Below are 72,089 nucleotides of genomic sequence, written 5' to 3'. Positions count from 1 at the left end.
CCGTAGAATTAGATTCAATGTGTGATGGCAGCTCTGTTAGAGGTTAGGGGTGGGGGGGGGGTCAGCATGCTAAGTTCCATCTCCTTGTTGAGAACCCCTGACCGCCATGGGAACACACACAGCTAAAGTGCAATCTACGGATGTTAGGCCGAGTTCTGCCTGCTGGCCAACGCTGTATGTTCCTGTTCTGGTTCATTATGAAAAACTGAGGGTTTCACATTCATTGGGTTTGTCACTCAGAGACAAAAATACTCCTCAAACTTCAGCGTGACTTAGCTTGTCACAGGAGGGGGGAGCTCCCCTGAACTTTAATAATGGCACTGACAAGTAGAAGAAGAAGAATGGATGTCCATTTGTCTTCCAACAGTTTGCCCTCTCGCTGGTGCGGGGACACAGCAGGGTATGTAATGAAGATGTGTGTGAGACTGGACGTCCTGTTTCACTCTCTGATACAGTATGTGACTTGGTGATAATGAGATTCTTTTTTAGGGGGCCCACTGTCATTGCTGGTCCCCAGCATGTGTCTGTTACTGGCTCACAGGAGCCGTTAATGACATTCTGCAGCCCCGCTACGGACCAGTTATTAATGGATTGAAGAAGCGCTGGCGTATGGACGTAAACACTCTGTGCATGGAGCTGTGTCAAGACTACACAATGTCCGGGGAGAACGTATAGTCAGTGGCGCCTCTGCCTGTATTATGATGTCTTCATAGTGTATTTACTAGAGGTCAGACTCCAGGAATCATCTGATGAGGCTGAAATATGGACAGAAATTGAAGCAGAGCAGTGAGAAGGAATGAGTGATGGAGTGGTAAGAGTTTAAAGATGCCATTTGGGGACTGCAGGGCATTGGAATGAGAACAGAAAATGACTTTGTCTACCCAAGGTGGAGCAGAAAAGTCTTTTGCTCACCAACACGTAAAATCAAAACAAAACAAAAACATATAAAAGACTAAATGAGTTCTGTATTTGCAATATTGCTTCTGACAAAATGAGTGTATCTAAATCATCAAGACATTGTGCAGCACATTAACCACATGGACCATGTGCGTCACTTAAATCGAATAATGGTGATTTTTACACAACATGTAGATGAATAAGTTGATGATGATATTCAATTTTTTTTTTATTGTCAATAAATCCAATAAGAAAGGCAATTTAAGCAGCAATGAATTGGTCTCAATAAACATTATCATAGAGCACAAGTTGTTCAAAAAATATTAAAAACAAACCAGTCAGCCACTTTGTCGCGCTGGATTTTTTTCATTACTGTGAACATGGACATTGTGGGTTTATTTGATTGGATTCCACATGCACAGTCCTGGGGCTGGGAAAACTCAATAGAGCACAAATTAACTACCTTGAAAAGTAGTTCCCAATAAGTGGATTATTTACTCCTGTTTGAGCACTGATTGCTGAGTACGTCAGCACTCAGATGTTTTCAGAAATTGTTTGCTCTTATTATTATTTTTTTTTTATGTAAGTGTATATTGACCTGAAGATCTACATCTTCACTTGGAAGGAAAAGCTCGAGGCTGCGAACAACAGATGGAGAAGAGCAGAAAAAAACTGAATGAATGGCAAAAAATACTGTAAAATACTTTGAGTGGTCATCAAGAATAGAAAAGCGCTTTATAAGTACAGACCATTTACCATATGTCACCATTTGCCCAATGTGTAATGGTGAAATCACAGCCTATTTTGGGATAGTGCCGATATCTTGTCCTTTAAAAACCAAGATGGAGATTAATTAAATTGAAAACACTCCATTCTTTGGCTTGAAGTTATAAATTTTGTGGAATTTCAATACATCTTCAGCCCCTTCAGTGGAAATAAAAAATTCAATTGATGTTCTAGCCACAGCGAAAAAGGTTGTTGGACAAAGTTGTGCACCATTTATTTTAATCGGCCTTTCTGAAAGTTACAAGGAGTGTGACACGACTGAGCTTTATTGAGCGGCTGATTTAAATTAGTTAAAATACAAACGTGCTGAGAATCATGTCACTTCCAGTGTCCTCGCTTTGTTCCTAACAAGCTAAATTAGAATAGACAACTAGGACATTGCGACCCAATGAGACAATCAACTCCTTTGTTTGCTTTCGTAAAAAACCCTAAGACATATCGAGTTTAAAAGACCAGGCGCTTTTCAATGTCAAATATGGTCTGTTTGTTTTCAATCAGAGGAAAAAAGTTGTCTCATATTCCATTTTTTATCAGTATGCAACTTTTTTGCATGTTCCGGTTCGTTTTTTCGGACAGACGGAATTTCGCAGCAATGAGCGCCCATCACATTTTTCTAAATATCCCATAAATCCTCTAGACAAGCAGTAATGGCTCCCTTTGCCCTTGCTGTCAGATCTACTTTGAGTTGGTGCAACACCGATGCGTTATTACCCACCATGTCCCGTGGCAGGTAGTCTCCCTTGTCTAAACAGCACTGCCCAACAAGGTAGAAAACCAACACCGTCATCCAGGGAAATTAGGGCTACTCAGAAACGTTCTAATTTTGACGTACATTTTATCCCCCCCTGCCAGATTCAATATCCAACAAGTGACAGAGCTAGCTGGAGCCAACTGGGTCCACCCACTTAACATGTTGGAGCGTAATGAACCGCAGATTTGATTTGGATGAAGCCCACATGGTGCTCATTGATTTTGATGTTATAAACTTAGCATGGGAAGCAATGGTCTAAGTACTGAACTCCTCTCAGCCATTCAAGCCAGTGTCAAGGTTTATTAGTATTATCAGACCTCCCTTTACTGTATGTTGTATGCATTAGCATAAACATCTGTGGCTACTTCCTTTGACATGCAGGTGGGGGATTTAATTAACCAAGGAGCCTCAGGGCTGCTAGCACTATGATATCGTGGTGTCAGGCAGGCTCGATCCTCCTTCGCACTATAACGCAGAGCCCCGTTTCCAATTGCTACAACACATTTGAGTTAATAGCAATATCCCCTTACAGTGACTAATGTCATATGAAGCAGTGATTTCACTCTCTCTCTGTGTTCACGAGCACAGATTGTGACTGTGGACCGGGCCATTAGCGCAAATGAATGACAGATCCCCACAATGTCAAAGGGCAGCCATCCCATTATATGTGAATAATTTCTGCAAAGGAGAAAAAAAAGCAATGCCACAAGCCGCCAGTTAGGACTCTATTCATTTCTGTCTGGGCATTTTGACTAGAGGCAAAACTTGAAATCTATTCAGCCAAGTCAATTTTCCTCCCCCAGCTCTGATTATGAGCACTGCGGCAGCAGCGAGGTCTGATAGCTGCTATAATGCTGCCAGACAGTCCAATTTCTCTCTTCACTTCTTCTTGATGCCATTCACACTCACACATAGAGGGTGTCCAGCTCTGTGTACATAAGCTGAACTATCTGCAATGATAAACCATTGAGTCAATATCAGAGTGAGGAGGGGAAAAAAAGCAAATCACTTTCTCATATCTATGTATTGGGTATCACAAGAAATCCAAATGCATTTTCTGATGACAAACAATGGTTTCAAAATGTAGTCAGCCATGACAGTTTGAACAAATTAAAAGTTCTCAATGCTCGTAGCAGGATTTGTGATAGGCTTTGATAGCATCTCTTTGGGTGTCTTTCCTTTGGCTCTCTCTCCTTCTCTTTGAGACGCCGTACCAGTAATTTGTCTGCATTGCCAGCCATGAGCTGATTATAATAACGCTTCTGCTGAATAGCACAATCAGCCCTCCGGTTTCGTATGATTTTCCTTAGGGATTGCTCGCTCTGTCTTCACAAAGTAGAAAAGAAGAGAGGAGAGAGATTTGCATCAAGTGAGCATGCGCAGAGAAAAATCCATTATCTCTCATTGAATTTGAGCTAATATGCTTCCTAAGAAACTGCTTATATATATCACCGACGGCACGGAAGAGGACACAGTTAAGAGAGGTGACGGTCACTGAAAGGTTACATTTTTTGTTTTATGTATATCACTTTGTATGGCATGTTTGTTTCATGTTGGTGAGTTACTGCTGTGGCGCAAAAGGAGAAAACAGTTTCCTCGAGCGGACTGCTGATTCTTTTATGTTTGCTTTATAGTCGAGTCATTAAAATGTCTGCAAATTATCGGCCGGTGCCCTCTCTGGGTGAATTGTGGACGTGGACAATAATCAAACCTGCCATTGACTGTGACGATGACTAACAGTCAAACGACTCCTGTTTGCATGAGAATTGGTCGCAGGCCATCAAAACAGCAAGGCTTGAAATTGAAAAATGGACTCCGTCATCTAATGGCATCGACAGAGTAAGTCTTAAGTGATGATTGAAAGCTTTGGCACAATGCCCAATGGGGTTTAACATGAACCCTTTTAAAGGTTTTAGGGTCTGGAGTGTTCAACGCTGCGCCTGGGGAGACGGTGATTTGCAGAGTCTGAAAGCTTTTCTTGTTTCTGGTGTTAACTGCACCTATGGTGTTATGACTGTAGTTAGTGAAGTGGTGAACTAGCAGATGGAAAAACGGTGTATCTTTATTTCTTTATTCTCTTGAGAAGAAAAGCAGAAATAGTTTTTTTTTTAATCACTCAATCTTCAGTTGTTGTTCATAGATGTTTGCTTCTATACACAGTGTAGCCTTGATTTCTCTTTTAAAAGGTGAAGCCAAACTACATCTGAAACAGCTGAGGCACTATACTCTCCATGGGTTCAAACTTTAAAGCAGGTGCACTTCTAAACAAGCCCCAATGTTTTTTGCCTGAAGACAGTTGATGTGTATTGACCTGCTTGACAGTTTCAGCCCTTAGTGAATGCAGCAGCAGGATTCTGCCGTATGATTGAGTGCTAAATTCAAATTTTCCTCTAAGCTATCAAAAACAATTTCAGCAATCAACATCAAACTAAAGGGACTGGGTAGAAAGAAATCCATGGCAAACCTAGATATTTTAAAGTTTGTACATTGTGAGCCAAGAGTTGTTGCCAAAGTTGTGTGTACTTTTAATGTTTCAACTAAAATTAAATTCTGATTTGGTTTCCGGTTTTAAGATTTGGTTTTAAAAATGTTGATTTTGAAGATTAGCAGTTAAACATGCTTCAGCTGCTAGGAGTCTGTCAATCTAAATAATAAAAAAAGACCTAGTTTGGTGACATTGTGAAGCAGCTTGGGATCATGGGAGTTGTTGTCTTCGCCAGCACTGCTGACACAGCTCAGGCAAAAAATTGATGAGGTAATAGGTTTAAGTTTTATTTATTAATCATGCAGAAAACGAGCAATCGGGATCCGTTCTGAGTTACCAATACAAAATTGTAGAAGGGGAAAACAGCCAACTGCCAAGTGGCTAACTGGCTGACAGTGTGATTTCCCCATATCATATGTCATTTGCCTCAGAGGTGATAGTAGAGACAAGAAAAGTAACAGGTAAAGCAGGTATAACACAATTAAAATGCGAACAAAATGAAACATCCTGCTACCTCGAGTAAAATTGGGGATTTCTCTGGATTGTAATTTTGTTTGAAACATTTTGGATAATAGGTCTCGTCATTTTTGGACATTTTAATGAAGAATTGTTACATATTATATATTTAAGAGTAACCTCTGTATTGGGGATTAGTTTTACTTGATTAATGGGTCTTGCAGCCATGCCCATGGTGGATGACACTTGCCCTCCCTGACTCAGTTTAAAGACTGACTGCACTGCACTGAAAAGTTGCCAGAAAAGTCAAAGAAAAGTAAGAGCAAAGTTGGCAGCAACTGGTAAATCCAAACTTTAAGATATCCATTCACAGACCAGTGGGTGACATGTTAGACCCACTTATCAATCATTGTTCTCAGTGTTCTATTTCGTTAATCTGTATTTGTATTTAAAGCTAGTTTAAATCCACAGAAAGCAGCAATGATTTGGCATTTATCAATATAGCTTAATGAGGTCTTGCTACCTCCCGGGGCAAGAAATGGACAGAATCTGGGCAAGAAATTCCAAGTTCCTGGCACCTGGAATCAATCCCAATCCAATATACCCCTAAGCCTTATATACAACCCTCTCCATCTTCCATACCCTTTCATAGCACTAAAGGTAACTAAATTAAATGTTTTCTAATTTAAACACAGACTTATGGTGAGAGAATACCCATCAAATTTGTTCTCTACTTAGTGGAGCTCTTCTCAGCCACTGAGACGTCTTAAATAATGCAGTCCTTGTGAGGTGCCCCTGTGCTTCAGTATGAATTTTTAAAGTTCAATAAATGTTTCTTATCCACTGGCCATACCTAATGGCACCCATGACTATTTTATGTTGAGGTATTTTGTACAGAGTTAAAGTCTGTTGCATTGTACAGCAGCCTCTCTTGTATTAACTGTCCAATCCGACTGTAACGACTCTCCTAATTCACAACTCGGTTCAGACCTCGATTTTTGAGCCACGGTTCAGTTCAGTGGCTTTTTTAGGATAGGTGGAGGAGGAGAATAATCACAATGTTCCCACACTGCTCAGGGGGTCTGCAGTGTGGTTATCATCCATCTTCAGCTAATTAAACTTGCAAAATTTGAAGACATTCCCTCAGGATAATCTTGAGATATCACATTCAAGAGGCTAAAAACTGCTTTGTGTGGTCACACTGGCTTCGACCTTTTGACCACCAGAATCTCCCCGAGTCCAAATTAACATTTGTGCCAAATTTTTAAGGGGGCTCCCCTGGAGGTATTCCTGAGATATTGGATTCGCAAGGCCAACAACTTGTTTTGTATGGTAAGAGTGACCTTGACCTTTGGCCAACAAAATGTCCTCAAGTCTAAGTGAATACGTGAGCCAAATTTGAAAGGATCCCCTGAAGGCTTTACTACGAAAGAGATTCATGAGAAAAAGACGAACGAATGGACAGACAAATAGATGGATGAACGGCCAACTCAATAAAGTAGATTTTGATAAATTAAAAAAAAGAGTATTACACACACCCTCCATGAAAGCTCTGGGAAAAAAAGGACACAAAGGTCCTGGAGGAGTGTGAGGAACATTTGAGAAGCTGGCACATCAGAGAGAGTCATTTACATCACTTTGTAAGGATTATATAAAACTTAACACCCACTACCACACTATTCAACACCTTATGTAGGTCATATACAAAGGGGGATCAAACTCACTTCTGTTTGACTGGAGGATTAGTTTGACTTGACTGACGTGTTATTTTACCCCCCCGAGGATTGACCCACAAAGTTGTCACAAATCTAGAATATTGGTTGAATTACAATGTTTATGTTCACTGCAGCGTTTTATAGTTACTGTGGTTATTGCTGATTATGCATTAGGATGAATGCTCAGTTGATGAATACCCAATTCACTGGACAAGTTGCACATCACTTCATCTTTGCGTACATTATTGGAGTTTATGATTTTTCCTTGATTTCATTTTTATTCTACTGTCATGTGGTTGAGTACCAATCGAGATTGAACTTTGGTTGACCTTTGACATTTTCATTTTAATATCTATGAGTGCTTGAAGGTCAACAACCACTCAACAATGACAACTGCCTTACCAGGTCTATCGTACATGCACGTGAATACACTCATACACCCTCATGTGCATTGACAATCACCCACATATACTCTTAATGCTTTCCGTCCCTGTGGCCGGTTGGCTGACTGGTAGCAAACGTAGCCCACAGCAGCTCTGCCTGGTGACTAATGATGCCTGTACAGCACAACAGGACTGAAAAACAACAACTTTCACAATTAATAATAGACATAAGGGCAAGTATTTAATGCCAGGAGCCACACTTACCCCAGAACATGACAGCACGGCGAAACATAATTTGTTCAATTATCTAAAATATCTGAGGAGCGCAGCCGGCATATCCTAGGGCAGCAGTCGGCACACAGGACCATGATTAGGCCTGGCAGTCCGAGGGGTGTGTCCCCGTTCAGGGACACAGTGTGTGTGTGTGTGTGTGTTTGTGTTTCATAGAGAGAGGAGAATATGCTGTGTGCACTGAATGATGCTTTGATATTATGCAAGAATCTGGATTTCATACATGTCAAGTCTGGATAAAAGTTGACTTAAGTGTGTGAGGATCCAATTTAACCGGTTACTGTACTATGGTCTTCTGTCATCAGTTAATGTGGGTTGTTGGCATTTCTCATCCGACAATGTTGGAGATGAGAACTAAGCTAAAGAGCCAATCTACTACACAGCAAATGCAGGGAATCAAGAAAATAATCAGCAATTTATTTACGAGGTGTCGGATTTTAAAATACCCACAGCCCACGAAAAAAGAAAATTGTATTTATATAATTTTGAATAACTAGATAAAACAAACCTGCTCCTTGAGAAGTGAATGTGATGGACGACTGAAAAATGCGACTTTAGGGGGATGTAAAAATGACAGAATTAAACTATTAACATTGTCTGGCCTCTTCTCAAAGTCTATTACACAAGTGTAAGCACAGTCTTTGATGAACCGTATGTTTCAAGACCAGTGTTTAGGATTTGGGGGGATTTATTGAAAAAAGAAATTTGAAAATAGTCAGTGGAGTAAAACCAAGAATGGTTATGTTTTCCATAGTTTAGAATCATCATCATTCCTTTGTTGACCTGCCGTTGTCCCTTGCCATCGTACATGCTCGACAAGGGAGGGGTGATGGGTGGGGTATTCAATCTACAACCTTTCCACTATACGACATTAAATCCTCCACACTGCTCCTGTAACGCTCAAGAAATGTTGGCTTGAGAAAAAAATCTCCTCTCTAAAATAAGTCAAAAATAATAGTAAATTCCTGCAGGCACCGTGGCCCTCTGTGCCCTGAGACCTCTGAGGAATTCATCATCCAGACTGGTTCATTTGCATAAAGCTGGAAAACTGTGCATCAAACATTTGTGCGAAAAAAGTCATCCCATTAAAATTCATCCCATTTATTTTCAACATATTACTATTCAATACTTTATTCTATCTTTGTAATGGAATGCAAAACCCAAGGGACAAGGGCAAAGAATAATGTCATTAAATTGAAGGGAAGATTTCTTGGCCGTTTTTTTTCAGTTTTTTGCCCTTATCAACCGTTTAGGAGATCTAATCCCTCCCTCTTCTATTCTTACCCCTTCCCTCTCCTCCCACTCTACCATACCACCCCCCACCCCCACTGACAGAGCCTGTAGTGATATCCTTTTTTAAGCCGCCCGAGGACGAGTTCATATGCAGAGAGGTACCTGTCGTAGATAAGGTCTATGCATTACTCTGACAGTGTGCAGAAGTGCAGAGATGCTACAAGTAAAAATAATCAGGACACAACTCCTTTCTGGAGCGCTGCTGCGGGGCTACACAGGCCAACAAGAGAGATAGAACGACCTGAAGGGAACTTCAAACTTATACAGCACCCGCACACACACAAAAGGAAATACAAGATAGGAACTACAAGTGGAAAGTTCCCCTTTCTTTTCATTTTTGCTTCAGTGTTTGCAGAGGATCAGCTGCTAGATGTTTTATTCAACAGAACTTGGCTCAATCTCAGAGGCCCTTTGATAACAGGACTACACAGGCCTAAAGAGCAGAACGGCACAATAAAGAAAACACCAAGGCACACTGCAAGGACAAGGGAGTCCAAACAAAGCTGCAGCAGTCAAGAGTTAAACCCGGGACCGTCTTCCAACAGTGGAGGTGTGCAAGGATTGTGTGAAGCTCAGTAGGGCTGCACCTATCGATTGTTTTTTAATCGATTTCTCTAACGATTATTTTTTGGAATAATCTAACTATTCATTTGTATTACTCAACTAATATAATAATGAATTTATCAAAAATTTTAATTAAAAACTTGTGTCATATATATTTATACTCATGATGTGACTCAGTCGTGTGTTTGGCCGATTGGTATCCCTGAAGTTTAACTGACTTGGTTTTATGAAGTGCTACATGTACATTATACAGTATTTCAAGAGCAGTTTATGAGACTTTTACAGAGTAGTCAGGTGCGGATGATTGGGTCTTGCCAGCAGTGAGCATCTTGGCAAACCCTGCATCAACATCCAATCCAGACATAAATAAACCAACATTCCTCTATCAGCAGTAATTTTTGAAACAATGCATCCTTGATTCCAGACGTGAACAAAAGCACAATTTTAACTTCTAATCTGTTGACTTATTTAGCTATAGTGTTTATCATGTACGGCGGGTTTACAGTCAACTTTCCACAACAAGTTTCGGCCAAACAGTCAGATAGGCTCATCCTACCAGTTCTGATTACTCCCAAATGTTGTGGGAAATGGGACCTTCCCTGACCATCTTTGTCCTGTCTTATATTCTCAGAAGTTGTACGCATAGCAGATTGGACAAAACTCTCCTGACCTTGTGTATAATTTGGTAACAGTTGCAAAAAGGCCAAAATACCCACATGGGGCTTCCTTACTGTGACTCAGCAAGGAATCCTGTAAATCCATATCACTGTTGTGTGCACCTATACACACTCTCTCCGCTGTGCTGTTTGAGAGAGGGGCAGTGTTTCACAGCCAATGGCATCAACATTATCCAAGCTGACATATTCAGGGACATGGTGAGGTGTGTCTGTGTGTGTGTGTGTGTTATGTCTAGGTATTGCTAATGCTGTGGGGACCTTAATACGTTTGTTTTCACACTCAAACTATGAGAACTTGAAAAGGTCCTCATGATGTAAATAGGGTGAAGACTTGTTTTATGCTTAAGGAAATTAATGCAAGTCAATGTAATGTCTTCAGTGTATGTGTGTGTGTGTGTGTGTGTGTGTGTGAGAGAGAGAGGTGTACATGGTGAGCATGTCATTCTGCAGCGGGGCGACCTCATTCTGTCATAGTGCCAGAGTGCCTGCCTCACGAGCAACCCTGTTGCACTCATGCATAAATAAACACACAAACACACACACACTTTACACAGTTCATACAACACTGTCACTGTTGTGAGGGGTAATGCTACACTTCAAGAAGACAATAGGAGGATTAAGACACAATTTGTACATCTCCACAACAGCATACACATCTAAACTTTAGTACTCAAAATTACCTCCATCCATCCACTATCTATATCTATACCTTATACTTTAAGGGTTGCGAGGGCTGGAGCCAATCCCTGCTTACATTGGACATTGGGCGAGAGCCGGGGTACAACCTGGTGAGGTCGCCAGCTCATCACCGGGCAAACAGGGCCAAAAATACAGGAGGAAAAAAACGTGCACACTCACAATTACACGTTCGGTCCATTTAGAGTCTCCGCCGAAGCCAAATCTGCATGTATTTGGACTGAGGGAGGAAGCTGAAGTACCAAGAGAAAACCGAGGGAGAAGATGCAAACTCCACACAGAAAGACCTCGGCTGAACTGGGATTCAAACGAAGAACTTCAGTGCGACAGGGCAAACCACAGCACCACTGTGCCGCTCCAAATGACCTACAATCTGTATATCTAAGTTCACAGAAAGATCATTTCAATCCACGGACATAAAGGATCCATTTATGTAAGTATGAAATCCAAAACTCTTAAGTTTATTCTTGAGTCAAGGATGAAATCCCCTCCGGGCGTTCCTGGCATTTAGGATGTGTGTGAAGTTACGGTGAAGTTCATCTTTGACCACCAATTTCCAATCTGTTTCTTTCTTGAATCAAAATAATTATTGGTGTCAAATTTCAAGAATTTCACTTAAGGCGTTGCAGAGATGTTGTGTTCACGAGAATGGGACAGATGGACGGCCTCAGCTGTCGCCAGCATAGTGCCATAAAAGTCAGAGATGTGGACTGTGGACTCTGATTTGGTACACTCACTGTTCCACTGATCAACAGTTGGCAGCTGTTGTTGCACAAAAAAAGAGTTTATGTTGCTGTAAAAGCCATTAAGAAGATTAAATTAGCATGTTAACAGGAAACAATTTTAAATATCCATGAAATTGGCTTTGTTAAATGTTGTTTATATAGCAGGAAATTACAAAGAGCACCTTCAGTTTTTTATATATATCGAAATGTTACAAGAGTTCAGGTAGGGCAAGCTACATGCACACAGCCAGGTTTCCTGTGGAATGAAAAAGTACCAGCCAGCCTTTTGTGTACATTTTGTAAAAACCTCCACCTTGTCTGACTTTGCTCTGTGTGGTAGTGTCAACACAGATCAGATTTAAAAGCAAGAAATCCGTTATAGAATCTCCCTGTATACATTATTTCAACTGGTTAAAACATCATCTTTTCATGAGGGGTTGGTGAAGACTTGGGCCCTCGACAAACAATATCTGAACAAGAGCTCGTCCAATTGACGTGCAAAATAATACAAAAAAAATACACCAAATTTCAGAGAAGCTATTTAATTAAATTGAAATAACTTTTATTCAGAGTTTGAAAGTCCATGAATACAATTCAGGGAATCCAATGACATTGCACCAACTTCTGACTTCCTACTTGTTGAACTAACTGCTTCAGCTACATGGACCTTCAAAACTGCAATGGCAGAAGGAAGTGAAAAAGATTTGATCAACTATTAATTGAATTCAATTGTACTCTTTTTTATTTATTTATTTATTTATTTAATGAATTGTACCCTTCTATTTCATTATATTTGAGAATTCAGCTTCCTTTTAAATGAAACTTTTCTATTTATATTTCATAGATGCCCATCACTTCAAAGATTTTTACGAACGCCAACAGGAGGAGCTTATCTCGTTGGCTCTCCATTATTACAACTGTATAAAGGATGCATACTATGTCTTCATACACAGGCTTGTTCAGCCTTTTTATGCCTAACTTTTCATTTATATTAATGAATTATTCCCTTGGAAATAAAAAAAAAAACAATCTGTCTCGCAATGTTACAAAACAGTACAGTAACCTGCAGCCTAAATTAAATTGGGTTGTTTCCTAACACGTGCCATATCCTTCCGCCAGGTTTAGTGTTATTCCAATGAGTAGTTTTTGTTTAATGCTGCTAAATAAGAGACAAACGCTGATTCAATAAGGTCCTTGCCTCCATTAAGCACACACGAAGTTAATGAAATAATCAGTGAGCATGTTGTATTGAAACGTGTAGAAATGTTGTTATGGGTTCAGGTTATAACAATAGAATACTGGAAGTAAGTGAAGGTTGAATAAAATACATGGCCGTGTAATTTGTAATATGTGGAACAGCTCTTCGGTGCAGTCTAGCGCTGCTGAAAAATTCAGTGGGCTACAAGTGGGGCCACTTGAACATGAAGCATTGAGCACTGGGCACTGTGTTGGCTGTGACACGAAGAACAGCCTAAAGCCTCAGGGGTGTCTTCAGTCTCCTATATCAGTTCGGAGGTGTTGCCCAAAGTCAAGTTCACCTTCGCCCCGGTGCTTTCCATCTGCTGCTGCCTCCGGGGTGTCCAGCCTCAACAAGACAGCCACCTCCTTATTTCCCCAGGATCCTTCATCTTTCCTGCAGGATCTACCTTGATGTTCTCCCCAGCACATGGCTGAGGGGTGGAAGTGCTGGGGCTGCACGATCCACTGGTGGAACATGAGCTACAACTGCTACTGCACAGAGATCCGACACTCCTCAGTAAAGTTGACACAATCTTTGTCAAGTGCCTCAAAAGTTGTCATGTTTGCTTTCATTTGCATTTTTTGCTATAAAATCGGAAACTGACACAATAAAAAGGAGAATTTCCTCCGCGGTTATTATCTGTTTCAGCACTAAAAAGAATGATAAATGCAGCAGCTCTTTCTACTGTCTTCGTATGTGAGTGATAAATTGAGTTGCCAGCATAGAAATTGTCCATAAATGTTGCCACAAATTGTGTATGACTGAAATAAAGAGGATTTTTCTGACATTCTCTTGCTTATAGAGAGTGTTAGCAGGGACTTGAAGTGTGTGTGGTTGTGTGTGTGTGTGTGTGTTTCTAGGCATGGAAATGTTATTTCTCTTTAACAATGTGAAGTCCAACTCACAGCTTGTGAAAAAGGCTGAGATACATCAACTCACCAGAACACGTCACTGTGAGATTTCCAAGAACTGAACGACCAGGAAAGCTGCGACGAATTTGCACCTTAACTTCTCCTTCTGTCTCTATGACCCATTCAGTTTATCCTATGGGTCTCTCCTGATCAATCGGCCGGGCTCTATACTGTGAGGAGCTCATTATAAACATTTATACTGTGAGTTATGTTGAACACAAGAAAATCCAGACAGTGGTTTTGCACGTCATGATGTAACACTGTGCAAACTCCGTCTGCATGCTGTTATTTGTGAACAAAGTTAGATTGCACTTTGGATCCGTTCATGCAGGAGCAGGAGCGGCAGCCATAGTCCAGTGGTAGAACTCTGTGTGCACTAATGTTCTTCTTCCACTTCCTGTTTAAAAGTCAGCCCACTGCTTCTGTATTTCTTCATGCAGAACTCAGTGGCTACATGATTAGGTGCATCAGTGACCCTCTGTGTCCCCCCCCCCCCCCCCCCCCTTTTGTTTCAAATACCACGTCCCCGACTCGAAAAAAACATTCATATCATTCCTACACTTCATATCGTTTTCATGCTTCCCTCTACTTTCTTATTCTGCAGTTTCAATTTCACAGTCACTGAAACTCTGCTGCTTTAGGGTCTTTTCTTTCACAGGCGGTGACATTTTGCTTAAATTATAATGACGGGAAAAATTGCTACACTATTAAGAGGTTAATTATTGACATTTCTGGGTAAATATGGGGAGGGGACGCAATCATGCTCACATGCACACGACTCCACACTCGTTTCACTGCCACACGGAGGACAAGCAATTGCAGATGCTTAAAAAAGGGGATGGGGGAAATAACCATTTTGGACAGACAATAAAATAGCAGATATTTGTGTCCCTCAAGTAAATGTCTCAAATTCATTAAAACTTATCATTAGCAGTATTAATAATAGGCCTCCTTATACAGATGATATCCGATTCAAATGTGGCTTGCACAAGAGTTGGAATACAAGAACTATAGTGAGAGTGAAATCAACACTGAAGTGATGAAAAACAGGTGTCAAGTCTGCACATCAGAGTTGAAGCGTTCAGTGATTCGCATCAATTACGGCATCGAGTGCCCTCAGGACGTTTCGCTCTCTGAATATGGAATAAGGAAGCACAACAGTCCACCGCTTGTTATACTATGTTCACTGAGCTGTTTCTATATAGATGTATATGCTAATATATATTCTGATCTCATACACATTTTAAGATTTCAAGACAAAATCCCGTCGGAACGAGACAAAGAGGGAGTGGAGGCCGTGTGGTTTCTGTGGATCATATCCAGGAACCATTTGCCACAGCTCTCCTGCACACGGCGGCAGTAATGGTGCCCCCTGGCCAGGACTGTGTGCTCTGCTCAGCGCACAGTGGAAATCACCCAAGGACAGCGGGCAGAAACACATTTTAAGCCACGCTGCTGACATCCATCTAGCCCTCCGACACCGCAGGCTCAGACCTGTCCTCTCTGTTCAACAACAACATGGTGGATCGCGGCGCCCGACGTAACTCTTCAACGCTCCCCACCTCCTCTCACCACACACACACACACACACACGCACGCACACACACACACACACACACCGAGAGCCATACATGTGGTGTTAGTAATTAAAATTTGAATGGCTCAGTGATCAGATTTCTACATTTCCCTTTGTTTTAATGCCTCTGCTGTCAGGATAGGAATCAGTAGTCATATGTGACCTGCATGATTAAGGCAACAACCTTTTATGTATCATCTACATATCTTAATGAAACCAAGCAAAATATCCCACTTGAGAAAACACTTGTTTGATGAGAGGAGCCTGAGGATGATTTTAGGAACTTTTAGTTGGGTTTAGAGTGAAGACATAATGGCTTTGATCACATGCAAATCAAAGTAAACTTTGCCCCGACGGCGCGGCCACACCACTGTTGAAGTGAGGGCACATTAATCCCGACTTAGAAGCTCAACAAGAACCCCCCCCCCCCCACCCCATCTTGATTGGCTTTCTCTTTTTCTTGGCTGTTTAGAACAAATCAATTCAGAGAGTAAAGTGTTTGCACAGGCGATTAACTCCAGTTAATGATAATAAATTAGTGGTTCATTGCTCAACCTGCACAACAAATATGTGTCCCCGTATGCCTCCCCCTGGCCGTGCATTTCACTTCATCATTCTCTTTTTTCTAAAGCAAGAAATCATAACAGGGGATGAAAACTGGAGCCGGACCGATTTCGATTTTTGGGAGCATGCCGATATTAGGTAGTAAACAAATTTTGATATATCGGCCCACAAGATAGACAAAAAGAAAGAAACCTTTTCTTCGCACAATTTAAACACAAATCTTTCTGCGTTTAAATAAATAAAAGTTTTCTTTTCCGCACTTGGCATGAACATAAACACATGTGATATAGATCCCTGGCTTAGTTCTGCTTTGCAGGTAATGCCTACAACTACATCACCATGAGAGTGATTGAGAGAAGAAGTCCCATACTTTACTGCCCATTCGTGGCCGATAAACTTTGAACTGAATTGTTTGATTAAAAAAAAAAATGTCTCTGAGAAGCTATTATCGGACGATGATATCGGTAAATCAATGACTTGTTTGGACTCTAGTGGAAAATATGGATAGAGATGATTCCCCCGATTCCCCCCTTTAAATCATTTACAGTCTTTGGAACTGTTTTCATATCAGTGTCTTTGTTTTTGTCAATTTCTTTGGCAACACCATCAAAGAGGCAGTTCCTCCGCTGGAGCTACGGGTGACGAAAATGAAACAAGAGTGTGTGGGCAGATCCTATTGCACTAAACACACAAACACAAGCTCTCCCAGCATTAATCAGTAATCAAAGCCCCATGGTGTTTCAAATCAGCAATCAGCGTTTGTTCGTATTAAAGTGTAGCGGCCATCGATCGTCTGTTTTGATTAAGCCAACTTAAGGAGAGGATACGAGCTGGGAGCCGCTCTAGGGATTCTGCCCACCAATGACCATCACAGTGTGTGTGTGTGTGTGTGTGTGTGAGAGAGTGTGATGACCCAGCCTGACCTCCCACTTCCCTTATAATGAAAAGCTGTCTCTACTCAGGCAAAAACTCTGTGACCCCAATATCCTTCAAACTTAAACTACTGGAAACATCTGGCCCTCTTCACAGGGCTCTCTCTCTTCCACCTATCTCCTGTCTGTTTTTACACACACACACACAAGCAATCACAATCACAATGGATATTACACTATCCGCTTGATCAATCAACTTCCCACAGGCGCATTTACCTTTTCCATCTCAGTCATGCTGCTAATATAGTCCCTTTCTCCTTGCTCAATTTCACCGGAGTGATGATGCTGGAAGAATCCTCGCAACTTGTGGTGGAGCGCACGTGGCGTGTGTCACGTTTCATGACTAATTACTGCAAGAGAGGAGTTCTGACTGTAATTTCCGCCATGACTTTTCGGAGTGTGTTTATGAAGAGAAAGCGAGGCAGGAGAGAAAAGAGGGGGAGCAGAGGGTTAATGGCTTTTTTTTGTCACTCATCAATGCGGAGTGAAGATTCACTTGGGATTAACACAACACTAGGTGTTTTTTTACACCTTAAAATAACAGCTTATGTAACCTATAATAGGGGGGAATGGCATGTCTGTCAGTGCCACAGCGCCCCCTGGACACCTGGAACTGCACTATGAAGTTCTGGTGTACCATTACAATCTGCTTTACGTCACACACACACACCAACAACCAGAGCTGGAGCTAGCAGCTAGCAATGAGACAAAACTAGCTCGCCATTCTCAGTGTGGGAAGTGTCAATTGCAGAGCTACCGAAGAAACCGAAGAGGACACTGTCAGGGGAAACGAAGCGGAAAGGAAAAGAGAAAGTGAACGAGTAGCAAGAGTGAATATCGGAGCATATGTCAATCTTTGACCAGAGCTAAAAGAGGCCGGACAGATGTTGTCCTGTGTTGCTATTGGACGATTAAATCAGAATGTTTGCTCGTGTGCTTTGTCTTGGGCTGTTCTGCTTGCTTGACCTTGGGCTGTATAAGTGATGATGTCGACTCGTTTATCATCAGAAACCAGGTTAACCCATTTCAATTGATTCAGCACGTTGGCCAAACATTTCGATAGGATTTGAAACACATCATGCTTGATCTTAACTGTGTCGGCTACTTCCTTGCTATATTTCAGCTAATGGTCTCCAATGTCACAGAAAACAAAAAAAATTACAGGATTGTCGCTTGTTGCCAATTGATGTTTTTTCTGATAATGAACACACTGCGACGGAGCCACAACACCAGCCTGCTTGCACGACGCATTATTACTGAATCTCAAGAGACACTAGAACTTAGATGCAAACAGAAAAGAGATGGAGGCGGGGAAATGGCAGAGGAGAGTGTAACACATGGCACGGGGAGGTTATCAGGTCACACAGACAAGGACGTGAGGATGATACAACAAACTACTGAAGAACTGGGCGACGTGTTAAGAACTACGTGACCAGACCTTTTTCTTCCCCCCCTGCTGGCCGGCCTGGTTGACGGCCCCCTCCCCTCGTCATCCTCCCGGGTGAGGAGCGAAGAGAGAGGGAAAAAAAGAAGAAAAACACTTGTGAGTGAAATGGTGTGAGAAAGAAAGGCTTGGAGCAGTGGCAACATTCACAGGGGAAATGGGTTTTCTCTGGAGGAGGCGCGCTCTATCCTTTATTTGATGAGATGGAGGAGCAGAGGGCCGAGTTAAAGGAAGTGTGACGGAGGCGGCGATGGCGAGTACGGAATAGGTCAAAGGGAATATGGCGAGGGCAGAGTGGATGGGCCAAATGGCGTGGACTCATTTCAAACTCAAAATCTCTCCCGGTTTCACCCTCCCCCTGTAATTTAACTCAACTCTCGAGGCGTCCTGTAAAACAAGACTGGCAATCATTCCGCCAGGGGAGAAAAACAAAATACAGTGTTTTGGAACATGAAGTACGAATAATGAGCTACCTGAGAATGATGATAAAAAATACATATTAAAATTAATGATGGAGCCTTAAGCTCGAGCCTTGTCAACACGGTTAATTATCTACGGTGAAAAGCCGAACCAGACAAAGTCTTGTTAGCTAGTTGTTTAAAAATGGCCCTAAAGCAAAACTCAGACCAAGCTTCTAAAAATATGTGACGGAATAATTGAAAACGGTTTTTGAATAATAATGAAACAGCTTCCTATCGGAGCGGTGACAGTTGTTCATCAAGAGGCAGGCACTTGTACAGGAGGTGTTAAAAACATGTTTTTCATTCTCATACACACTTGAGCCATTCTCTCAGAATGACGCTGAAAGTGAAACTGTGCTTTCGTCGTAAAATCCACTTTGTACCAGAGTCACCCTCGTTAAATTATGATTTAACTCTTGTCTTTCACTCTTAAGATCTTTACACAACTGTGGCTGTAACAGTATTTGTACTTTAATTGTGTTGGTGAGTAGTCTGGTAATATGCAGTATGTAAACTTAGCAATGTCCCTGAAGTTACTCAGAAAAATTATACAACTTAACAGTCCAAAAATTATAGACTCAAATTACTTTGTTCATTATTTAATGAGAAAAGAAATCACAGTGGTTTGATTTATATTCCTGTCCAAAGACAGACTGTTGTTCATACTGAATTCATAATGAATTTTCGAGGCGATGAGATCGCAAAGTCAATGGATTGATGCAAGAATGGAACACTAGGGGCAAAGACACTATGTCATGTCATTATTAAGCAATATTTTTGTACTTATTTTTTATCAACAGTCTTTATTGCGGAGTGGAGTCAGGAAGAAAAAGCCGGAAAAACTGTTCTTAAGTGAGTTTTGGGATGTTCGTGGATGGGACATGACCCAAACTAAAAAGTACATGTTAAATAAAATGCACTCAAAAATGGTTTCTGTCATCTCTGGTATTTATCATCACGCTAACTTCATGATTGACAGCTGAAACTGACTCGCAATTGGTTGAGCATGTGTATCAGTGGGACCTTTATACCGCGCGTCCATCCCCTGATCACTACTGCCGTCATTGGCGCAAGATGGCGGAATTCATTGCTAGATAATGGGAGGAAGTGGAGGCCCGACGTCCATCTTTGTATGCAGTCTATGATGCAAGTATGAAGGACTTATTCAAAGCTAACAAAATTCAATTTAATTAAAAGTCACTACTCATTAAAGTCACACATTCAGAGAAGGGGGAATCATTTCTTTGACTGTTGCCCGTCTCATCATTTCTACCTTTTTTATATAAAACTGTTCGTAAATTCAACATTTGTGGAGTTTTGAAATCATCCATTGCACTGCAGCATAATACTTCAGAAATTTTTACACGTACAGAAGTTTTTGCTGAGGTTATGAGGCAGCCGTCAGATTTCGTGCCGCCTCCAGCTCTTGACAAAACTCTCACAGGTGTCTTCACGGGAAACACTATTTTCTAATAAGTGCTGCATGCAGGGGATTCCTGTCATTTGTAACTGCAGTTGATGTGTTGGAGCTGTATCGTATTCAACACAGTGACAGGTGCTACCAAAACTGCCAAAAGAGGGAAGAGATGCAATTGTCCTTAAGGTTGTTTCCTGTTTTTCCCTACAGCAGGAATGTGTCAGGCTGTCCCCAGGTATTGTGTGAGTTTGCAAACAAGTAAATATTGTTTATTTTACATTCAAGCACATGCAATTTTTGAAAAGGTTTCTTAAATGAGCAGTAGACCTAATAGGGCTGTCACTTTTTATTCAAAATTCAAACAATCACTCAAACGTGGGGGGGGGGGGGGGGGGGGGGGGTTCATGTTCCAACTGTAATGACCTGTTGGATTTCAAATATATTCAAACAAATTGCGTTTCATGTCAATTTTTTCTTAAATAGAAGTGTTTACAAATTATTATAAACAAATAGACAGCCCGAAAATCTAATCAAGTTGATCTTTTCAAGACGTATTTGTGAAAAGAATTGGGCGGACATCTACTGATGTATTACAGACAGTTAAACTATATGATTCATGTAACTGACAAGATGTGATACAAGTCCCAGCCCCGAGATTTAGAAGGGATCAGTAACGAGACCAGAGTCTGAATGTGAAAAAAGGATGAGAAGTCAAGCCGAATGTTTCCAGTTGACAAATCATTAGTCGTGTATTAACGCAAAGCCGGGATTTACGTCATTTTGACATACTTTTTTTCATCATCATGCCAGATTTTCTCAAAAACACAGCGCCAGTGGTTTTGACCCACAGTTGCTGGACACATTAATCTGTCTCTTTACCCTGCCCCCGAGCTGCAGCTTGCTGCTCGCTCTGTTAGACAGTTCCACACACTTCAGGCTGGATGAAACATCATGACATGACAGCGCACCACAAAGCAGCAGAGGAAGAACCACAATCGAGTAGATAGCACTTTTACAAAAGCGTAACTAATATAATATACTTGGGTAAAAAAATATTATCTTGTTGTTTCTTCAGGGAAAACACGGGAGTGTCCCGTTGCTGCACAAGTGCCCATGTACAGGGAGAACAGGGCTATTGAATGTGCCAATTATTTGCTTAAGGGAGCGACTGGGATGTGCTCATTTGAATGTAGGCTAAATTCTGCAGCAGTTTAATTACATAATTGTAAATTGAACATCTCCACATGATTACTGTCAAGTAGGCCAACCTAATTATGTTTCTGCCCCTAGGTCAGCGACAGCACCAAATATAAAGTATGATCAGGATACATGATCAGGAAGGCACCGCCACCCCCGCCTTACTCTGAGCTTAGAAGAAAAACCTGATCCCCATTTTCAGGACTCTAATGCTGTTTCTGAAAATCTGAAACAAATCCATTTTACTTTCAAGTAGTTTTCTTCCATCTCAAAAGTGAAAGAAATAACAGTTTGACTACACGTGGGGACACAGTGTTCACCGTATACCAGAATAGCTTCTAAAAAAGTTCTGCTTCTTTTCACAGCTTATAAAAAGGAGATTAGAATGAAGTTGTCTATGGCATTTAAAGTTTGAAATATATTAAATACAAGCTCAAACAGCTCGCTAGGGTGTTTTTCTCCCTTTGTTTCTATATTTCACAGCGTTATACGGAAAAAAATCCTTACATAACCGATCTCAAACAATCCCCATCGAAGCAAAATGAGGACAGTCTAAATAGAATTAGCGCCTCAATCAAACAGAAGATGAAGCAAGGCAGAAGAGAGGGACAGAAGATGTTGAGGGGATAAAAAGGGGTGATGAAAAAGAAGGGGCGACGAGCGGAGTCCCAGTCTCGTCTCATGATGCAACGAGACCGCGGTTTTCCTCCGTCTGCTGTCAGTCAGAGCAGAGCAGCCTGTGCGAGCGACCTCCTTTACAGTTCGCTTCTTGCCTACGGCTACTGGTGTGTACCACTCTGTGATTGGGTCTTTATATCCCCCCCCCCCCCCCCCCCCCCCCCGACACACACACAGACGCATACACCCGCCTCACTACTGTTCAGATCCCCTGATCAAAGCCCAGTGAAGCAGGGGGGCTTGGAGGACATCACTGATTACGACTGCCTGAGGCAAGCCACCTCACCCGCATCAGCCTTATCCCCACCACCATCATCATCATCATCATCAACCCCCACAATCAATATGCCATCACCAGGCCCTGCAGGAGCCGCAGCCACTGTCACATGTGTTAGACATACTGTACAATACGAAGGAAGGATTGGATCAGGAAAAAAAGGCGAATACTGCACAGTGCACCAGGCGAGTTGTTGCTCGATGCTGTTTGAGACCATGAATTACGTAACGCTGCAAAATCCCAGTGTCTTTTCACAGGGTCACTACACTTAGTGGATAACCAAGCTTTTAACTCACTGACAGGGAACAAAATGTTTAAACTCTTTCTGAAAAGTGTAGAAGTCAATACCATAAACTGCAGCCTAAATTAAAGCACTTAGTCAATTTAAAGTGGTGATGGAGGAAGAATAGGGCATGAGCAGGTGAGAGATGTAACCACAGTGCCTTTAAAAACCAATATAGTCGAATAGACTCTTTCGCTGTCCTCATTTGCATACAGTATATTTCTGTGTCAGACGCCTGAATGAGCACAAATCAGTATTTTGATTGCACCCCTTAAATGATACCTGCAAACAAGCTGAACAGTGTTTTCTGTACCGCTCCACCAACATGTTAATCAAATCACCATCTGAGTTTCTACACCCAAATCAGTCAGGCAGCTAGTTCAATCCTGACCTTTGAATCTCTTGTTTTTCTGTTTTGCCTGAATACAAATTTCCTGCTACACACACGGTTGTTTGTATCTATATGTCAGCCCTGTGATACCTGTGCACCCCACCTCTCGACCAATGTCAGCAGGGATTGGCTCCAGCCCCCTGCAACCCCTTAAAGGATAAGTGGTATAGCTAAGCAGTGAATGGATGAACATCGCTGCTCTACAGTTCCCCGGAAAAGATCATATCTCTGTGTTGTTTTAAGAAGCTACATTTATTGGAGTGTAACAGTTATAGCATAGTACAAACAGAAGTCCAAAGAAAACAAAGATGCATTTTGAGGTTTAGCAGACCTTGTGTAGACATGGTGTCAGTTAACAAAATATAAGGTCACTGTGATCTTTGACCACTGACACATAATCACTTTATCTTTGAGTACAAGTGAACTTTCAAAAGTTGAAGAAATTCCCTAAAGCAGTTTAAGAAGTTCATCTTTGAGTTTAAGTGAATGTCTGTAGCAAATCTGAAGACATTCCCTAAAGCTGATCTTAAGATATCACATATTAAAAAAACAATACATATACATAATTTCTGAGGCCAACGTGACCTTGACTGGCTACAAGAATAAAGAGATTTAATCCTTGAGTCCAATTGAATATTTGTACCAAATTTGAGGAAATTCCCGGAAGGCTTTCTTGAGATATCCTGTTCACAAGAATGGGACGGATGGACAACCCGAAAACATAATGCCTCCGGCCACTGGCTGTCGTCCGTGCAGAGACGTAAAGATGCATTAAGACCAAAGAAATACACCATTTCTTTTTAAATGAGGCAAGGATGGCAAAAAAAGTTGAGCTTGTCTGAAGAAAAGAGGAAAGGAAAAAGGGGATATTACCATGCTTTCGTACCAAACACATATCAGCCCATTGTGTAGAGTTGCATTTTTGCACCTCAGAAAACAAACTTAATCTGCACTGCTAACATTTTCATTCCACAGCCAATATTATCACATCTCTCAGCTGAAATGCCATCTCATTTCCCTCTCAAGCCATCTCCATCCCACTCCGCCTATACTCTGTCCTGACTTTAGAGCCAATACATCTGATTCAGAGGGAGAATGTAATGCCAACCAGTGCATGTGCATGCAGACACACTCACAAACACATGCCGTGTATAATCAAAAGGCTCAAAATCGGAAGTGCCCCCGCGATAAGAAGTTTCTAAAATCGTTGTTTTTGTTTCTTCGTTGAACTCTTAAAAGGGGTAGTTCACCGAAAAATGAAAATTCACTCATTATCTACTGACCACTTTGCTGATGGAGGGGTAGGTGAAGTGTTTGAATCCATAAAACCCTTGTGGTATCTCAGGGGTAAACATTGCAGCCGAATCCAATCCAATTGAAGTCAATTGTACCCGCTTCTTCAGACGTAATAAAACAAAAGAAAAACACAACATGCCTCCATACTGCTTGTGTGGTGTCATCCAAGTATCCGGAAGCCCCGACATTCAAATTAGACTCGAAACGAGGTCATTGACACCGCGTTTTTAGCTTAAATGTCCTTTGATATCTTCCTACGAGGTGCGTTCACGGACCCTCGGCCACAACATCGTTTAGCTACGTCAACTAGCTTCCCTACTTCCTGTAGCGGACATTTAGGCTTAAAACGCAGTGTAAATTACCTCATTTCGAGTCGAATAGGAATGTCGGGGCTTACAGACACTTGGATGACACCACACGAGCAGTATGGAGGCATGTTATGTTTCTCTTTTTTTCTGTTTAGACTTCTGAAGAAGAGGTTGCCCTGGCTGAACACCGTTTACCCCTGAAACTGCTATAGAAACACCCTTCCACCAGCATAGTGGTGAGTAGATTTTTTTTTTTTCATTTTTCAGTGAACTATTCCTTTAAACTTTCTGTCAGCTGTCATCACTGCAAGACGACGTATTGCACCCCACTGTAAACTATGTCAGTAGTGTCTTCTGCACCATTTAAACTACAATTCTGCGTGTGTGGGGGGAGCAAATCCAAAGGGAAATCAGTTCATTTGAATGCGCTAATATCAACATAAATCAGTCATGTCACAGATAATACTGTTCTAAAGGTGGTGATAAAAAGGAAAGGCAGCAGGATCATTGAAATCGAGAGGGTCTATAAATTCTGGAGCACAGATACACTCGGCAAACATCATACAACCGGTGACATTTCAGCTCGAGGGTGAGCATTCAGAACGTGGTGGCTTTAGGTTCTGGGTAATGTACTGTAAATGTCATTTTTATCTGCTCCTCGGATTGATTTCATTTTTTTTGCACAAGCTGAAAATGTGACCTTACGGGTGCATTAGAAGAAAGGTGCAAGGAGTTATCAAATTAATGAATTAATGAAAGAGAGATCTTTATCAGCCACTAAATAGCTTTTTTTTATTTCTACACATTTTTGAATTACATTGTTTGAACTGTTAACTGAAAGACACAGGGGCCTTTTATTTATTTCTGTTGGCAAACATCTATCGAAGCTGGTAGACTGGCAAAACATCCCCTTTAAGATGATCCCTTTTCAAAACAAATTACAGAGCTGAATGCTGAGTGACAGCAGCCGCGCCACTTGAACATGAATCAGAATCACTCAGTGTGTCAGCTTCTGTGTGTGCGCCTGTGCTTTTTAAAAGCTTTACCCACTGCCGTTGTATCTATTCGCTCATTCAATTTGTGGTTAAGGACATGAGCAACACAATGGGCCCTGTTACAAAGCGGCACCAGGCGCACCACAATTGTTTTTACTAGTTTCAGAACAATGCAGTTGTCATTTTCCCATCAATTGCCCACATTCTTTAAAAAGAAAATGCACCAGCACCCATCTGAGTGCCCATGGGCTTTTGACAAACTAAAACTGGTCTGAAGTCAACGAGTATTTCATGACATAGATGCTCTTATTCAGATTCATATTTGAATTTGTGTTATTACTTGAAAAGGTTGTACGTGCTCCAACGCCTGCCGGTCTCTTTAAGCCCACCCCTGAATAAAACACACTCTACTCTGATTGGCCAGCTGGCACACTCTGTTGTGATTGGTCAATCACTTCCAGCCCTCTCACTTTACCTGGCTTTGTTAGATGCCGCATTATATAAGAAGGCACATTATCAAGATATTAATATGCACCTACGTAGGCAGGTATACAACACACTCTACAAAGTGCATAGCACATTTGCCTATATGATAGCAATCTGCTGAGGTGCAAGCTCACCTGGCTTTAAAAGAGAAGAGGAGCTGGCACTCCGATTGGTTCACTGCATGTTACGCCAAAAACACACCCATTATTAATAAGGAGACTAAGTACAACCATTTTGAATCATGCGCCTGGTGCAGGGACAAATTTTTGGATGGTAAACTAGCAAAAGTGGATTTGGACATGGTTCTAAATGCAGTTCAGACCATGCACTTAGATCTCCTAAAATAGAGACAATGAATCATTTACTTGATTCATATTGTTACGCATCCTTGACCATGCTGAATTATATATGTCATTAAGTTCTTAACGTTCAGTGCAACTACTAATTGAAAGTGTGTGTACAGTATGATTAAGGGAAACAGAAGCATTTGTTTGTACACATGTCCTTGTATATATATCCCATCTGTGTCTGCGAGCTCACAGAGGGCTCATCAGTGCTCGCTCTGTCAACTTGTCTCTCACTCACAAATCCCTTAGTATCTCTCCAGCGAGAGCTGATTTATCTCACTCGCTCACGCCTCCATTAAAAGCGGACGCCAAATAATTACTTAAGGTTAAATGGGCGCTTGAGCAGCACATAAAGCCTCTTTTGTCCCCACGCATCACTCAGTAAATCATTTGTATTTCTTTTTTGTGTGAACTTTTGTCCTCTGCCAGAGATTTGCTGGTTTGGGAGAGGAGATTAGGCAGCTTGGACGTTTCAAGATGACAATCAATGATGAATGACGCATTGACTGCAAGTTGCTGCTGGGAACTCACATTAAGGCTTTCCACAAGGACAGGAGCCAGTGAGGAAAAGCAGTGAACTAGGGAGCAAACTTTTCACCATAACTAGAAATATTACACTGCGGTTGTATGTCTTCACATATGAGGTCACCTTGACCTTTGACCACTGGTATCTAATCAATTAATGTTTGAGTCCAAGTGAAAACTGAAAGAAACTGACGAAATTCCTTGAAGACAGACTTGAGATGTCAAATTCAAGAGCCCAAAAACATGTTTAGTGAGGCCACTGTAACTTCGACCTTTGACAACACAAATTTAACCAGTTAAAACCTGAGTCTACATGAGCATTTGTGCAAAATTTGAAATGATTATCTCAAGGCATTCTTAAGATAATGGGTTCACAAGGAAAAAATGATTTTTGTGAGGTTACCCTAACCTTTACCTTCAACCACCAAAATCAAATCTGTTAATCTTCGAGTCCAAGTTATCAGAAAAAATTCTCTGATGGTGTTCTTCAGATGTCGTATTCAGAAAAATGGGACAGACAGACAACTCAAAAACATAATGCATCGACAGTGCAGAGCTGTAAAAAACTAAATATGGTGATATTTACTGCCTGAGGATTACAGATGAAATAGTTACACCGTGGAAAGAAAAAACTAAAATGTCAAAATCAAAGTTTGCAAGAGTTTGCCAGACAGAACATTTTAAAATATCACTTTTCTAGATGTTTAACAAGTGGATTAATAAAGTACTTTATTGGCATTCAACCTTTTACTGCACTGACACTGGTTCACTGTGTCTCAGTTCTACTTGCTACGTGTGTTTTTGTGTGTATGTGTGTGTGTGTGTGTGTGGAGTAGTTTGCACTGCGTATGCATCCCAGAGGACAGAGAATCAGGGCAAAGGGAGGTAAATAAAGACCCTATTCACTGTTTGAGGAAATGCGGTAATAAAGTAGCTGGCTGGACTTCAATGAGTAGTTGGCAGTTTGGCTGAGAGCCGGCGCTTGTGAAACCCTCTGGAGGCTCGATGTGAAATATTCAGTGCAGGTCGTTACAGGAGAAAGTGGCTACTGGTATTTGCGTTGCTGTTGCTTTCTGAAGAGACTAATTCTTAAGCCTTTTTTGTTGTTTTGTTTCCATGGCAATAAAAGTAAATCCTTGTTCTCGACTCGCCTAAGCAAAAAGAACAAACCTGGACAATTATAAAAGCATTGTGAACACCTACGCTCATGCATCTTTGCGGCTGCTTTTTGTTCACACCTGATAGGAGTCAGAACGCTGGGATTATTTTGGGAGTTTTCCTGAGATTGCCCACTCAATTAAGTTGTACCGAGTTAGCCTGTTAAGTCTCACCACTCCCAGGGGAGCGTCGTCAATAAGAACTCACCATATGAGCCTGCTGTTACATATTTATATTGCTATTATGATAAACAGATGATAATTTAATGCTGAAATGAGTCGTGGGATTTAAGTATGTGGAGTGTGGAGGTCACGCAAATACACTCACACCATCACTGTCTTCTTAATTTATTTTTCCATTTGAGTTTTATTTTTCTCCCGACCTCTCCGTTCGAAAAGGAAGGCCAGAGGTCTTGTGCGGCTCTCTGACAATGCAGCCACCTGTCATCAGGGTCATTCGAGATGAATAATTACTTTAAGTCAAGGCCTTAAACTCCAGAGGCGAAAATATAAGCCCCCTCTTTGTCCACCCTCTCGTTCTCAGGCCACAGAGGGGATTAGGACTCAGGGTCCAAGGCCCGCTTGCCGAAGAGCTGGACTGGCGGCCGCTCTGCAAGGAGGAGGAATTAGTTAGGGATGAATGGAAGGAGGAGAAGTACAGAAAGCCTACAGAAAAAAAATCAGTGGACGTAGAAGAAAGCATAACTGTACAAGGGTAGAAGAAGAGGAGGCGGATGAGAGCTTTAATGAGGCGCTCAACTCAGCGCTGCCCAGAACTCTGTACAGCGCTGATTCCTGACACTAGGGACAAAACATGTACTACAAATAAAATACTGCTTCTGTTTTAATGATGGTATGTTTTAATATTCAGTCCTCCTAAGCAAATAGATGTTTTGCTGTTCCACAGAACAGTTTCAATTTGCAAGTATGGTTCCAGTTTTGTTTCGTAAAAAAACAACTGCTTTCCTTTTGTCAAAATGTGTTAATCAATTTAAAATAAATTTGTTTATTCAAATGTATTTCATTATGTTTTCATGTTTGATAATTATGTCTTATTATCAATGGGCCGGTGATCTTGAATATCATGTAATTATGATGCTAGATTGTAATAATCACAACAGATACACAAATAAATTATAAATATAATGTCGATGTATGAGAAATACAACACATACACAAACCTGTAAGAAAAAGTTTACTATTAGGAATGCACATATTTAATGGGAAAAGTTTAACCTGAAACACACTTGCTTCAGTTTTCTCAGATTGTTGACTTGTTGCAAGTCTTCTATTATTTACTTTCTCAGTATGTACCTAGATTTCTCCTTTTAGGGTGTTTTCAAATCCAGGTCATGTCTCTTCGCTGACTACAGGAGCTGTTTCCAGTTCTCAGCCTTTTAGCCTACAGGCCAAGAAATAATTTGACCATGGTACATTTGATCGGCGATAAAACGATGACTGCAGCTGAGCTCTCCCACACAATTGAGCTGCAGCTGACTAGCACCGCAAAACGCTCACCTGGCTGCTGTGAGGCCTCCTGACAGGACGTGCCCACTACCAAGCAGAAGCTAATGGAAGAAGTTAGCCTCCGCAGCTAATCTTAACCCCCCCTCCCAGTATCCTTGGTGAATGCACGCTCAAAGGGCCGGAAGGTGGTGGTCACAAGTTGGAGCAGGTGAGGACATGAGTGGTATAATATTTGGTGGCGTTTTGCTAGTTGGGCTACACATATGATAAACCTTGTTTTTAAATCCACCCATGAGTAACTTCATGTAAAAGCCGTGTCCCAATTCAGGAGGCACATCCTCAAAGTGGCGCGCAGAATCCTTTTTCAACAAATGTCCTTTTATCCCCACGACAAAGACTTCAATGGGTGGATCCTTAAAGGCCCGACCTATCCCAGGACTCATTGAGCTTTGTTAAACAACTAATGGTACATGTCAAGAAACTACAGAACATTAAAACTTTCTCAACATGTCCAACTGCAGCTCTGTTGCTAGGCAATGACGCTAAGGGCAGGACAAGCTGGTGACGTAGATCACGAAGAACCTTTGTGGGCCAGACTCTCATTTTGTTTTGGCCTTTGAGGTTCACAACAAGCTGCCTTCTTCTTGGGCTGCACAGACATGCGTCATCCTCTGAAGGAGACGGCCCCTGAATGGGGACATAGAATGTTCCTTCAAATGCAGTAATGTGAGTTGTCCAGGTGAAGAAATATGTGATCAGGAGAGAGTAGAGCTATAGAGCATCCATTAATTCATTCATTCCAACATTTAGCTCACTAGCACCATTACTAGCTCAGCTACGTGACCCTTATCCAGCAGGTTGTAATGGTCTACTGAGAGTCGCAAGCTATTACAGAACATGAATATTATGAATGATTAATGCTACAGAATTAAATATTCAAATGTGGTGTTTCCCTCGATAAAAATCAAAGTTCAAAGCATCGTTAAAAGAATAATGATTGTGGTGTTTGTTTGAGCATTTACATTTTAGTAATACAATAGTTATGGTTCACTCTAACCAGAATCTTTGCGATCATTGATCGTAGGCATCATCAGACAATTTCTCTTATATACATCAGACACACATACTCCTGCTTATCTAAAGGTCTTAACACCCATTTAAAACGTAGGAGCTGGGAAGCCTGCAAGCCTCAGTTTTGTTTAGTAATTTCATGACTGACTAACCTTTCTTCTCTGGGGCATGTCTGTGATTCAGTTAGAGCCCTGCCTACGTGTGTGTCTGTGTGTGTGTGTGTGTGTGTGTTTGTTCATTTGTGCCTATCAAACTATACTGCACATCCCCTCGATGTATACCCAATTTTCTGACTCTTACTGTCTACAAAATGTTTCTCACCCGTCGCCCACATTTGAACACACCGCATCCCGCTTACACAAAGCGAGTCATTTTTTTCCCCTATGTGCTCATACAAGTGGGCTGTGAATTCAAGTGACACTACAACAACTATGGAGCCATATCGGCTGAGACACAGATACTTTTCGTTGAATCATGTCTGCTTACCTGCCTCGCAAATGTGAAAACACTTAACACTGTAAAACATGAAACAGCTTTTTCATTTGTCACAGCAGACTAAGCAATGGTGAGGCCTCCAGGCGAACGGAGGACGGTCCTCCTCCGACTCGCATGTTATTGCGTTCTTAAACAGTGGCATGAAGTGCCACATCGGGCTCATTTGCATTTCTATTGCCACTTCATTTGCGTTCTCACAGCAAGAGGTTGTCCCAGGTTATGGGGATGAGAGCCTGAGGGTCCCCAACTGTGAAATATCTGCGGTGGCATTAACTCAACATGTGGTCATTAAAGGGAAGGTGCCGTTGCCACGTTTCGCTTTCGCTTGATTTGTCGCTGCCCCAGCTCCTCGAGTTGCTTCACAGCGGCAGGCGTGTTGACTTAGTCGCCGATGTTGTTATGCGACACACTTGACTTTTTGTCTGCAAAAAGTGATAAAGAGCAAATCTAGATGTATTTCAAGTTCAGCCGTATAAGTAATAGTTAGTGTTTTTAATCTTAACGCCAACTGTAAATTCTCAGTCACATATGAACTGTTAGTCTTAATGTATTATATCTTTTGTTGAAATAACACACAGCTGCCAAGGAAACATTTTGAACCTTTGCAACCTACGTGTTCAAGGTGTTATAGCCCACACAGTTCTCTAAACATCGATGTATATCAACGCAAAAAGCTGAGCCTTACTTGACAGCTTGTTGACTGGTTTAACTTCAGAGATGAAAACATATGGCCGCACCTTGAGGCTCGTCTTGTGCACAGTCTGTTAATATATAATATGATAATTAATAGGTCAAAACGCATCTTGTCGAGCTGAACATAAACAAGACAGCTTTTCCCCCATAGATAATTCCAATAACATGTGGTTAACTTAAAAGCCACATCCACAAAAATGTTGACACAAAAGTCAAATGGTGTCAACTATCCTCAATATGCAAATATTATGGTTTAGCGGGGATGTTTAGGTTTATTTGTATTACACTGCAATCTCGCTCACGTTAGCCATGAAATGTAAAACACGGCTACAGTCGTACTAAACCAAGCTACAGTTTCTATTTTGTAGTTTATTTTGACAGGAGCTATTTGGGAGATTGGATCCCAGAAAGACCTCAAACAGCCGATCAAGTTGAGTCTATTTACTTTACAGATTGTGGAGGGACTTTAAAATCTCAACAGGATACGACCCACTTTAACCTCTAACCCTTGATTTAGACAAGGAAAAAGAAATGTGGCCTTATTCTATAATAATATATGTTCTGCTCATTTTAAAGTTAGATAGAACGTGAAACAAAAGGTTATGTCGACAATGGTTTGTGCTGTGTTTGCATTGCATAAAGCACAAATGCAAATGGAATCACGTACAGTACTTGTCTCTACCTGTAGTTACCCTCTCATGAACACCTTAAATGAACCGAGGAGATAGCTGCAGCCATAGCGAGAATTATCCAGTGTTATGGATGTTAGAGACGTGCCCCACGTGTAGGACCAATAAATCTACACAATCGTCTCTCCACTCTCGTTATTCTTCAAACTAGTGGGAATCGCTGCCAAGGGAGTGAGTTACATTCACGTTTGAAAGAAACCGGAGTGGAAGCCTGGAATTCCCACGCGAGCTTTCTAGTGTCAATATCTTGAAATCTTGCAGGAAAAGAGGAGACTTCTCCTCATCTGAACTCTGCTCCTAACATCTGTCTCCTGATGACAATACTCAACTCTCGCTGTGTGGATTCGTACCCCGGGTGAGGCTCCTATCCCAAGGGACCATGGGGGTTTCGGTTGCGTGCGGTGGGGGTGGATGCGCTCAAGAGGCAGCGAGTTCTCCCTCCGTTAGTTCTCGTTAATCCACAGTTTACAGGTGTTGGCTTCAGTGTCTCAGTTTCACTCTGCAACATTCTTCAAATTCACCAAATGGTTTCACACCATCCTTCGCTCACTTAAAACTTCCAGCACAGAAACACTGTCAGACACACACCTATACACACACGCCTGCCTCTAATCGCCATCAAACCTTGGCTCGCTATTTGAGTGGAATATTGTTTTATCTTTTCGATTTTGCAGTCTGAAACACTGACATATGAGTCACTCAGCTCCGCCCCAAGACAAACACGAGTCGGTGTCTCACACTCAGCATCAATTCAAGGCCTCCAGTCTTCACCAAATGTCTTTTTAATGAAAACTGCTCCGTCTCATCACTCAGCGAGTGTCTAATAGCTCCTGTGTTGCTGCAGGTAGCAGGGAGAGGTAAGGACGTCTGGCACGGAGGAAGCAGAACCCGGGACCAAGAGAAATAAAAACGCAACCACTTTAGCACACAATAACAAAACCGCCTCGCTGACTATCCAGCAAATCCGGAGGTGCGTGCAAATCGGTAGGCTCTTGTTCCCATGACGAAGAGGAGCAGTGGTGGGTTTTTAGAGCAAGATATTTCTGAGTTTGTTTAATCATCAGAGACTGAGAGGTGCGGGAAAAACAGTGGAACAGGAACAAAGCAGATTTTAATAAAAACCTAGTGGCTAATGAGGAGGAAGGTTTCAAAATAAGACTATATTTATGAAAGTATAATCATATGGAGTATGTGCACATGCAAGACAGATGAAAACTGTATTACTGATAACTTTATGTGCCAAATCATCTCCCTCCCTACCCTCTCCTCAATCATTAGTTCTTACCATTTTCCAAAATAAAATTAAAAAAAATTAACACATATAAAAAAATATAACAAAAAAATCTGAAATCATGTGTCTCATGACACACCCTCTTCCCTCCCTCTGTATCCTTCTCCTTGTATTACTCCCCCGTCTGGCTTCACTCCCCATTTCCTCTCTGTTCATCCACTCTCCTCACCTCACCTGCCCCTCCTCCTCCATTACTCGAATCTCCAAGTGGAGTTAATCAGCTTCCTCTCTCATCCAGCCCTGAATGCCTTTTCAGAATCCCCACGCGATTCCTTGCGATCCAAAACCAGACTGTTACCCATTATCCCTCATCTACTCAGCAGCTCATCCCTAATCTTTGGGCTCTCTTACGCCCCCGGCTCCTCCAGCCTCCGCAACCCAGGTTATGATTTCTGAGCCCCTGTAGATGCCCTAAAGTTAAATCAACCGGTTAGTTGAAGATGGTAGGTGTGGTCAGTAAGAATCTCTGCATGTGTGGTTGTACAGTATGATTATAACCGCTTGGGGAAAACATTTTATTTGGGGGAAAGCTCATAATGTGTTCAAATTGATATTTAAATAATATCAAATTTGACTGGTGTCCATTGAAAGGGTTAGTTGTGTCTCTCGCCCCATTGATTTAGATATGGATCTGTAGTTAGCCTGAAATAACTTCCATGGGCTGCTACCAAGATGGCTGCAGAGTAGCTTGCTTATCAGGACTAAGAGTGTTATGTAGCCAGTTAGTGGCAATGTTAGGCTGAACTGACATATAGATTCAGGCCTGGTTCAGCTGAGCTAACTTCATCGTTTTAACCTGATCACAAGGACAATGTTCACATGCTGATGTTAACATGTACTCACAATCTTAGCATGTTAGCATGCTAGCATTCATTTATAAGAACAGCACAATTGAGAATAATAGGATTTTCTTTATTCCGACTCCATGGCGGGACCGACTCCATGTTAATGCCTATGGATTTGGAATGGGATGTCATAAAAGCTCCTGTAGGTGTAATGTGTAGGGGTCCCAATACCTTTGTCCATATAGTGTATATTGTTTTGATAACAGAAACTGAGCTTCCCACTATGAGCTTGATGTTAGAGAAAAATGGTCACCAAGTGAATGGTGGTCCTAGACGTCAAGCTAGGGGATCGCCCAAGTCTTTACTATCCATTGAAAAGGAACCATGAATGCATGTATTCACACATCAGCTGTCTAACACCACAGCAATGTCGACTTTTTCTAGATCCAGTGGATGTTTCCTTAAGCAGCTGACCTGCTGGTGGCACTTAGTTGTATTCTGCAAAGATCCCACCAAGACTTCAAATGTAGAGAACGCTTTTTTACAAATACATTTGAAATAGTAAAACCTTCCTCTGTGCAGGCTGAGGCACAGAGAAATTCCGCCTTTTATTTTCATTGTAAAGCTCAGTATGTTTTAGAGATGTGTTGACTACATAGATCCCCTTCAAGTTATGCTTCAATGGTGACAAATGTTGCACAGTTGCAGGAAACAAAATGAGGATGAAAGATGAAAGTTAGAGCTTAAGAAGCAAACAACAGATCCTCTCTGCCATTTACGCTTCGAACAAAACATGACCTACGACTATCAAATTCAAAGAGGTGTTCAATTTCCGAGACTGAGACAAAGTGTCGAACGAGGTTGTAATTAATTTATTCCCTAGAGTTTGGGGAACTTCTGTGCAAACTGCTTTTTGATGCACAGGATTCCTGTGTACACTTCCAGCGTAGGCAACCAGCTCCCAAGAGCACCGCCTCATGTTGTTACTTTAAATGAGCCGCCTCGCAAAACCTCCGACCTCCTACAACTCTCTCACTGCAATTCCTCTTATTGTCTGCTTCCCCCGTCTTCATTTCTCTCCTTTTTACACATCCAAAAAAGGGAACCTATTTGTTCTCGTCACACTTGTGCTCACATCTCTTTTTCTGCTTTTGTGTTCCGCTCGGCTTAAACTAGCTGCTTCTGATGCTTTTGTTGTTCCCTCTCCTCTGTCCCCCCCCACACACACAAAAGCCATCACAGACAAAAAAGCTAAATACACAGCGTTTAACACCTTTTTCCACGCACGTCTTGTGTAAATGGAGTATGCAAACATTTCTGTCGCACACTAAAAGACAATAATTTCTTCAAACCAATCGAGCAGAGACAGATCTTGATGCAGAGATTGATGATAGGCTATTTTCTCACTGCATTACACTGTGGGGCCGTGCTGGATTTGGAAATGACAGAATGAAGTATAAAAGGCAGAATGAGAGAGACTGAAGTAGTAGAAAGAAAAGAGCATGGGATGTGTGTGTGTGTGCAGCCATTACTGATTCACACAGTCCTGTGATCCCTGGCTGTGTGCGAGCAAAGCCCCCCCAACCCCTTTCTCTTCACATGTCAAAATGTATAGCTGGGCTTTTGGTATTCCTCAAACTGAGCCCCAAGAAGAATCAACTATCCCATTCAGCCATCAATACATTGACTTGCCAACTGCTGGAAGTTACCAACAAAACAGACACAGACAGCTCAGATGTGTGTGTGTGTGTGTGTGTGCGCGCGCTCACTGATAAGTACAAGATTGAGCGTTTGAAATTTGCCATTTCAAGAGATTGATGATCTTCCAAATTAAAACGCCTCAAAAAAATATGCAATTAATGCAAAGTTTGTATTGTTTTTTTAATCTCAACAAAAAAAAGGAAATGATTTTTGATTGCATCCTGGCTGCAGCAAAGGAGTTAAGCGCGAGTCTGAAACTTTATATAATTGAGGGGGGATTGTTTGATACTGAAGCCAGACTGCGGGTAGATTAGACGCAGGGCCAGCTCTTCCACAGACATCCCAGAAATCAAAGCTCTCTTTGACGGGCCTAGGAATGACAGAAATCCTTGATGGGTACATTAGAGAAGGCTTGAATCAATACACTGCTATTGGTTCACTGTCCACTCACCTGGGACATGTTCTCTTTGTCAGCCAGCGAGGAGAAAAGAAGAAGGACGTTTGATTGCATCATTGTTTTATCGTCTGTTGTCTGAACCCCCCTCCCATGTAGTGATTAATGGGAGGAGGTGGTACAAACAAGCAGACGAATGCGGCTTCAAATCAGAGCGACCTCAAGCTTTATTCCAGGAGCAGGCTTTGATGACTCAGATGAAACAGGCTGACTTCATGAAAGCGAGCACGATTTTGGGAATGAGTTCTGACTGGATTTTTGCATCAGGTGAGTCATAAATAAGTCATTTCAAGGACAGGGTGCCTTAACACCGCCTGCAGGGAGACGGCAGCAAAGACGACATCAAACCTGCCACTCCGCCGCTCTCCCTGCTTGTCTCCATATCTGAGGTGTCTCTGTCAGCTGTGTAGGTGATAAATGATCATTGAGAGACAAGTTGATATCTTCCCTCCTGATGCTGTACGCCGGGATGTGCCCAGAAAACCAGCAACAGTTTCTTTCCTTCTCCCATTCCCTATATAATCTGATTTAAAAATATCTGTCTCCTTTAATTACACAATCTCTCTCTTTACTACTAGAAATTTGCGTAACACACAGTGATGTTTGGAACATCAATTGCATCAAAAATATCTACAGACACATACTGTCGCCACACACTATTCAGGGCAGGTGGCAGTGTGTTGGATGCATCCATACGTTAATAGATGTATTTACTACAATTAGTTCTTTGACAGGCTCCTATTACTTCATGTCACGTTATTTTATTTTCTTCAACCCGAGGATATTGATTTTGTTTTCGGAGCTGGCTATCTCACCCAAATTGAAATGGATAGATTGCCATGTCTGGATTTCTTGAATTATCTGCAAGAGGCATGTGTGTGGGGTGGAATTTTTTATTTCATGCTTTACCTTACATCATTGCAATCAGTGGGTACTTGTTGGAAAATGATAAAGACTCAGACAGAGAGAGAAAAAAGAATTGGGCTGGAAAAGGAGTCGAAGAAATAGATTTACTGATTAGGGGAAATGTGCAGATTCGTTTGGCCTTTATCTCCTGAGGGCAATCTCAGAATGAGTTGCTTTTCATTTCAAAAGTGCCCAACATGTCGTGAACTTGTAATAAGTTATCATTTGGCAGACGCATGTGGGGGTTGTATGTATTTCGAGCACAACACATCAACAAAGGATCATCTGGATCATGTTCGGCAGTGAAGTGTTGCCACTGTCTGCGAAAAAGCTATTCTCAGATCTGTCCCGCACGTCAGCCTCGGCACTCTGGCGAGATAACCTCACGGGATTTCTATCACACAGGTGCCACTGCGTATTTATCCTCCCCTCAACGCATCCTGTTCCCCCGCCGAGCAATGCTAACACCGGCTAACTATCTGTCACGACAAGCTAACAGAGCTCTCTGTCTATTGTCCCCAGCCCGTCAACGTCCTCCCATCAAGGCCCTCCAGCCCCGTTGTGGGCTCCGACGGTTTTGCCCGCCGGCCTGTGTGATCTTCCCCGCAGGCGGTGCTCACTCCACACTTCTGCAGAGCTTGACAGGAGTGTGATAAAAATGTCCGCGGAGCCGGGGCGGCCCCGAACACTGAGTCAAAGAGACGTCCATTTCTGTGAAAGCACAAGACTTTGGCTCCTGCTCATTTCCCTCTGTTTCTCCCTCCTGCTGATCCACTCTCCTACTTAATGTGAACAGACAGAGGGATAAAGATGGCTCCACCAGCTAGAAAAAATGTAATAATAAAAGTGAAACTCCTTAAGAGCGAGTGGGCCTAAGCCCTGGGGCAGAGACAAATCACCTGAGGCGGAGAACAACTCTACTTTGTACTTGGAGACTTTTTCCCCCCTTCAATGTCTATTCTAGTCATGAATAGGTATGAGAGGAAAATGAGGTATTTCCTTTAATTAGAAACACTAGGTACATGAGTATGTGATCTTTTTGTTCTTTTCCTAATTAGGCTGCATGCATCTAGAAATATGCATTGTGTTCCTACCTGAGTGTAAGTTTGGGCCACCCTTAAGGGGTTGACCTACTAAAAGTTGCAGGGATAGCGTGTGCGTGCATGTGTGTGCGTCTGTGTGTATTAACATGCACTTGTGTGTGAAAACTTTTGTGCAGCCATTCAAAATGAGAGGGGTGTGTGTGTGTTTTGACAAGAGAGTCATGGCTCTGTCTGTGAAATGGCAAGCAAAGGAAAGAAATGTCAATTCCCTATGCGGAAAACCAAGTAATGACTCTCTCAGAGGAAAAGGGTCTCTCTCGCACACAAATACATTTATGTGCATGGACACACACTTGGTTTTTATTCTTGCTATACCTTCATCTGCCCCTCAACAGACAGCAGGCCTTTGGGGAGTCCTGACAAGAAGTGTGTGTATATATGTGTATGAGCCGGTGTGTATTCATTCTATCCTCCGACTCACCTGTCAAGCTAAAGCAGGTAGCTCTGTGAAGGTTAAGACAAGGAGATCTAGTTTCAGAGACAGACAGAAGAACAAAAGAGCAGCAGAGAGTTTTGTCATGGCTTTTTTTTCATGTTGTCTTTGCATCTTGACAAATGCTGGAGCTGACCTGAACTTTTCTAGCTTTTCATAGCAAATCTCTTTGAGCTGTTGACACTTCTTGTCCGTCAGCATGGGAAGTTGCCACCGGAAACGTCCCCGTGTTCATCGACTCTTCCCTTGCTTATCCAGTGCTGCGGTAGCGACAGAGTGTAAGGGGCCTGCAGGATCTTGAATTCAGTGTGTTTTCAAGCACTTAAGTAATCTGATTACCGTCGAGCCTTCCGAGGTAACCGGATTTCTGAACATCATATATTTCACAAACATGGTTTCCTTAATCAGGGTAAGAGGGTCAAACAATTCTCGTGAACACAGCTAAATATCTAGTGGAGAAAGTCATTTTGCTGGCTGTGTGTGAGCTGAAGCCAAAATACAGTAACTATTGGACATATTAGAATGTCCAGTAAAAATATAACTTGATAACTTCAAAATGGAATCTCCTTATTAAATGTGGCATTGCACGGGACGCAATAGCCATATTCAGGTGGCAAACAAACAATGGTGACAAAACCTGTTAATTATTTCACCATCATGTTGTTTTTAGTGAGTAAAATATATTTATTATTGATGAAACATATTGCAAATAAACTCTATTCCAATTATTTTGCATGCCCATTACGTGAGTGTACACTACCACACATAGTGACTGCTGAGACAAAATAAAGCTTTAAAAAAATCTATGTGGCAAAGTAATTGAAAGTCTATAGTTTATGAATGTTTAAACTGAGAAGCAGCATTCTTAATACTATTCATCTGAACATTGATCCAGGGGTTTTTAGGCAAAGAAATTCAGAAAAAAATATTCTGCAATGAGATTTTCAAATGCATAGGTTGCCAAATTCACTCAGTAAGGGATGATGCACTGCTGATTATATCTTTCAAGTCATGTTTAAGCTATCTCTGAATATTAAAAAAAACATACATAATTAAATAACGTAATGTTCCCAAAGTACATGCAACTGTTGTTTTGCCTTCTGCATTTTTCAAATAAGAATCGGTGTATGTACAGTACAGACGAGTGCTGCTGTGCTGCACTGCTCTACAGAACAGTGTAGAAGAGACAGAAGGACGGGTTCTTTGACGTCTGCACCGACGTACTGTACGTCAGGCTCGTGTCTGCTGCCATGAAAGCAGAGAAGGAATTCTACTTGATCTGTGACACGGAAAATCTTGTTTAATGGCATCTAATGAAAGTAACTAACATGTCACCTCGATCAAATGGGATCTAATGTGAATAACTAGCATGTCACCTTGATGTGTGCAGTCATGCTGTGTCACCCTCCCCCTCACCCTCTCCCCCTTTCTACCTGTTTTTTTCAAGTCATACATATTTCAACAGCAGAGCTTTCTCCTGCCTCCCAGCTGCAGGCGCGAGGAGGGTCTGAGGGAAGTTAAGAATCTGTGGAGAGCCTCTCAGGTGGAATCCTGTCAATAGAAGCAATCCCTGCCCCTCCTCCTCCCCACAGCGGTGAAGGAGAAAAGAAGCTGCAGATAAACAGTTGAATCGTTCACATCATTCGTTTTATTGGGCGTGCTTTTATGTCTGTAACAGGAGTACGATAAGTCACTGCACCGACAAAATAACCTTCTCATTGCTGGAAATGATAGAGCTGAAGGGCCTGAGGTCAAGTCTTGAGCTGAAGGGCCTTTGTTGTCGCTTTTAATTTCATTGTCCCAGTTCAAAACAAAATGTTTTAATGAGAGTGGATTTACTAGGCTTCAAGTCTGTTTTTGAAGTTGATGTTGGAAGCAGGAAAAACCTGCAGGCTTAAGGATCTGAGCAACTTTGACACAGGATGAATTGATGAGGCTTGACAACTGGATCACAGCTTCTCCAAAATGGCGGGTGATGTGGGGTGTTCCTGGTAGGCCGGGGTCAAAAGTGATCATCAAGGAAGGGCAGTTAATGAAATGGCAACAAGCCTCACTGATGTGTTTGTGAAGCAAAGGCTGGCCCATGTAATCCATTACCACGGAAAATGCCTGGTGGACACAAGAAGATAATTGGGCCAATTTCAGTAAAGATTCATCAATCGGGCGAGTGAGCATGAACCGCAATGACCAATGAGAGCGAGCTGACAGGGAAGCGTCACCAACCGGATGTTGCTTATGCCTGTGTTTATACCAAAACGTGGCGGCATACAGTATAAATAAGACTTTGGTCTCCTGTGCCAGAGATCCACAAGTGGACAGTTCAAGAGAATGTGTATGAGTGCTTCTTTTATTACGTTTTTGAGCGCGACACATTAAAAAAACAAGCACAACCAGGCCGGGAGACAAGCTTGATCATGTACGTTTCCAATCCCTCCTGAAACTGATCAACCCAGTTTGATACGAAGGCTGACAAGAGGAGCGCCTGAACCATTTGAAGCTTATGTCACGTAATATTGATATTAATTGATCAATATGATATAGGCCCTGTGATATTAATAAAGCAAAAGATAATGAAAATAAGGTTAATTCTCCTTTCAAGGCACCAGATGCCAGAGTTGGTTTGATGAACACTGGACGGCACTTCTGTTGTCATTAATATCGCTATTCCTCAAACAGTGGGTGGTGTGAATGGATGTGTGTCTCGGCCTGTGTGTGTGTGTGTGTGTGTGTATATATATATATATATATGAGACTGTGTGAGACTATGTGCACGTATCAATGTGTGGTTGATGGAACCCCCCCCCTCAGAGTTTTAACACGCACAACTCGTGAGCGAATCGGAGCTGTCTGTTTCTGCTCATGTTGAATTAGTGAGAGAATAGTGTTCACGTCAGGAGGCGGTCACAGCGTATTATGAAGCCAAATGAGACTTTCTAATAGGCTGAGTGGAGCAAAAGACTTCATCAAAATCAATAAGTGCAGCACAGAGACAAACAAGAGTCTGTTTGCTAGGTTAGAACATGGCTATGTAATCAATGATGTATGACTCGTCCAACACACACACACACAAACGCAAACAGACACAAACACACACACACACAAACGTATGCCAATGCCCACAGTTGGAGAGAAACCCATTAAAGAGCCCATCGAAATCCAGCATGGATGTTTCCATCCCATCATGCATCATGGTTTTTACTCATATACATCCTCCACATGAATGTTATTAACATCACAGTTGAAAATTATCCTGCAGCTGCCACCGCCGCCACACCATCGTGAAAAACACTCAAGGTCAGACCCTTTTGTTCCTTTTACAGAAGTGTGGAAATGTAGATTTACTCTGCATAACTAATGCATTCCTCTATTCAATACATGACCTCCGCACACTGGTGCTTGGATGTAGAGATTTGTCTCAATTTACCACTTGCTTTGCCATTTCTGTAGCTGCCATGATTGCTTATCGTGGAAGGTCAGACATGGTATAGAGAGACAGATTGTAGTTAATTGGCTAAAATACGAACTTGGCTTTAAATTTAATGAATTTTCAAGAAGCATATTCATCGGAAAAGTGCCAAACAGGAATGCTGCATGTGAGTTCTCCGCTGCGTCTCTTCTTGATTGCTTTGTTTTTCTTTCAAGCTCCTCAAAACATTAAATATCACTTTTCCCAATTGCTTTTGTGCATCATAATCCTCTGGAGGGCTAACCTAACTTTAGCCTCTCATTATATGCCAGCACATTGTTTCTGCCTCGCCTCTACCCTGCGAGTGTTACACGTCGCCAATTCATGATTGGGTCCCTTAGGACGGGCACTTGGTGCCTCAGAGAAGGTAAACATTCGGAGAAGAAGATCTATGGTACCACAAAGTCACAAATAACAAAGACGCGCTCGTTCTGAAACGCACAAAATGAACCTTGACGTTCAGATCACATGGAATGATTTTTAAAAATCGACTTTAATCATTGTGGGTGATGAAATTCCGAGATACTTCACCCGCTCTTCTTTCTCGCCGTTTGTCACGTCACCTGTGTCTCCAGGGGGCCTTTTCACTGGCAGTCGAGAACATGAATGCTGCGATGCACTGAAGTCGCTCATTTCTATCCCAAGCTGTCACTTAGCACCTCCCCGAGCTCTGCCTTTGTGCCTGCCCGTCGGTTTGTCCCTGTCTCTCGATGTCTGTCGAAACCTTTGTTTTCCACCAGCCTTCATCCCCCTCCTCGTCATTCCCTCCACAGCTGCAGATATGTGAAGCTGTGTGAGGTCTCTCTAGGTCAGGATCTCACTCTCGCATGTACATACGCTCACACACATACATTAATTAAGTGCCTTTGAGGGAGAAGCTTTACTTTTTAAGGGTACACCATTATGCAGTTGTTGGCTACACCTTCTGTTAACAACCAGCTTCTCCACATTATCATATGATGAAAGCTGCACAGACCAATCAACACGTCCATCAATTATCTACACTGCTTATCCTTTAAGGGTTGCGGGAAGGCGGGAGCCAATCCCAGATGACACCGCCAGCACAGGTGGCCAGTCCATCACAGGGCCAACACGCAGAGATGAAAAAGTGTTACATTCGTATTCACACCTATGGCCAATTTAGATTCTCCAATTAGCCTAACCCCAATCTGCATTTCTTTGGACTGTGGGAGGAGGCTGGAGTGAAACCTGCAGAAAACCTACACAGACACGAGAACATGCAAACTCCGGCCGACCCAGGATTCAAACCAAGAACCTTCTTGCTGAACACTGCACCACTGTGATTGCCAAATTGCCAAAGAAGTACTGCGCAGCCTCCAGTGGTAACGAATGAGGATTTCTGTGGCTCTGGATGGACGTTTCTGAAATCTGACAAAACAACCCTGATGATGTCTTCGCTTGGGCTTGAAGACATTTAACAGAAATCCTGTGTGTGCGGACTATGGCAATGGAATTTCAAAGATGTGGAGGAAGAGGATGGAGGAAGATCAGGCTCTGACAAAAGATTAGGTGCATTGTGGGAGGTGTTGTATCTTGACTAATACTAGATATTAAATGTCACAACAACTCTGCCTCTGCTACTTCATTATCAACCATTATAATATGAATATCTGTCTCTCCCCCCACCCCCAAGCTATCCGGGAAAAAAATTGGCGGCGTAGTAGGTAGACGACAGATAGATGACCCAACTCTAATTGGGGTTCACAACAAAACCACACCAAAACATTGAGAAAACATGATCTGACGTCAAAGTACTAGACATCTGTCTTTGTCCTCTTCAGCCTGATCATCTGTGCACCTTGTGATCACGTCCCAAAAGGACCATTATCGCCTGCACTGTAGCAGCCATCTGGAAAGACACATGTGATGCTGTCTGATCCTTAATCAAACCACTACAAGGTCTAATATTTTGTTTCAGCAGCACTCTTAATTAGGAAAATGTACTGGCTTTCCCATGTAACGGACCAAATTGACTTATCTCTGATAATTATGGGGAGAGTGGCTGTGGTTCATATTTATTAAAGGAGCACTTCTGATACCAATTTCCCAACCAAACACCTCTTCTGACACCTGGACTTTGTGTATCCAGACTGATGCAAGTGCATTTAAAATAAAAACAACTTGGATAACTTACTTTAACATCTGTATGCTACTGACCATGTATGGAAGTCTCACAAATAGTACAAATAAATTGATCAAACAATACACAACAATTTCTTCTTCACAACTGAAGCCTTGCAGACGGTAAACGTCGCTGTTTTACCTGTGGGACTTTCCAGCGTGAAATATTGCCAGACTGCTAACGTTTTGTCAAGAGCTCTGGCTGATGCTATGAGAAAAGATGTCTTCTTCACCGCTATAAAAACAGTACTTGCCAGTGGCAGTACAGCACAAGTGCCTTTTAAGAGCAGTGAAGAAGAAGTGATTTTTGGTGGGGAAGAATGCAGTTTTATCCGGGTGTAACTAATACACTTTAAAGACATGGTATTGGATCAGTACATAGATTCACGTACTCGCCAATGCCCAATCCGGCATTTTTGGCAGCATCTGGGGCATTTCCATTGCTAGAATCGGAACATCTTTATGTATAATACCCTCTTCATTTATACAATTTGACAGTATATCTGTTTTCTGAGCTTTATAATGATAATCAAAAAAAAGATCAATACATAGAGTGGCATGTTTTCTACACAAAAACACCAGTGTCTGCCTTAAAAGACACTGTGATTGAACCCTATAGCATAAAGTCTCCTAAAATAACAGACACAGACAAAAGACTTATAGCTTTAAAGTTCCAAGGACATCCAAGGATTTCTCCTGCACACCCAGACACACACACACACTCAACACAAGTCACAGCATCTTTGCCTTCTAAATATGACTCTGTGCCGCTCTCCTCGTCTGCACACATCCCACTCCACCCACCCAAAACAAACACTACAGTCATACCAGAGGATGCAAGACACCTTGTACCCTTCCTCCTCCTCCTCTCCTTCACCTCGCCACTTCTTCTCCGTATGAGCTACCTCTTTTCTGCACGGTGTAATATTTCAGTGTCTGACATGGGGTTTAACACCTCAGTTAATAGCTGCTCACTGCTCCTATGAGCTATGCTATTGGGGGAAAGGCAAAAATTACAGGGTGCAGAGACTGACAGTCAAGGCATGGCAGATCTTCTGCCCTCTGAGCCCCTTCCTGGCTATGAAACCCTTCTCTCAGGCATATCAGCACTAACACCAAATGAGCAAAGCCAACACAAGTACACATGTACTGTAAACACTTTCACTCACTGCTGGTTTGCAATTACGGATCTCCATTCATGCAGTAAAATGGCCTTGGCCACGCAGAAAGTGAAGCAGCAGTTTTCTTCAAGAAAAAGGATATTTGCTCTGTGGGACTTGATCACAGTTGCCAAGAGAAACACAGGAGTTTAGGACATTTATTTAACCAATAATAATGATAGAAACAACACAAAAAACATAAAGAGAGGAGGAAGAGCCAAAGGTCCATGTTGGAAGAAGATATAAAATTGCATAAAGTGAGGGTAGGCAGTGCTCGCACACAAACGCTCATACTCTAAAGAGAGAGAAAACATTCTGTACATGGCAGGTCAGTATAGCTCTGCTATTTTCTTCCCTCTCCTAGATATCAAACAGCGAGAAGAGATTGAAGAGGCGTGAAGACAAATGTTATTGAACAGTTTGAGAGGGGAAAAAAACACAAAACCAGACCAAGGACAGAGAGCTGCGAGAAACAAAGGGAGGGCATTATGTGGGATGTTATGAGCACGAGGCACGCAGAGAGAGGGATGGGAGACGGAGAGACGAGAGAACAACGGGGAGAGACAGAGAGAAACACGAGAGCACGTCCATCAGAGCGCTGTCTCGCTGCTGTGCACAGCGGCCCGACTCTCCAAGTAAAGGAGACGGAGTCGGGGAAGAACAGGCTGCCCATTAAAAAAAAGGGGCATAGGGAGGAAAAGGAGAGGGGAAGGGAGAAGTTGGAAAAAGCCACGCTGGCTCTCTCAGGGCCCGCGGAGAGGCAATGATAAGACTCTGAGTTTTACATCAGCAGCTGATGGGAATCAGGGGCCACTCTTCTGCCACAACACTCTTCATCTCTGCACCTTTCCCCTGTTCTCCTCCCCTGCAGGCTGTTCCTGTAATTGGCTGCCCAACAGCGCTGGGTCTTGTACGCTGTGTCTGTGTGTGTGTAACTGTTAGCTCAATGTGTATGTTTCTTCATTTTATTGTGTAATTTTTATAATTCATCACAATTTTATGTTTTTATGACTTTTAGATGATGACAGGGAGAGGGAATCTCTTAAGTACATTCTGTCTCACTTCGTCTCTGTCTGTTGCTCGCTCTGTACCCCCCACAAACACACACACACGCACGCACACTCAAGCACACACACACTTATTCTCAGCAAGGATGAAGAAACCACAAGGCAGCTGGGATTCCAGTTAATTTGATCATTTCTGTGATCAGACACATGTAAAGTTGAAGTTGCAGAGGAGCAGTAGTGCATGGCTGACTATTAATTTACACTGGTTAGAATTAAAGATGGAATAATTAAGAGCAAATCACTGTGGGTGTTTCGGCGAGGGCTGTGGCACACATCGCACACATCATGCACACAGGAGGGAACTGAGCTACATCTTTTCTGCAGCCGCCACCTTGGAAACTGACGGCTCCTAATACGCCAATGCAAGTGAGACTGTGGTGATGTGCAGCATTACAACAAATAGAAACACGCAAAACAAATAATAAAGGTTTTTTTGATGTGTTCTGAGTTGTGTGTTGCCAAAGGGCCACGGTCCTCAGAGCAGCCCCAGGTTAAAGTTTAGCACAAAATGAAATTGTAATGCAAAATCATGTTACAGAAAAGTTGATACCCCACCGGCAACAATACGCTCTCAGCAGTTAACTCTTGAAATAACAGCTACACAGTAAACCTGCTAAAAAGTTTTTACTTTGCACATTTAGGCATGAAAATAATGTGTTAAAAAATGTAAAAACATATCAATAGCTTCACTTCAGATTCATTAGGAGCATATAAACTGTATTTATCAATATAGTGTTTAGTATTGTACAGTATTTGTCAACAATGATAAAAACTTTTACAAAGACAATTAAAATTATTAGAATATTGTCATTCATTATCTATTATTCATACAGCATCTTCAACTTTTTAATTGGTCACTGCACATGAGGAGTTTGTTAACAAATACAGCAATAAACACAACTTTCTCATTATGTGTAATAAACCATTTTCTAAAGAAAATCTTTTGCGGTACATACATACAGCAACATCATTGAAAGGCAACAAAGTGAAGACCAAGCACGCATGCCAAGGGTTTAGTCCACAATTTAAAGAGTAGGGAAAGCTAGTCCAGCAAGAAATACAAGATTGGACGCTCAAGAATTTGCAAAGACCAGTTCACATTTTTAAATCTCTGAGGAAGAGTCATGTGTTCCAAAATGTCAATACAGTAAATAAATCCTTTAATGCGAGCTTCTAGAAGCTTGCATTAAAGGATTTATGTCTGCAGATTTGAAATGGTCAAACAAACAACTACACAAACATGTTGTTCATGTTTCGATGAACTTAAAAACTACATATCAAATGTTTCTGGACAAGGGAGGTACGATTGTTGGACTTCCTGTTAATGAATTCAAGCTGTAACATGTTCCCTGTACTAACATTGCTGAGGTTATTTGAGTTAAGACACGTGTGCTGAAATAATCAGGTTGCAATAATAAATTATCAAACACGTTCCACTCACAACTCGATGCTCTATCACTCATACACAGTCCAGCTGCACTGAGGTCAGCTCTTCCATGCATCACAGGACAAACATCAGGTCACTACTCAGTTTTACTATCAGTCAGATACAATTTTCTTTCCACTCCGATCAATATGCGTTTATTCGTGACTCTGCGTGTAGCTGTTGTATCTTCATTAGCAGCGATGTGTTACAGAGATAGTTATTCATGTTGTTCGTTTTTTCATTACTGAAGTAGAAGCTGAAGATTTGTTTGTTTTCCGAGGCTTTCGTTTGCTTGACAGCCCCTTTTTCTCTTCGGTAATTTATTGTTCCTTTAATTGGTTGGCGAGATTAATACCGTCGCATCTTGTGGCCATTCTTAATCCTAATAAAGTTGATATAAACGTTTGTCGAATCCCTTTTAAGTAATGCACATCATAAGAGTCTTAGTGACGGAGAGTCGAGGTGGCCGTGATGAACGTCTCCACCGTGCCTGGTCTGTGAAAAAGCTAATTAGCCTCATTGGCTCTGATAATTCATGATCACAATTTGTACATGCCAGATAATAACATAAAAACCCAAATTTATCCTCGGGTGTTTTAACTGAACTGTTAATGCTCGATACCAAATAAAACCTGAGAAATGTAGAGAGCAGACACTGCAGGCAAACTAATATGAGGAGCTAATTACACATCAGCTCCTCATCTATTCCCCCCTCGAAACTGTGTCTGGATTTTACTGAAACTTTCTCGAGCAAAAAGACATTAAGATCACTTCTCTGTGTGCTCTCTGCCTAAGTGCCCCTTTTTTCTGCCACTTTAGCTCAGATTAAAAACAGACGTGAGAGAAGCCTCCCCCTTCTCTCCTCACTGCTGTCAACACTCTCTGAGTTTGGGCTGTTTCCCCTTAACCTCGTCTGAATGTTTCCAAACTTAGGAGCCAATGAAAAGCTCTCTCATGCAAGGGCTGATCCAGGAACCGGGTCAGGGAGGCACTGGCCCCAAATAAATTTCCCCCTGAAGGTCCCCAATCCTGCCTGTAGTCTTTTAAATAAACTAGTCTCTTATTGACAATTCTAACAATAAATATATAAATTATTAAGATTTTTTATTTTCTAAGCTTTTTGAATAACACAATGTGCTTGCACAAGGAACACATTGTTCAATGATGTGTGACTTTGCTCAAAGCTATAGAGCAACAAACAAGGTAGGGCTGTCACTTGTTATTAGAAATTGAAACATTAATTCAAACTTCAGTTCATAATCGACCTGTAATGACCCATTTTAAATTCAAAATATTCAGTCCAGAAGCACATCTGGTCGTCTGAAGTAGTTTGTCTCCTGATCCAGCAGTGGGCGACCACTGTCAGCTTGACCTACTGCATGCCCTCTTGACCCATAAGTAGAGTAAATCACTGATGTTACATTATTATTCTATGAAAATGGAGGATGCTAGTGAAAAAAAACGATCCCGAGTAGACAATCATGACACCGGAGCATCTGAGAACTGGCGTGAGCGTATTTGGGGTTTTAAATGGCAAAGTAATGATCAAAGTTGAGGCTGTTTGTCGATTTTGTAACATCCAACTGCTTTAAAACAAATATGTGGGTTCACCTCTTGGCAGCAGCTGAGGAGGCACAACAGACATGCAAGAGCAACGTCAAATAGTCAACCTTGCCTGCATATCAAATTCGTTTGAACTAGATTTTGGGAAAACTGACAGCGCTACAACAGGGAATGACAACGTGCACTTTACTGAATCAGGAATGGATGTCGGACATATAATTGCCCCCTCTGTGTAAATTGTGGCCCCTTTACGGACCCTGATTTAGAAAATCCTAGATCCGCCACTGCTCTCATGCATACACATGACCATGGTCATGTGTATGCATACTCACAGTGTGCACACTGTGAGTATGGAGAGTCTAAAGAGAGAGTAACAAGTCCTATTGAGAGTGATGTCACATACTCCACACCCCCTGACTGCTGCAAACAACAAATCACCTTCTCCCCATCTATCATACATAACCGCATCCACCCCTGGAGGCTTTATCAGCTAAAAACCCTTCAGTTGGAGATCCTCGGCATAAGCCCATGTGTAAATTTGCTGTGTGGCTCTGAGGACACATTGCGCTGGGAGACAGCTGATAAAAGCTACCATTAAAACAGCATTTGGGGCCTTTTGCTCTGTAATGAAGATGGAGGAACTGCACTCTTGACAGTGTTGGTAGATAAACAAACGTGTGCTCTGTTCGAGCTCGGAGCCGTGGCAAGGTTAGTAGAGAGGAGGGGAAATAAAAACACTACATCTGTGCATTTGAGCTTGTACTGTGGTCTCTGCCCCGCTACGGCTAAATAGCTTGACACTATCTTGGATCGTGTGCATCCTGCGCGCTAGCATGTGTATTCAGAAAGTGTACTGTACACTCCCGTGTGTGTATGTGTGTATGTGTGTGCCTTCGCAAATCTAATCTTGGGGCTGCAGCTTCAGTTGGAAGCTGCCTTGCAGTGGAGAAGATGTATATTTCATTAATTCGCAGTAGTGACCTCCTGGGCTGCTCGCTGGTGTTCATCAGGCCTGCTGCTGAATCCTAATGTCACTCTCCACAGCTACCTCCACTGTCAGTGTGTGAGTAGTAGGGGAGAGGGAGGCTGCGCAGGGATATAGAGGTTGTGGGGGTCATCTATCGACGAGAGTGTGTGTGTGTGTTTGTGTGTATGTGTGTATCATGTACTTTTTCTCACTTTGTGCATTGGGAGTTGGAGCAAAGTGGCTCCAGTACTGACACCATTCCCTTGGTGAGAGCGGCTCCGGCTGAAAAAGACCATGGGACGAGCTGACGGAGATGATGGGTTATTAAGAGCCGAGGTGAGAAGCTGAGGTCAGGATCAGGGCGCGGAGGAACCATAGAGGGAATCGCGGATTGCTTTACGCCACTAGGAAGATTGCTCTGGAACAAACCGAAGCAGCCCTTGGGTAAATAAACACAGCTGTATCCGGGTCATTCAGAGTACGGAATAAAAAGTAATAAATCTCCCGACTTGTGTTTTTGAAAATAGACTTTCCTTCTCACCAGGCACTGGTCGCGTCACAGTGAAGACGTTTCTGCACCAGTAGAGCAGCAAACAGAGAATAGGCTGTGATTTTCCCTCAAGCACACTGCATTCTAATAAACCTCACGTCCTGGTAACAGTTTTTGTCAGGAAACCTTTCCACTACTCAAATGTTTACATTTTTGTAACATTTGACAACCCAAACTACAATTTTCCCTGCGTGCATGTACCTAAAAGTAGATATATTCTGCCTGTTGTGTGTTCTCCTGCCAATGATTCTGCATACACAAAAGTAAGGCATTTACCACAACAGCGCACAAGACTGAGAAGTTAAAGTATCACATTTGCAAGCAATGTCTTGATGAGAAAAATATTCAAGGTTAACTGTTCATTTGAAATAACCTCATCATCAAGTTACTCTCTGTGGACTTACATGTTCCTGCCACAGCTCAGAAATGGAAAATGTTAAAACCACTAACAAACTGAAATTATTTCACCAGAGCATCAAACACAACACATAAAGTCTTGCCCATTTTTTTTTTAAGATTTACACTGAGAAACTTGATTAATTATAACCACAGATTTTTTAATCAAAATGTTGATGATTCCTGATCGGTGCGCCAAGCTCGTTTATTTCTTGTACAACTGACACATGACCAATTCAAACTAGGGGGAAGAGCATTGAGGTAAAAACTGAAATATCTCATTTACATAGTCAAACGTACAAACGCAGAATATGACATGTTCAATTTGGATCCAATTGGTTCCGCTGAAAAATAAACAGAACTAGACTGGCATTCAGTAGAGCGCATACCTCTGCCAAGGCCCAACAGTGCCCGTAAATATGATCAAGCTGCACCAAATTACACACACTCATAGATAGCAGGTCCCTAAATATGCCTGATTCATTTCACCAAGATCCATTAATTATTCCCTGAGAAATTTATGAAAATGTCAACGGAAAAAAAAACAATCTCTCACATTATTAAATTAAGTGACAAAATTCCTGGATCCTCCCCAAACTTTAATGGCTTCTTTCTTGGCCCATTTTTCCATCTTTCTACCGAGTTCTGTGAAAATCCGTTCAATGGTTCAGTCAGGTTAAACTGACAGGAGCTGAAACATATACATCTACAACCTTCATCACGGAGGTCAAAAAAAGAACAAAGCTCGTTTTCAGATCTTCCTATGAGGAAATGTAAACAATCCGTGAAACAATTTTATCATCACATACGAAGCATATTATTTCATTCAACATTATGACGGATGACTGACAAGGACTAGAGCAGAGTCAACATTCATAATCATACTCCTTTTACCCCTTGGTGCTACATGATGAGTGCTGGGTAGTAAAGCATTACAAAGAGGCTCATTACAGAAATGTGAAAACTTTTTAGTGTGAGGGATTCAACTTAAAAAGGCACTAGTTACTAATCCTCGCGATCCTCATTTACTTTGACCTCTAGGGTTCAGCGTCTTTGCTTCCTTACTGGGAATTTGGTGACGGGTTCGTAGCAGTTAGGGATTTCTGTTTGTTTAGTTCACACACACGGGATAGTGAGGGGGATGGTAACTCCATGGTAAGTTGCAGGAGGATGTGTGGACCTGCTGCTGTTGGTCAGTAAACACCTCATAACTGTATCTTAGCTCCTTATGGCCCTGTTCAGACCAGGTATAAACATCCGTCCTTAGAGATCTGATCACAAATGGACTGCACTAAGTATGTGTGGTATCAAAGGTAAAGGTCAGGAGGAGGTGAATGAATACCGTGCAGCTGTGCTGTGTTACAGGCTTGCCCTGCCCCTGTAAGGACAGAAGCCAGCGTGTGACGTAGTGTTGTGGGAAAACGTGCGGTGTGTGAAGCTGATGACCGCCGAGAGTGTGATGCGAGTGTTGCTCCTGCTGTACAGCGAGAATAAAGTGGTTGTGTTAAAATATAGAACAATCTCATCCTTCTTCACGGAATGGTCCGGCCGGCTGGTAACCGGCCAGACAGCGAGCCAAACAACCAGTGAGCTCCCAACTACGGTTCGGAGCCGAGATACTGGCCATAGAAAGGTAACAGCTGTGAAGAAAGCTTTTTCCAACATGAGAAAACTATCAGTGGTGGTCAGTGTTGATATTATGGGTGTGGCCGCATACAAATCAACGTACAGACACTGAAAAAGCGTAAAAATATGTTTGATTAATTGTTGCAGCAGATCACAGACTTCAGCTGAGTAGGTGGTCCCTCATGTGCTGCCCAGGACATGCTTTTGTTCACACAGCGAAAAGCATAAATGTGGCAAAATGCATCCCAGACCACCTTCGAATGTAGTCTGAGTGATCGGATCACAGGACTCATTGAGGACACATTTGAGGGTCCGTGTTTGCGCTTGCATACATAAAATACAGAATATGTGAAATGTGGGTGTAGAGGCTTTAGGGCACTTAAAGACCCCTGTGACAAAAATAGTTTGTAAAAAAGTAGTGGTGTAGTAGTTTATAATAAATTAATTTCATGAGAAATATGTAATGAGTAACAGATAACACTTTCTCAGCACAAACCTTTTCCAGTTGGCATCAGTTCATATCTTTTCCCCCTTTTTTTTCTTTCTATAGATTTTTAGGCTGTTTAAAACCAGGAAAATGCCAAAACTGGCAATGAACGAGAACATTTTCAAAATATATATATGCTTTAGATAAATGAGAAGAAGTTCTGCTAAAGCTGAACCTCGACCTTGAATCTCTTCACAAACTCTTCCCCATTTGAGGTATGGGAAATGGCATTGGAAGGTATTTCATGACCAGTGGGGCAGATCTTATCATGTGGATGGATGGATGGGCAGAAGGAGAGATGTGGCGATAGAGGGATGGATGAAGAACAACTGTGAGCTGGTCTCAGCTATAGGGCAAGATGAAAATCAGCGGGCGGCTTGACAAGGGGAGGGATGTGAAGAAGTGGAAGTGGGGGAGGTCAGGGGGTTGAGGAGAGAATGGGTACCTGCGGGTGGTGGCACAAAGCCCATGTTTACTGAAACAAACACAGACTCCAACAGGCAAGATAAAATACATGGGAGGCGATGGGACTTCGGGGAAAAAAAAGATAAAGAATTGTCTGTAGCACTTTCAGATAAATAGAAAATTCAATAATGCTGTGACATTAACTCACTATATGTTCACTGACTTTATCTAAAAAAGTTTAGTATTCAGTACAGTGAACCCGGGTAGAGAAAATACGACCAATTGGTCAACTTAGTGCGGCAAGAACAACACTAGTAACTACAGACTTATAAGTTTATTTAATGATGGGGCTCAGATCGGCAGATATAGGGATTGGTACGGTCTGTAATCACCCACTCATTCAGTATTCCCTACTTCACTAGATTGTGATTACTATATAGAGCACTACATAGTGAGCACATCGGGAAAAGAAACAAAATGCTTTTGGACACTACTCCGCGCCGGTAATGACGTTACACCAACAACATCGGCGTCTGGAAAATCCCACAGTAAAATTGTTATGTTTATTTTGCACTTAGTATTTATACTTTAAGGTAAAGAAAACATGTTGAATGATCATCTTTAAATGAAGAAATAAACTTGTTTGTACTGGGATGCTTCTATTTACATTTAAACATCAAGTTGGGCTGTTCCTGCTGCCCTCGTTCCTCTTGTCTCTCCACCACGAGCGCACTGCATGAGGGTATATATTGCTCGGTTAGTGACCACCACTTGTACACTACTTTTCATGATGCATTGTAGGAAACACAATATACTATACTGCGCTAAAGAGGGTATAAAAACTTCACTAAACATTCGGACACCACTACAAAATGGCGAACTCACTATATAGTGATTAGTGAGTGATTTTGGACACAAGCACTGGTCTCAACTTGGCACTAGCTCATGATTGGTCAGATTTGTCATAGATTTCTGGGCAGTTAGGGCTAATTAGCAAATGTTAGCATGTTAAAACACTAAACTAGCATAATGAACAGTTAGACAGTTTATAAAGATGACTGCACCTCAAAAGTGAAACCCAATCACCTTGATTGCCTGCAGATCAGGATATAAACTGCACCTCCTCCATGTTAACAGATGGGGAATGGACCAAACTAAAAAGTCAAAAGTAAAACAAAGTCGGATATTTTTTGGGCTCAAAGGTTTTTGACATTTTAATATAAATGAATGAGGTGAAACATCATGATTGACTGATGATACTTCGACTTAATTTTTGTACAATGGGAGAAGGTGAAGATACATGTTTATGTCTATGGGTGAACATGGTCAAAATTATATCAGCTTAACATGAGGATGGTAGCATCGTCATGTTCATGGTGGGGTTTAAAAAAGCACCACTGTGCCCCCTTTGCTTTCTGAACATGTGTGATTGCTGCTCATTTAGTCATGAATATTCAATGTGGTCTTTAAACCTCTCGTCTTGCTGCAGTAATGTACACATGTCCTCTACAGCCCTCATGGTCATGGCCTTTAAAGTCTACATGGGGGGGGGGGGGGGTAGTCATCTGTTTTCAGACTTGAGTTTCTCTCAGCATCCCTCTGTTGCCAGGATGTCAGGCCCTTAGCATTCAGACCTGCATTAACCTTTCTCCTTTCTAAAGCACATAGACTTTTATCTGTCCATAGACAGAGAGAGGGAGGAAGAGAAAACACACAGAGAATAACAGAGGCCACTGAGGTGGGTGGATGAGTGAACAGAAACAGACCCTTAAACTGTTTGGGGTTAGAAATAAAATATATTATACCAGCACCCCTCCTGAAAATATGATGCCCCATTATTGAATGAACTCATGCATTCGCAGATGAGAAAACGCACAAGCAGCATGAAATATGTATCAGCCTGAGATATGGTTTTCTCTCAGAATAATAATCAAAGCCGTGGACAGCGCAGGGCTGTAAAGACAAAATCAGATTCCACAGCCACCCGCAGACACAAAGTAAGGCCGCTCCCATCGTCAGGCGCCACCAGCAGCACCATCCCCCTGGGGGGGTGGGGTGGGGGGGGGGGGGGGGGGTGGGGGTCTAAATTATGTTACAGGGGAACGAAGTCCACACAGGCTGCAGACAAAGTTTTCACTGTAAAACCGACCGAGCCTGCGAGCCTCCAGTGGCTCCACGTTAGTTCAGCTGTCAGGGTTCTCTGTGTTTCTGCAGCGAGAACACAACAGCAAATGTTTTTTTGGGGATGATTTGCTGGGAAAATGTCAGCAGTTTTATTTTGTTTGTCCCCATCTCTTGTTGGGCCTGCACTGAGTATTTTCACACATCGCTGCATGTGTGCTTAAAGGACTTGTAAATATTGCCACCTTGTGATAGAATAATTAACCGTGAGATTCATGCCGTTTCCCAGGAATTTGCCTATTCCCTGAAATACAAGCATTCTGCACATTGTTTTTTGTTTAAGCCCAAAGCTGCTTCCCCACCCGTCACTCACAGGGTCGAGCGACGCTGGAAACCCCACATCCACTGCCGGTGCTTATTCGACAGCCTAATTCAGCATGAAAATGGCTTTCTTTGTCTTTACAGGCAATAACAGTGATAACAGGACAGTGACTGTGTGTTTGAAAACTCAACAGTGAGGAGGAAAAGCGGTTTCCTCGTCAGTCGTATCCTGTTGAGATTAGGGACGCTGCCAAGTTTGACCCAAATTTGTTTTGCAGTCAATGAAGAGCTTTCATCGATAAGTGACTGTTTAGTGAAGAAGCAGCAAAATTGTATTATTGGAAAAGCCTGTGAATAAATTTAAACCGAAAAAACAACTGTCTATCTGTGGGGGAACAGCTCCATTACACTGTATGTCAAGATCTATGAGATAAAATATAGACTAGTCGAGTCTGAACGGCCATTCAAAGCACTTTAAAAGTTACATTTACCCACTCACACATTCATATAAAGATCTTGTGTGTTCACACCATGGTCGGTTTGGGAGTCAGTGCCCCAGGAAACTTTAAAATAAGGACTGGTCAATTCAAGTTTTGAAATAACCCACTTAACCCACTTTCCAATTAGTGGACCAACCACTCTTCCTCCTGGGCCACGCAGAGTTTGGTGCCCAGTAGGGTTGCCACAGTGTTACATGGTGTTCAGGCACATACAAATTATATATCGTGTCCACCTGCCACCCTTTCTGTTATATTTTTTAACGACATGAAACTTGTTTGGTTCATTTTTCTTTCTCGGTGTGATACTGCAGAGAAATTGTTTGCTGCGTGCAGTAGGGCTACATTTTTCTTTCCGACCCAATTTGAGCCTGACAGGTGATTAGATTTTTCTGTCCGAACCCAGCCCGGCCGACAGATCTCACTCAGTAAATGCTGAATAGATACTGAACCAACACACGTCTTTTCCAGTTAAATGTCAAGGATTTTCAGTTACAACGCTGGTGTCACGAGTTTGTCCCCGGCGGGAGAATTTCCCTATCTATCATCTATAATCTATCATCTATCCTATATCTATCATCTATCTTCTATCTTCTATCTCTCATCTATCTTCTATCTATCATCTATCTATCTTCTATCTACTATCTATCATCTATCATCTATCTATCATCTATCATATATCTTCTATCTATCATCTATCTTCTATCTATCTTCTATCTATCATCTATCATCTATCTTCTATCTATTATCTATCATCTATCTTCTATCTATTATCTATCACCAATCTGTTATCTATCTTCTGTCTATCTTCTATCTATTATCTATCTATCATCTATCTATTATCTATCATCTATCATCTATCTATCAATTACCTATCATCTATATTCTATCTATCATCTATCTTTTATCTATCATCTATCTATCATCTTTCATCTATCTTCTATCTATCATCTATTATCTATCATCTATCATCTATCTTCTATCTTCTATCTATCATCTATCTTATATCTAACATCTATTATCTATCTACTATCTATCATATATTATCTATCTTCTATCATCTATTATCTATCATCTATCTTCAATCTATCTATTATCTATCTTCTTTCTATTATCTATCATCTATCTTCTATCTATCTTCTATTATCTATCATCTATCTATCATCTATTATCTATCACCAATCTTCTATCTATCATCTATCTTCTCTCTATCATCTATCTTCTATCTATCATCTATTATCTATCTTCTATCTATCATCTATTATCTATCACCAATCTTGTATCTATCTTCTATCTATCATCTATCTATCATCTATCTTCTATCTATCTATCTTCTATCTATCTATCTTCTATCTATCATATATCTTCTATCTATCATCTATCTACTATCTATCATCTATTATCTATCTTCTATCTATCATCTATTATCTATCATCTATCTTCTATCTATCATCTATTATCTATCATATATCTTCTATCTATCATCGATCATCTATCTATCATCTATTATCTATCTTCTATCTATCATCTATTATCTATCTTCTATCTATCATCTTTCATCTATCTTCTATCTATCATCTATCTATTATCTATCTATCATCTATCTTCTATCTATCATCTATTATCTATCTTCTATCTATCACCAATCTGTTATCTATCTTCTGTCTATCATGTATCATCTATTATCTATCTATCATCTATCTTCTATCTTCTATCTATTATCTATCATCTATCTATCATCTATCATCTATCATCTATCTATCATCTATCTTCTATTATCTATCTATCTTCTATCTATCATCTATCTTTTATCTACCATCTGTCTTCTATCTATCATCTATCTTCTCTCTATCATCTATCTATCATCTATTATCTATCTTCTATCTATCATCTATCTTCTATCTATCATCTATTATCTATCATATATCTTCTATCTATCATCGATCATCTATCTATCATCTATTATCTATCTTCTATCTATTATCTATCTTCTATCTATCATCTTTCATCTATCTTCTATCTATCATCTATCTATTATCTATCTTCTATCTATCTATCATCTATCTTCTATCTATCATCTATCTTCTATCTATTATCTATCTTCTATCTATCACCAATCTGTTATCTATCTTCTGTCTATCATGTATCATCTATCTTCTATCTATCATCTATCTTCTCTCTATCATCTATCTTCTATCTATCATCTATCATCTATTATCTATCATCTATCTTCTATCTATCATCTATTATCTATCACCAATCTTGTATCTATCTTCTCTCTATCATCTTCTATCTATCATATATCATATATCTATCATCTCTCTTCTATCTAAAATCTATCTTTTATTATCTATCTTCTATCTATCATCTATTATCTATCTATCTTCTATCTATTATCTATCATCTATCACCAATCTTTTATCTATCATCTATCTTCTATCTATCATCTATTATCTATCTATCTTCTATCTATCATCTATCTATTATCTATCATCTATTATCTATCACCAATCTTTTATCTATCTTCTGTCTATCATTTATTATCTATCATCTATCTTCTATCATTTATCTTCTATCTATCATCTATCTTCTATTATCTATCATCTATCTTCTATCTATCATCTATTATCTATCTATCTTCTATCTTCTATCTATTATCTATCATCTATCTATCATCTATCATCTATCTATCATCTATCTTCTATTATCTATCTATCTTCTATCTATCATCTATCTTTTATCTACCATCTGTCTTCTATCTATCATCTATCTTCTCTCTATCATCTATCTATCATCTATTATCTATCTTCTATCTATCATCTATTATCTATCATCTATCTTCTATCTATCATCTATTATCTATCTTCTATCTATTATCTATCTTCTATCTATCATCTTTCATCTATCTTCTATCTATCATCTATCTATTATCTATCTTCTATCTATCTATCATCTATCTTCTATCTATCATCTATCTTCTATCTATCATCTATTATCTATCTTCTATCTATCACCAATCTGTTATCTATCTTCTGTCTATCATGTATCATCTATCTTCTATCTATCATCTATTATCTATCTTCTATCTATCATCTATCTATCATCTATTATCTATCTATCATCTATCTTCTATCTATCATATATCTTCTATCTATCATCTTATCTTCTATCTATCATCTATTATCTATCATCGATCTTCTATCTATCATCTATTATCTATTATCTATCATCTATCTTCTATCTATCATATATCTTCTATCTATCATCTATCATCTATTACCTATCATCTATCTATCTATCATCCATCTTCTATCTATCTTCTATCTTTTCTCTATCTTCTATTATCTATCTTCTCTCTATCATCTATCTATTATCTGTTATCTATCATCTATCTATCTTCTATTTATCACCTATTATCTATCATCTATCTATCAATCTTCTATCTTTTCTCTATCTTCTATTATCTATCATCTATTATCTATCTAGCATCTATTATCTATCATCTATTACCTATTACCTATTACCTATCATCTATTACCTATCATCTATTATCTATCATCTATCTCTTATCTATTATCTATCTTCTATCTATCATCTATTATCTATCATTTATCTTCTATCTATCATCTATTATCTATCATCTATCTATCATCTATTATCTATCTTCTATCTATCATCTATTATCTATTACCTATCATCTATCTATCTTCTGTCTATCATCTATCTATCATCTATTATATATCTTCTATCTATCATCTATTATCTATCACCAATCTGTTATCTATCTTCTGTCTATCATCTATCTTCTATCTATCATCTATCTATTATCTATCTATCATCTATCTATTATCTATCTTCTATCATCTATCTATCAATTACCTATCATCTATTTTCTATCTATCATCTATCTATTATCTATCTTCTATCTATCATCTATCATCTATCTATCTTCTATTATCTATCATCTATTATCTATCATCTATCTTCTATCTATTATCTATCTTCTATCATCTATCTATTATCTATCTTCTATCTATTATCTATCATCTATATATTGTCTATCATCTATCTTCTATCTATCACCTATTATCTATCTTCTGTCTATCATCTATCTATCAATCTTCTATCTATTATCTATCATCTATCTATCATCTATTATCTATCTTCTATCTATCATCTATTACCTACCATCTATCTATCATCTATCTTCTATCTATCATCTATTATCTATTATCTATCTTCTATCTATCATCTATCTTCTATCTATTATCTATCTTCTATCTATCATCTATCTATTATCTATCATCTATCTATTATCTGTTATCTATGATCTATCATCTATCTTCTCTCTATCACCTATTATCTATCACCAATCTGTTATCTATCTTCTGTCTATCATCTATCTATCAATCTTCTATCTATCATCTATCATCTATTACCTATCATCTATCTTCTATCTATCATCTATTATCTATCATTATCTTCTATCTATCATCTATCTATTATCTATTATCTATTATCTATCTATCTATCATCTATTATCTATCTTCTATCTATCATCTATCTTCTATTATCTATCATCTATCTTCTGTCTATCATCTATCTATTATCTATCTTCTATCTATCATATATTATCTATCTATCTTCTATCATCTATCTATCAATTATCTATCATCTATCTTCTATCTATCTATTATCTATTATCTATCTTCCAAATATCTATCATCTATTATCTATCTTCTGTCTATCATCTATCTATTATCTATCTTCTATTATCTATCATCTATCTATCATCTATCTTCTGTCTATCATCTATCTATTATCTATCTTCTATCTATCATATATTATCTATCATCTATCTATCATCTATTATCTATCTTCTATCTATCATCTATTATCTATCACCAATCTGTTATCTATCTTCTGTCTATCATCTATCATCTATCTATCCTCTATCTTCTATCTATCATCTATCTTCTATCTATCATCTATCTAGTATCTATTATCTATCATCTATTATCTATCATCTATCTTCTATCTATCATTTATCTTCTATCTATCATCCATCTATCTATTATCTATCTTCTATCTATCATCTATCTATTATCTATCTTCTATCTATCATCTATTATCTATCTTCTATCTATCATCTATCATCTATTATCTATCTATCATCTATCTTCTGTCTATCATCTATCTATTATCTATCTTCTATTATCTATCATCTATCTATCATCTATCTTCTATCTATTATCTACCATCTATCTATCATCTATCTTCTATCTATCATCTATCATCTATCTATTATCTATCATCTATCTATCATCTATTATCTATCATCTATCTATCAATCATCTATCTATCATCTATTATCTATCTTCTATCTATTATCTATTATCTATCATCTATTATCTATCATCTATCTATCATCTATCTATTATCTATTATCTATCTTCTATCTATTATCTATTATCTATCATCTATTATCTATCATCTATCTATTATCTATCATCTATTATCTATCATCTATCTATTATCTATCATCTATCTTCTATTATCTATCATCTATCTATCATCTATTATCTATCATCTATCATCTACCTATCATCTACCATCTATCTATCATCTATCATCTATCTATCATCTATTATCTATCATCTATCTATTATCTATCATCTATCTATCATCTATTATCTATCATCCATCTATCAATCATCTATCTATCATCTATCATCTATTATCTATCTTCTATCTATCATCTATCTATTATCTATTATCTATTATCTATCATCTATCTATCATCTATTATCTATTATCTATCATCTATCTATCATCTATTATCTATCATCTATCTATCAATCATCTATCTATCATCTATTATCTATCTTCTATCTTCTATCTATCATCTATCTATTATCTATTATCTATCATCTATCTATTATCTATCATCTATCTATCATCTATCTATTATCTATCATCTATCTATCATCTATTATCTATCTTCTATCTATCATCTATCTTCTATCTATCATCTATCTATCATCTATCATCTATCTTCTATCGTTCATCTATCTATTATCTATCTTCTAGCTATCATCTATTATCTATCATCTATCTATCATCTATCTTCTATCGTTCATCTATCTATTATCTATCTTCTAGCTATCATCTATCATCTATCATCTATCTATCATTTATCTTCTATCTATCATAGAAGCATCTTGATACATAAATGATGCTTAATGTCTTTGATAACATTCTTGGTATTTACTGACATGATGATTGGTTTCATGCCGCATGTTCGCCGTCACTTCACTTTTGACCTTCAAAAGACAGAACGTCTGTCAGGCCTCGTTCACAGCGGCACCGGCTAAGACTCTCACTGATCTGTGGCGCTTCTTTGACGGTTTAATTCTCAGCTCTTATCATTTTGACTGTCAAATCACACAGGGACTATGGGGTTATTGCACCCAGAGCTTTGCATGACAGAGCTTCATGAGAAGACGTTCAGAAACATGGCAGAAGTGAAATTAGAGAGTTTCTCATTAAATTTTCTTATTCAAGTGACGAATGAGTCACTCTTAAGTAATTTTATATGGAAGTCAACTTCTAATAACTTTCACTAAGAACTTGGAAACATCACCCGAGTTTGACTCTGACTATTTTCTGGATCCACTACCACTTTGAGATGTTTCATCCGACATTAAAGTCCTTGGTGCAGAGCCCGTTCCAAAAATGTCTGTTTGGAATTGGCCTGAGGTAATGATGCTGGTAGCAGCTTACTTTCTAAAACAGTAGTGTCTAGGCCACACAAGGTGTATGTGCTGTGTCACTCGTTGGCCTCTGTTGTTCACACAGAGCTGCAGCGTGAGGCTTCTGATACTGTAGTTCCTCAATTAAAAGTAGGCCTATGTACTCAACTAAAAACCAGGTGTCTTCAACAGAAACACTACAGTGCTTTTACTTTGAAACATGAATAGGAAGTGTTGCAAATAATTATGTTTGTGAGATTTTTGAAAGAAAAACACTGAAACTGTGGTGAAAGATCACTCTCCCTGTATATTCTGCTCTAAACCGCATTGGGGACATGGTGAAAATCAGCGACACTCTGACTTTGGAAGAGCAGACCTGCGATGCACATCTAACATGCGGCCGCTGTAACCTGATAACACGAGCGTCAAAATAAAAAGCAAGACACAAAACTTGATCACCTGTTTATTCAAAGTTCGGTGAAGCTCGACTCAGTACACGAAACCCCGAGCTCAAGAATCAGTTGTTATTGCCATCCTCATGAGCCCATTGTCCTGAACACCCTATTGACGTTATCAACAACATCACTTACCTTGATGAGTCCCAGCCACCGCTGCTACAGAGCGCTGGTCGCCTGTTTATTCAAGTGTTATAAATAATGAACGTATCACAAGTCCAAATCACACCAAATGTCTACGGTGAAGCCGATAAGATAAACGATTCTCGATATGTGCGTTCCAAATACAGACAGAGATTTCTGGAATTAGAGGATAGATGGAAGATTCTTCATGGAGTGGATCGGAACAGAAGCTACATTAAATGAGAGCTATTTTCAATTCAAAGTTTGTTTTCAGATCAGTGAAGATTTGAACAAGCGATGCATCAGTCATTTATCTACATTTTACAAATCATAAAACAAATTTGTCACTTTAAAAATAAATTGATATTAGAAGTCGATAGTGATGTGAATGACAGCTGGCTTTTCACAAGGACTACAGATGTAAAAATATCAACAAGACCTTGCACATACAGGTCTTTTTTAAAACCACTGTAAACAACATGTTACGGCAAAGCACAGTTGTCTATCATACAAGTGATTAATTCCTGCCCAGGCAATAATGACCATGTCTTGACATAACCCCAGCCGCCATTTTCTCAGGTCACAGAGCACAGTAAAGCTCCACTCAAGGCCACAAATAACCTTCTCATTTCTGTGGAAATGGCCTGTGTGTCATCCTCTTCTGCTTCACCTCTCTGCAACCTTTCAAAACCACTGACCATTCTGTATGATTGTTTTTTAAACTGTGCTAGAAACACAGGTAAAATGTGGGGCTCTCCAAAGCACATTTCCAGCTCTTATTCTACGCTCTCCAATTTTCAGTCTTTCAGTATCATCACTCATGTTCCATTGCCTTCATTTACTCATCTAAAGCGGTGCTTTTCATAATGGCCTTCTGTCGGCCAAATAGCCGACTATTCATTGAAGTCCAGCCAGCTACTTTTATGACCGTATTTCCTCAAATGGTGACCATGGCCTTTATTTACATAAACTGCAAAAGGTAGCAGCCCTTTATTTGAGGCAGGCTTGTATTAGAGAAAGACCTTTATGTCTAATTACCTCTGTTTGATAACTACAGTTGGCAACATTTAAATAGGAGGCCTTGTTTTGATCCACCCCCATTTGCCTTGATGCACGGTCGCTGCAGTGCACGCTCCACACACGCACACGCACACACACACACACACACACACACAATAAGCAGACTCGAGACGGTGCAGTGGATACAGTGATTCAGGTGAAGTTTACATTACAACTCTGTTAAACTACATTCGTTAGTGTCTGTGAAATAAAAACTATAAGACTAATGAAGAAACCAGCTAAACAACAAACATGAAGAAAACTGATGTTTAATCTGCGGCCTTCTGACTTTATGGTTTCCACAACTACAAGTGCACAGGTAAGGCTAATAGTGACCTGTTATCACATAATGAAAATAAACAAATGTTTAATGTAAAATGTTTACACACATAAATATCTTTTCTGCATTTTTATAAAATAAAAGTTTTTATATCCATGCATTTCGGCAAACATGAAAGCAGATAGCGATATTATCTGTGAAAGGCTCATATTGGTTGATAAATTGAATAAGCTCTCATCAATGCGTCAAATACCTGCGATCTGAGGAGACTCCTATCATGTGGTTGTTCATGACTGGAAGAAAATGTGTTTAATAGAGAGAGAGCATGATCAGAGAGAACCACGAGGACCTGGCTGCTCTCAGTGTTGGCGCTTTCTCTATATTCAGGTCTTGCTGAGTAGAACAAATTTTGGATTGAGTCAAATAAAGTTTTTCATTTCGATCGGATCAAACCTTTATGACCTGTGAAGTCCTCTACTTTGGATATGATTATTATTAAACCATTATTGTTAGTGCCAGTTTATTACTCTTAGCTTTTTTTGTGTCAGCTGACTTTAGCCAGCATAGGCTAACAGACCAAGTAGTCAGTACATTTCCTGAGGGTATTTCATAGAACTACTGTGCATTTTGTGGACATCAACTTTAACAGTAACATTGTTTCACTTAAAATGCAGAATATCATTTGTAACATCAGTAAAAGAAGCAGTTCAGAATGAGAAATTGATTGTGTCAAAAGTCAGTACAGCAGGGAGGAGTACCAACTCAATGCTTTGACAGGATTTACATAACATCAACGGATTTATGTTGGATTGACTTGGTACATTTAGCAGTGTAATTTCAACTGTCTGGAAGTAATGTATCTCCTGAAACTGAGTGCGTGGGTTAAGTCAGTGTGTGCGTGTGCATGTGTACTGTACACACGTTGAAATGCCTCTCCCTGTGCTGCAATCAATCCCTTTAATTACTCTGTCCTCGCTGCAACCGAAGCCTTCATCAGAGCCTAAAACATTGCAATCGTAGCAGAGGAGGAGGAAGAGGAAAAGGGGCTGGACGAGAAGAGTTATTCCTGCCGGTAAGAACTGTTGGATGTGTGCAGTACTTCATTAAATGTGCAGACTTGACAGTTTTCATATATTATGTGGGTTTTCAATTTATAGCTCTGCACATCTGTAAATCTGTCATTTATGTAAATCAGTGAGATGTATTGGCATGCACTTGTTATTAATAATCAAATAACATCCAAATTATAAAATATACAGACCTGCTGTTGGAAAAAAATGGCTGTTTACTTTTCTCAAAATTCCTCTCTGGCAAACACAAACCATTAGACCATTTATAGGCCTGCCTATACATGGACACACATAAGCTTTGTCCAGGTTCAGGGCCGAATCCTTTGGAAGACTTGGTCTATAAAGGTGTGGCCTTCGTAGACATTAGTAGTCCTCTAAGGCCAAGCTAGAATTAGAAGGTCTGGTATACGGACTATATCCTATTTGCGACACCACATTGTACCACTCTAACCATTGCTTCATATGCTACTTTGAGCAGCTGGACTTACTGCAGCTCAGCTTCCTGCATAGCTAACTTCATCATCCTAGGATACTCCTGGGTTGACCCAGGAAGGAACCACCCATTGGATCCTTCCTTGCTCAGGACTTTGTCAGAGTATGAAGGAGCCGAGTCGTGCAGCTGTGATCAGTCAAATGCAGCCTCCGAAGGATGCAGCTTCTGAATTGGGACACAGCTAATGTCTCAGTTGACTGTTAGCGACCAATCACAACAAAACAATGGTGAGTTTAAAACTTAACTGATCTGAAATAACATTATATTTAACTGTGTATAGGTTGTAGCCTAGCTGATCCTCACATTTCAATTTTTATCAAGTATCATCTTTTTAGTTGCAACTCTACTGATCCAATGTCTGCTCTCCCAATAACTCCAACTGGGACCACACTTTCCCTGTATCCTTAAATGAATGTTTCATCCGTGTATGTATTTTGTTCACTAAATCATTTTTATAGAAATCAGACTTTGCTGCAGTTCTCACTTCACAGTAAAACTCTTCATATTTTGATGCAGGAGTGTACTCCAGTTGACTTGCTGAGAGTGCAGTACTTGTATCCTCTGGGCAGTCTTCAGAGGCTGGCCTGAGGGTGTTACTTAGCTTTTCATCATTCTCTACTGTTAGAATGTACCCATAGGAGGTGACAATGCTGTTGGTGTTGTTGTTCGCCTCAGCTGCACTTTTGTCGTGGCGCTCGTTGTCCTGGTCTAATGAGATAAAACAGAAAGTGCAGCACAAAAACAAAATTTCGCCAACCACTTCACACCATAAGAAATGTGTGGGGATTAGATTTGAGGTGAAGGAAGTGCGTGCATATACACACATGCACCATCTATGCGATTCCCAGTCCTGAGTCCTGAACCACATACTACATAGATCACTGTGGTATTCTTTGAGTATCTTCTCAATACTGGTATTTTATTCAATTTAGATTGAAGCACAGGTGGGTCCACCTGCTGTGCATTTCTGCTTGACACACCTCCACCGGTGCCATTAAGCCAACTACAGGGTCATCAGCCAGAAGCCACAAGTCACTGATGTCTTGTTAATGTGGTGGAGCAGCGACAAGAACGTCTTCCTTGCTTGGCGTATGCTGATCTGACCTTTTGACCATAACCTCCCAGTTTCTGTCCATCTTCCTTGTTGCCATTGGCTCACTGCGCAGATTTAGTTGCGCTTCTGGTCCATTTCAGTAACTTCAGAGATGACTTGGTCCTACTTTTCTTTCTTAGTGGCCGTGGACCACATCTTGGCTGCCGTTTCCCGTCCTGACTGCAGTAAACCAACCATCTCCTGTTGTTTCAGGCAACTGATGGCTTGGTCGACTGCTTATGTTGCCTTCCAATTATGTCCTATATCCTTGGGCCTTGGTTTTTCTGAACACACAGATCAGGTGAGTCTCTCAGCTCAAACATGAGCCACACCTTCTCCAGTCTGTAGCCAAAGCTGATGGATTTCAGAGGAAGCTATAGGGTCATTGCCAAACTGCACCGTGGTGGACAGATGTTATTAATTACTTTAATGGTAATTAATATTCCTGTTTTCCTTTATTGAGCAAACACTTGCATGTTTTTATTGCCATTACTTCAGTATAAAGTTGTAGGAGCAGCAGTACCTCCTGTACGCCCAGATATTATATCTTCATAAGTGATAGCGTCTGATAAATTCTTGAAAAAGGCCAAGCAAATGGCACATCAATATTATTAAAGTGAAATGCTGAGAAGAGAAAGCTGCACTCCGCAGAGAGAATCTCAGCAACTCTTCCAGGAAAATGTTGGATTATGAACCAAATGCCCTTGACAATAGCATTTTAAAAATAACAGTTTTCTCTACCAAAACCCATTTCTCTTGGAGGAGATGTGTAAATTATGTTTGTGCACAGAGGACCTCATCTCTATCCTGCTAGGAAATGATAGGTTTGATTTGTGGGGTCAATATTTATGTATTCCTATCCTTCCATAACGAACCAGCAGTATTTGTACTGTAATACACCACAGTCTGTCACAAACCCAGTATGAATCATCCTAAATCCTCACTTTGTCGAGTGTCATCAATCCTTGGCCCTCACGGTGTGTTTTACCCACATCCAGGAGGATATCAAGGGACTTTAGGGGCCCTACTTCCAAAAGAATCATGATACCAAACCACATCATTCCAATCTTCAACGATTCTTTTCTTTCAACTCCCAGCACCATTCCAGACACATCACACATGTAATCATTCTCGACTTCAACCAAACTACAACATTTATGAAGCATTTGGCAGAAAGCTAGTGGCATGGGGCAGTGATAGGGGGTTTCTGACCATGGCGTCATTGCAGTCTCCTGTACATAGGTCGAAGGAGGTACTCACAAAACTGTAGTTGCTGTGGACTAAAGCAATAAGCCTTTCTTAGGGGCCCCGTCTCAGCTCTTGGAATTGCCAGCTTTGCCTACCCTGTTGCAGCACCCCTGACCACATCATTTATATCTATGTCTTTTCATCGGAGTCCACACTTGAAATCAGGGCAGCTCTTTCATTTGTTGAAGACATTACTTTTTCGTTTTTATTGACAAAAATGTCACAGAAATAAATGATGATGCTCATTTTCACTCAGCGGTGAACACGTTTTGGCAGTTTTTTAACTCTGATGGAGGTGATGTAAAGTATTGCATCAACTTAAGTGACTGCACACTTGCTGAAAAGAAGCCCAGTCCGAAGTGTTGATTTCTGCACTATTCTACTGTGCATGTACCGCAGACACAACATTTCCACCTGCATTTATGTCAAACTGCACTGTATTATTCCACTTTGTTCATCCCTAATGGCTCAGTGATACAGCAAGGCCTCCACCGAGCCACGGTTTCCTCGTCACCGCCTTTGATTTTCTCTGGTTATTTTTCCTCCTGCCGACTTGTTTGTTGTGATCAGTCTCTGCGCCAGTTTCTTGGCAGTGAGCAGCTGATACAGAGCGAGCAGAGAAATTGCGAGAAATGGGCTCCAAGTGCACTCGTGGTTTGACATAATTTCCATACGGACATCTGGGACCAATCAAGGAGCTGAATTGAAGCAGGGGGAGGCTCAGGTGTCTGAAAGGCTTTCGTAATAAAGAAAAGATACTGGCACAGATTCACAAATGGTCAAAGCACACTTGTTAATGACTCGCGGAACTCTAGCCAGATCTCTCTCCCTACGTTATGCCTCTGTCTCTTTCTCTCTCTCCCTCTCTCCCTCACACAGACACATACAAATCTACAGTAAACTGCTCCCTGACCCAGAAGTGCCAAGCAATGATACTGCATTTAGCTGCACTGGTGTATAATGCACTTTGATCATGTCTGATCAGAATCTGTGACACACGCTTTTTGATTTCTCTGTTAAAGATTTGAATATTAAAAGGAACAATCTCGTAAAGGCGCCTTTGATTCTCCATTTTATGCTTCATTGAGAGGCACATCTCCATCTTTCTGTTACGCAAGTTCATTTGAAGCAGGCGCAGCTTGAGGGGTTTCCAATCTGGATTTCAAGGTGAGGTTACGTCAGAAGATGAGGCTTAATCTTTAGCTTTTATTATGCACGTGTATGTAGAATGGCAAATAACTGCTTTTTTAACCTATGTTCTCTAAAACCTGTATTTTATAACATCTTTCTTTGATTTCAAACCTGACAAACAATTGTGCTTACAGCTACTCAGGCATCATAATGAATCCACGTCCTCTGAAAGTCATCCATCTATACCACTTTGTAATTTAAGGGTCTGACATTTGGTGGGAGTCGGGGTGGGGGGGACACTGGACAGGTCGCCAGCCCATCACAGGGCAAACATACAGAGAAAAAGAAGCCTTTCACACTCACATTCATACCGACAGACCTTTTAGAGTCTCCAATTAATCTAAACTGTGCTTCTTTGGACTGTGGGAGGAACCTGAAGAAAACTAACGTACAAAAGGAGAAAATGTAAACTCCACAGTTAAAGAGCCCAAATGAACCAGGATTCAAACAAAGAACCTTCTTCCTGTGAGGCAACACTGCTAACACTCTGAGATTCAGAATCAGAAAATATGACTTTTGCAGCAAAAGACATCAGAACACCATGAGGTCACTGTGACATTTACCTTTGACCACCGATATCTAATCAGTTAATCTAGTCCAAGTGACAACTGGTCAAAATTTGAAGAAATTCCTGAAAGGCAGACTTGAGATATTATGTTCAAGAAGACAAAAACATCTTTTGTGAGGCCACCATGACCATAACCTTTGACCACCTAAATCTATCCGTGAGTCTGACATAATATTTGTGCAAAATTTGAAAGGACTCCCTAAAGGTGTTCCTGAGAAATCATCTTCACAAGGCAAAACAAGTGCTTTGTGAGACCACAGCGACCTTGACG

The sequence above is a fragment of the Hippoglossus hippoglossus genome, chromosome 11, assembly GCF_009819705.1.
Source record: "Hippoglossus hippoglossus isolate fHipHip1 chromosome 11, fHipHip1.pri, whole genome shotgun sequence".
In the NCBI taxonomy this organism is placed as follows: Eukaryota; Metazoa; Chordata; class Actinopteri; order Pleuronectiformes; family Pleuronectidae; genus Hippoglossus; species Hippoglossus hippoglossus.
The sequence above is the reverse complement of the archived record's forward strand: the minus strand, read 5'-3'. Positions refer to the sequence as shown.